Source organism: Ornithorhynchus anatinus, chromosome 7, assembly GCF_004115215.2.
Source record: "Ornithorhynchus anatinus isolate Pmale09 chromosome 7, mOrnAna1.pri.v4, whole genome shotgun sequence".
Taxonomy (NCBI): domain Eukaryota; kingdom Metazoa; phylum Chordata; class Mammalia; order Monotremata; family Ornithorhynchidae; genus Ornithorhynchus; species Ornithorhynchus anatinus.
The window spans coordinates 5,528,039-5,599,609 of NC_041734.1; the positions used below are offsets into that span (position 1 = coordinate 5,528,039).

The following is a 71,571-nucleotide window of genomic DNA, read 5'->3' on the forward strand; positions in this document are numbered from 1 at the left end:
TCCCCTAATACAGTGAGAACAGTATGTACAAAATAATGAGAAGCAATGAATGAGAAAGCACCTAATGGTATTTTATTAATGTCACCTTTGAGGTCAGTACAGGGGAGATATTATTTCACTTTGATTAGAACTTCTGCAACTCTCTCCCGCTACCAATCCTCCAGACCATGTAGCTCTCCCCGTTTTTCAAGCCCCCGGTCCTTCAGGAAGACTTATCCTAAAAATCCCCCCATGTTAAATCCCCTCAACACAACAGCTCTCTTGGCACTTAGGTATTCCCACCCATTCTTCCACTTAAGTATATCCATAACCATTTAACTTGGTATATAACAATCTATGGTAACTGTTTATTCACCTGTATCTTGATCTCTTTCATCCTAATACACTTTTGCTTTTACTAGCTGTATCATTATTCTCCCTCCTGTTCCAGCTACTTATAAATACTTCAGTTCCATATGTCCCCCTTATTAGTCCTCAAGAGAAGGGAATACATCTTTTGGTTCTGTTGAACTCTCCCAAATCCTTAGTCCAGTGCTCTGCCAAAAATAGAAGCCTGATGGGTGCCATTGAATGATGGTTTACGGGGGAAACTGAGACAGTTGGCTTTCCACATTATGTATATAGAAAAGGATGGAAATAGCCCAGCCTCCTATTTCTCAGCTCAGCACTCCTTTCCAGGAGACACTGATGTCTGTCATTGCTTTTTGGGTTTTGGTCTTGGACTCTTGGTTCCATTTGGAAAATTACCACCTGTAAAATGGATGTGAAATGCTACTTCTCCTCCCGTACAGCCCGTGAGCCCACTGTGGGACAGGGACTCAGCCTGATATGTTTGTGTTATATCTGCTCCAGTGCTTAGCATAGTGTTTGGCACATGTAATTGCTTAAACACTATAATAATTATTATTTTTGCAGCTTTTTATAATAATAATAGCAGCAGCAACATTAATACTTATAGTGGTGTTTTATTTAGTGGTTATTATTATCCCTAGAAGCTAAGTTTTTTTTCTGAGTCCTAAATCTCACCAGGTAGCCTGCACATCTCCTTCCGGTTTCCCCTTCTCCATCTGCATGATGATTCTCCTTCTTTTGCATCCCTGTGCTCAAAGGGCAGTACAGAGCATTGTCAGATGCATGGCCTTTGCTCTCCAGGACTCTGGATCAAAGAACAATGGCATAACTCACACCACACTAGCAGCACATGGATAAACACCCCCAAGTTTGAGATGGGTCTGTATGAGGCTAGAAGTGAAAGCTTAACAGATGGTCCATGTAGGTTACTATTTCTTTGGTTTCTACTGAACCAAACTTAGCTAGAAATGTATAGCCGAGAGAGCTCCACTTATAATTTTAAAAATCCACTTGCATAACTGGTTGGGGTTATGGCCCTTTACTAAAACTAGGAAAATTCTTCTGTCAGGGTATGGACTCTGGAAATATGTTTTTGCCTGCATCCAATATGGTACTGATTGGAGAGGGAGGGAATACTGATAATGGTAATGATGGTAATAATGATTGTTGTATTTGTTAAGCGCTTACTATGTGTCAAACATTGTACAAAGTGCTGGAGTAGATGCAAGATAATCATGGGGCTCACGGGCTAAATGCCATTCTCCTCATATAGGTATCAATCAATGGTATTTATTGAGCGTTTACTATGTGCAGAGCACTGTTCTAAGTGCTTAGTATTGTACTGATTTGATATTTAATCCCCAATTTTGCAGATGAGGTAACTGAGACCCACAGAAGTTAAGTGACTTGCCCAAGGTCAGATAAGTTCTCTGACTCCAAGGTTTTTTCCACTAGACCAAGCTGCTTCTCTATACCTGCTTCTCTGTGCCTCAGTTACCTCACTGTAAAATGGGGATTGAGATTGTGAGTCCCACATAGGACAGGGACGGCATCCAACCCTATTTGCTTGTATTCACCCCAGCACTTAGTACAGGGCCTGGCACATTATGAGTGCTTAACAAATACTATTATTATTATTATTACCTGTCAACCTTGATTTTCATCCACATCACATGGTGGGGTTGGGAGTGTCAACCAACCCAAGGAGAAGCCTGTGTTGGGTTGTGGTTTTGGCTCTGATTCGACCCCCCGAGAAGGTCCTCAGGGAGGAAACATGACTTCAGTCCTTTGACTCCTTTGACATATAGCCACTTCATGCCTTTAGGTCTGCAAGGGCTTAGTCCGGCCTGATGGCTAGAGCAGGGCTGAATCAAAGAATCGCAGAAGTGGAGACAAAGGGGGAGTGGAGACTTCTGCCGACCGACACATCTGATGCCACTCCCACGTGGCCATCAGCCCACAGTATAGAAAAGTTGATGGTGTAGTCCCTTCTGGGCCTGCTGCTGTAGACGAGTCACCTCCTTTGCCCGTGCCTCGGGCTGGCCTAGGGCCTGAGTCGGAGCTGAGCCGGAGTTGAGCCGGAGCTAGGGAATCGGGGGCTGTTGTGAACACGGCTCTTGACACCGTCTTCCTCGGTGAACGTGGATGAGACGCTTAACCCTCTGGAGTGGGTGGCTTGGTCTGGCCTAGCAGATTAGCTGGAGAATTCTGGCCCTGAAAATGCACAGTAGCCTCAGGCATCTCAATATTTCAACTCCTCCCCAAATTGGCTTGAAGTATCCAGATATTTAGAACCACAGTGCATTTGGGGGGCAGGAGTTCAAGGGGTGAGATATGTCTCACTTCTCACATGCATCATCCCTTTCTCATTTCCATGCTGAGGAACTTTTCATCCCATTACAGTCAACGATCAGGGTAAATGATAAGTGTCTGGTATCATTGGTGTTGGAGGGAGAGATTTCATTGAAGTCAGTGGGAAAAGGCTGGGAGTGTTTTGTGTGTCCTCAGTTTATGAGGTGAAGTTCTTTAATGGAGTTGAAAATGAGTTTGCCACCCCCATTTCCTCTCAGAAATGTGTGTTTGCTTTGTCAGTTTCACGGAGGTGTTTATTCTCGGTTGGAGGGGATTGTTGTTCTGGATTGGATAGAAAGAGGCCTGCCTTTGGGGAGGTCAAGAGTAATATTTTGTGGTTAAGATTGATGTTGGTTTATCACCACTCAGTCATAGTTATTGCTATTGTTTAGCTGCGTTATGTAAATAAAACCAGTCTTCCTTCGGTATTATCATGTGGTGAATTTCATTAACTATGGCACAAGGGAAAGGCAGGAAAGCTGGACAGTTTTAAGGAAATTAAAAATAGGGGGTGGGGAGGAACTGGGTTAAAAATTTAAAATTCCCGAGCATTGCATTCTCCTGATATTTAGGATTTTGAAAGTGGGTCTCTAATCATCTGTTTATTATGTTAACAGATTCAGTCGGTTAAATAGAGATGCCTTGACCACTTGGGATTATCAGGCCGGTCCTGATGCACAGAGAATTCAGGTCAGCGGGGCTGCTTAATAGGGAGTTGACCAGTGAAGGATCTTTAACTAATCAGAAGGCAGGCGAATCTGTGAGCTGGATGCTGCAGCAGTCTGTGATCAGCTACATCACTGGGTAAATGAGAAAATAGTCCTTTTGGACTGTACAGCTCTTTGCACCAAAAGCAGTTCATTTTTCAACCCCTCAGAGATCGCTAACTTTTGCAAGGCCAGTGCAATATCTATTCCTTGATACAGGATTGAGTGGTTTGGGGGCTCTGCCCCAGTGTGTAGTGAAATAGCAGCCTCATCCCAGCACCCTAGACTCAATTCAGAAGGACTCCCTAGACTTCATTCTGTACCGTTCTAACAATGGTAACCATGTGCCTAGTGAAAGGTTCTTCTTTGTAATCGTCCGGCAATTTAGAGAGGGCGTGAGTTAAATCTGTAGGCTTTTGTACTTCTAAGAGAAGAAAGCAGTGTCAATTAAACCTAGAAAAGTTTTCTTATCAATTGTGGTATTTTGAAGAGGATCCTATATTGTTTTCCCTTCCCTGTGTTTTAATGTGGATCCACCAGTGATGAACTGAGGAATTCTTTTTTTTTTCTGGTATCTGTTAAGTGCTTACTATGTACCAGGCACTGTACAAAGTTCTAGGGCAGGTACAAGATAATCAGGTTGGACACGGTCCCAGACCCACATAGGACTCACAGTCTTAATCCCCATTTTACAGATGAGGTAACTGAGGCACAGGGAAGTGAAGTGATTTGCCCAAGGTCACGCAGCAGAAAAGTGGCAGAGCTGTGATTAGAACCCAGGACCTTGTAAAAGTTGGGGAGACTGCTAGAAATAGCTGCCTCATGGATTATCCAGATTTGGCTTCACGGGGCCTTTTGCAGATTTCTAATATGACAGAAAGGGCAGGTGATTCTCTCAAGTTGAGGATGAATAAGGGGAGTGTGGAGCCGTCAGTAAACTCCACTGTTGTCAGAGGTGCTTACTTCAAATGTGTTGTACAGCCACCTAAATGTATGCACCATCTCATCCCTCATTTTTTTGCTGAGATCCACCTCGACCCCCTCCCCGCCTTCCACCTTCCACCTGGCCTTCCCTCTCTTCCTCCCTCTCCCCTCAATGCCCTGCCATGTCTTCTTCCCTTAACGCCCCCCTCTCCCACCACTGCACCACTGGCCTGCTCTCTGTACCTCTCCTTACCCCCAGCTGGCCTGCTGGCTCTACCTCCCCTTCCCCACCCCTACCCCTAAGGTCCAATTGGCATTTGTTGCCCAGAAGTCAGTGGGGGGAAAGGAAAGCACAATAATTTTTTTTTTAATCTTCCCCAAAGGGCTTTAACTTCATCCTGTCAGCCTGGATTCGTAGATCCGCCGCTCCAGTAAACACAGGACCCTTTACATTTACAAATTATTACAGTGGACTGAACTCTCCTAGGGAGTCTTCATTTGCCATTCTCAGCGGCTCTGGGATGCGGGGATTTTTTTTTGTAAGGGACACACACCACAGTGTCACATAACTCTCTCCGGAGGGGTGTTTTGGGTGGGGAGGGTGGGGAGAGAGGAGGGTGATATGGTATCAGAGCACACAGAACACCAGAAACAGCTTTGGGTTTACTGCTTTACTCCTGATTTTTTGGGCATGGTGAATGAAAACAAGGTTAGTGCGCACACGGGATGGATGGAGAGGATTCCGTGGTGCAGGGCCAGAGGTGAGTGCAGTGCGGCAGTGGTCTTTGCAGGAGAGAAATAGTGTGGCTACTGGGAAGGGGCTGACAAGTGGCCACAGTGAACTCCAGGTGAGGACTGTGGGGATCTCTGGACAGGTCCAACCCTCCCCCCATTCCAGACTTATCTAAGTCTCCGAGCACGGACATTCACCCGGACAGATTCTCTTGCTCATGCAGCTTCTGCAACGAGCGCAGATATGACATGACTTGCGTGGTAGCTCGAAGACCAAGTAATCGCAGGATAAATGCAATCCCTCACGTCCGCTGGCATGTGTATACACACAGACACGCAAATACTTGCACACAATCCATCTGTGTAATACCTCTCTACTTGGTCAGGCATAATAATTGGTCCATGTGAATGGTAAAGAGAATAATCAGCTGCAGACTCTTACCCGTGCTAAAGTGCTTTATTGTGGACGATTTCCACAGGATGCATTTTTTGGTATGTAGTGAGTCCAGGAACTCATAAAAGCAGACCTCGTGTAATAGAATGGAACTGATAAAGGTGTTTTAACTTTGTACTTCCAAGGAAAAAAATCAGATGTTTCTTAACCTAAGGATTTATTGATTTTAAACAAGTTCTACTTGCATCTTATCGGGGGGTGGGATGGTCAGATAGTTAAATATGAATTTGTAAGTCTTCAGAGTTAAGGTAAAATTTTGGTTTTGCTATTTCTCCCCTTTTTGCAAGGAGAAATTTGGGGTGCAAAATGATGAAATATTCAGTTTGAGAGCCTAGGTCAACTTAACTATAAATATGGCAAGACTGAGGACAAAAACAATAGCAACAGGTTAAATGCTGCTCTAGTATCAGGGCATGCATCACCCGTTTTTGCTGCTGGTGAAAAAGAAATAATTTTGCCAAAACTATTGTGGTACAGTGCAAGGAATATTTAAGGAATCGGGTGTTTGGAAACTGTAAACCTTTTTTTCTGAAACTCCAGCGTGTTTGTCTTAATTTCCTTTTATTTTCACCCTAGTTCCTCAGAGCGTGCATTAAATATTTAATATGACAATGTCCACATGATGTTTATATCAAAAAGATTTAGATCTACTAATTCAAGATTCTGTGAAGCTAATACCCATCCAGAGCTGCCATTTCCTAATCTCCATATTAAGCTCAATTGTGCAGATCTGAAAGACAAAATGAGTTCTATAAGTCCCTGGCTTCTCTAAACCCTTACTCAGGCACACTAATAGAAATAGGTTTCCCCCAGTAAAATTGATATTTGTGTTAGGGAAATGATTTTATTTTTTCCAGTATCTCAGAAGCTTAGTGCCACACTGAATTCCACAAAATATTTCTATAGTAGTTTTTGGTGTGTTCATCACCTCTCCATAGGTCTCTTAGTTTTTCCTGTTTTCGCTGTTTCCCCGAATCATAATGGAACAAGGCCATTTATAAATATTACATTGGTTTGGATTTGACTCGATTGATAAAAGGAAAAAAAATTGGAAAAAAGGAGAAGGGTAGTAGCGATACGGCAGGTTGAACAAAATTCAGAAGCCGACTCAGATAATTTCTGGTTTCTCCCCAATAATTTGCTGAACATTTACCGGGGAGCCCCAGTCATATTACAGAATTTTCTCTTCCTGTGTTTCCATGCTATGGTGTCCCAGGAGAGGGAGGCTGGACTCTAGGTGGGGAAGTGAGATCACAAACCATGATGGGGTCTGGATTTTTTAAATTAAAAGTTCCTGGGCACTGGCAATGATCTCTTTCAGTTAAACAGTGTTATTTATATAATCCGCTGCTCCACATTTTCATAACCATTTTAAGAATCTCCACAAAAACTCAGTCCTCTTTTGCCTCCATGACAAAAATGGCAAGACCTTCAGTAGCCCAGAATTTCCAGGGCCTAGTTGTACATTGATGGAGTTAGGTGCTAGGTAATTACAGGGGCACGTGAACCATCCTGGATCTTTGCCGTCGGAATTTCCACAGTCGGCAAGATAGGAGGCTCACTGTCCTTAAAGGAACCTCTGGGTGTAGGGGAAAATAGAAAGGTGTAGGGGAAAATAGAAACTAAGAGAAATCACCTTTTCTGACTTCCATCACGTCCCAGGAAACAGTAGACTTCTGAGTCGAGTTACAAAACCAACTGAGATATCCGTCAATCAGGTTCGATTATTTTGCCACCTGACATTTTTCACTTGCAATCTACGAGCCCTCTTCAATAAATCATTTCACAGGGATAGTGCTTTGTTTTCCTATGGTGAGAGACCTCCTACAAATCAACCAGTTGGGGCTTACAGACTCAATCCCCATTTTACAGATAAGGTAACTGAGGCCCAGAGAAGCAAAGTGACTTGCCCAAGGTCACTCAGCAGAGAAGTGGCAAAGCTAGGATTAGAACCCAGTACCTTCCAACCCCCAAGCCTTTGCTCTATCCACTATGCCATGCTGTACTTACACATAAGTGCTGTGGAGCTGAGGGAGATTGTTCTTCCCAACAGTGGATTGTTGGACTTCCTGCCTAGTCTAGAAACTTGGTACCCCGTCTTGGGAATCCATTTGCAGTTACTTCATTTGAGCTCTTGGCACCTTATTGAGTCCCAAAGAGATGGCCAGCCTTGCGGTGTGGTCCAAGGGGACTGCTGGATGTTAATGATATCAAACCAGACCGTGGTCAGCACATGACTGGGGGGGGGGGGGGGGTTCCAAGCCTGTAGGTGGAGCTGGGCAGGGCCAAAGCAGCATCTGTTTGGATTTGGTGAAGAGAGCAGGGCTGTGTCATGGCAGCATGGTGACTTAATAATAGTAATAATAATAAAATTATGGTATATGGCATTTGTTAGCGCTTATTTTGTGCCAAGCACCGATCTAAGCGCTGGTGTAGATACAGGGTAACCAGGTTGGACACAGGCCCTGTCCAACATGGGGCTCCCAGTCTTAATCCCCATTTTACAGATAAGGTTACTGAGGCACAGAGAAGTAAAGTGACCTGCCCAAGGTCACACAGCAGATCTGTTGGAAGCCAGGATTAGAGCCCACATCCTCTGACTCCCAAGCCTGTGCGCTTGCCACTAGGCCAAGCTGCTTCACGCCTCATGGGCAGCAGCTTAGGTACCCCTTCTTTATTTTGTATTTCTGGAGCATGGCACCTACACTATGGGTGCTCAGTAATGGTCTTGCTGCCATATTTGCATGTGCAGCAGGGTCCGTTGGACGTGAGACTGAGGTCTCCTTTCAGTGTTGGATGTATTTCAGCCGTGCCCGTATTCTCTGAGCGTGAAAGCCATACGACCAAATTGCCTGTGAAATCCCTCTGCTCGGTACTTGGTTCGGCCGAGGGAGATGCCCATCTGGTGCCCTGCATGGTGGCAGAGGAATCTGCCCAGTGTCATCTCGAAGCCTCTCCTCTTCCCCCCTTGCCTCGCCCTTTGGGCCCGTGATTCTGTGAGTCCTTGAACCGTGCCCAGGTTTCAATTGGCTGACTGTAGCGACTGCACAGACGGCCGATCATCACGGGTTTGAGAAGGTAACGATGTTTTCGGTCAGACTTGGAGATGTATAATCTGTTCAAGCCTTGCTTGGTTGTGCCCTCTGGACAGCTGGAAATACCCAGAGAGGTGAGCTCCAGATGGGCGTTGCCTGCCTGGAAAAAATTCTCTTAAAGTGCAGTTCAAGATGGAGAAGTCCTAGGCAGAAGCAGAAGCAGCAAAGCTGAGAGAAACTGCCATTCTTTGGTGTGTGAGGGATAAGAGCTATTGATGAAGCCTGTTTTCATCTCTCATTTCAAAGAGACAACAGTGGCAGCTGGAGGAGCAGGGAAATGTCTCACGGGGGGTGGGAGGGGGCGGAGAATTCAGAATGTTTCTCCGGGAAGAGTCCGAGGACCTGAAGCTCAGGTAGCCTGGAGTCAGTCTAGCTTTCCTTCTCTCTCATTCCCCAGCAGGCAGTCAGCATTCCCTGCTGAGAGGCTGATATTGGGAAGCAGAGGGGCCTAGTGGGAAGAGCACGGACTTGGGAGTCAGAGGACCTGGATTATTTAATTCATTCATTTATTCATTCAATCGTATTTGTTGAGCACTTACTCTAGGCAGAGCTCTGTACTAAGCTCTTGGGAAAATACAACACAACAACAAACAGTGCCATTCCCTGCCCACAACGGGCTTACAGTCTAGATATGGGGGGATTCTTATCCTGGCTCCACCACTTGCCTGCCGCTTGAGCAAGTCACTTATGTTTTCTGTGCCTCAGTTGTCTCAACTGGAAAATGGGGATGAAATACCTATTCTCCCTCCTACTTTGACTGTGAGCCCTGTATGAAACAGGGACTGTGTCCCATCTGATTAACGCATATCTACCCCAGTGCATGGAACATTGCTTGACCCGTAGTAAGCACTCAACAAATACTGTAATAATAATTATGATTATTATTTTGATTACTGGGGCTTAAGAGCAGTGGGTAGGGCCAGACATTCGGCCACCGTGAAGCAGGGAAAAGTTTGCCAGCCCTCCTATTCTGTCCCTATGATGTCAGGCAGGAGTTTTTTTCAAACCCCCAACCTCGGGCATTTGGCTGTGGACGAGGGGGTGGGATCTCCTGTGTCCACCCCTTGCTCTAGAGCCATTGAGTTCTCCTTCCAGGTCCCAGGTCACTCAAACAGTGCACATTTTGAACTCAGGTTGGGTGCTTTCAAATTTTCAACCCTGCCACTTCCTTGGATCATGTATCCTGAAGCTGCTTCCTTGCTTACTTACAATCAGTCAGTCGTATTTATTGAGCGCTTACTGTGTGCAGAGCACTACTAAGAGCTTGGGAGAGTACACTGTACCAGTAAAACAGAGTTGGTAGACATATTCCCTGCCCACGACTAGTCTAAAAGGGGAGACAGACATTAATATAATAAATTACAGCTATGTACATAAGTGTTGTGGGGCTGATTGGGGGTGGAATTAAGGGAGCAAATCAGGGTGCCGCAGAAGGGAGTTGAAGAAGAGGAAATGAGGGCTTAGTCAGGGAAGTCCTCTTGGAGGAGATATGCCTTCATTACGGCTTTGAAGGTAGGGGGAGTAATTGTCTGCCAGATACGAAGAGGGAGGGCGTTCCAGGGCAGAGGCAGGATGTGGGCGAGAGGTCGGTGGTGAGATAGATGAGATGGAGGTATAGTTGAGTAAGTTGCCATAAGAGGAGTGAAGTGTGCAGACAGAGTTGTAGTAGGAGAGCAGCAAGGTGAGGTAGGAGGCAAGGTGATTGACCGCTTTAAAACTGATGGTAAGGAGTTTCTGTTGGAAGTGGAAGTGGATGGGCAGTTACTGGAGGTTCCGAGGAGCGGGGAAACCCGGACCGAACGTTTTAGTAGAAAAATGAACTACAAAGTGAGGTGTGGACTGGAGTGAGGCAGGAGGCAGGGAGGTCAGCGAGGAGGCTGATAAAGTAATCCAAGTGGGATGGGATAAGTGCTGGAATGAACATGGTAGCAGTTTGGAGAGGAAAGGACGTGTTTTAGTGATGTGAAGGATTTAGTGACAGATGGAATATGTGGGTTCAGTGAGAGACATGAATCGAGGATAACACCAAGGTTACTGGCTTGTGAGACAGGAAGGATGGTGGCGATGTCTACAGTAATGGGAAAAATCAGAGGGGAGAACAGGGTTTGGGTGAGAAATTAAGGAGTTCCGTTTCTATAATGATGTTAGTATTTGCTAAGCGCTTACTATGTGCCGAGCGCTGTTCTAAGCGCTGGGGTAGATATAGGGTAATCAGGTTGTCCCATGTGAGGCTCACAGTCTTAATCCCCATTTTACAGATGAAGTAACTGAGGCACAGAGAAGTTAAGTGACTTGCCCACAGTCACACAGCTGACAAGTGTCAGAGTTGATATTCGAACCCATGACCTCGACTCCCAGGCCACGCTCGACTCTTTCCACTGAGCCCCGCTACTTCTCTATAGGCATGTTAAGTTTGAGATGATGGCAGGACATCCTAGTGGAGATGTTTTGAAGGCAGGAGGAAATGCTTACCTTCCGAATCGAGCCCTGCCAGTGGGAAATTGGCTTTGTGGTAATCCTTCTATTCATTCTCTACCTCTGATCTCTCTTTGGCTAACACCCGGTTCATGCTCCTTTCTTGCCCCTGTTAGACTCATATCTGCTTCTTCACGGATCTCCCTGCCTCCCACTCGTCCCCTGATTTCTCCATTCGTCATTCCACAGCCCGAACCATCTTCCTGAAGCTTCGCTGTACTAGCATCTCTCCCCTCTTCGAAAACCTCCAGTGGCTACCTATTTCCCTTCACCATCAAGCCACTCCTCCTCACCATTTGCTTCAAGGCTGTCTGTCAGTCAACAATAGTATTTATTGAGCATCTATTGGGTTCAGAGCACCATACTAGGTATTGGGAAAGTACAGTAGAATTAGCAGATGAGCTGCCTGCCCTCAAGGAGCTGGGAGGAGCTCTCTCCTCCTTACGTACCTGTCCTCTTCACCTGCTCCTCTCCAGTGTAAATTCTATGCTTCTCATTGCCCTTTGGCCTCACTCTCTTTGCCTCTTGCCCAGTGCTCTTTTCTACTTCCCAGAACTCCCTTCCCATTCCAACCTGCCAGACCTCAACTTGCCCTCTACCAATTCTGTTGCATTGGACTCTCTCTAGTATAGTCCTGTGCTTACAGTGCTCAATAAATAGCATCAATTGATCGACTGACCTCTCCATTTGCAAACACTCCTGAAATCCCACCTCCTCTAAGAGGCTGTTCCCAATTCATTTTCTCTTCCTCAGGTCATATTCTCCCACTTATCACCACAGCACTTATTTATGCACAAGCAACCATAGCACTTTTCCACATAACAATTTGCATCATCTACTTTTTAAGCACATATTTATTTGCCTCTCCATCTTTCCAGTCTCTTGTTCTCCTATCATAAACTCCTTAATGACAGGGATTGATGTTCTCTACCTCTGTAGTGCTCTCCCAAACTGTTGTAGAGTGCTGTGCACAAAGTAGGTGCTTAGTAAATACTCTGGATTGTATGTGTTTAAGTTCTTCGGGAAGTGCACTCAAATTTTTAGGCCAGGAGTCCCAGGATTGGGCAACTGAGAAATATCCCCTCCCAGAAAGAGATTTCTGAAGAGAATCCAGGGAAGCAGCATGACGTAGTAGATAGAGCCCGGACCTGAGAGTCAGAAGGATCTAGATTCTAATCCCAGTTCCATCATTTGTCTGCTGTGTGTCCATGGGCAAGTCACTTCACTCCTCTGAGCCTTGGTTACCTGATCTGTAAAAAAGGTGAGCCCCATGTGGGAAAATGGACTGTGTCCAACCTGATTATCTTGTATCTACCCCACGCTTAGTACGGTGCCTGGCACTTTAGTAAGCATTTATCAAATGCCATTTAAAAAAAAAATTCTCTGAGAATTTTAAGGTGCCATCCCATTGAGAGGTCAAGGAGCTGGACTTGACAAACTCATGAAATCCCTTCCATCCCTGGTGCGAATATTGGCAAGATGCGGAACTGGAAGAGTGGAGCAGTAAGACTTTGCTAAAGTGTGCGGGGAATGAAGGGGTCCAAGAAAGGTCCAAATGGCAAAGAGTGGGGCAAAAGGTTTATCCAGGTCAAATGGAATTTTACCGAACCCAAAGCTGTGGGAAGAAGCCAAACTCAAGGGCCTCTCCTTCAATGCCCTAATTTGAAGTTAAAAATAAAAATGGGCTGAGAGGCGTGATATGGATCCTGCAGGTAGAATCTCACCAAAAGTGGCTGCTATTTGATGAATATTTCTCCTGGCATTAAATTTAGTTTCCCGCCCCCAGAGGTTTCAGAGGACAACAAACCACAAATTGAAATAAATTTTAAAAATACTGACATCAAGGAGAAGCCGAAGCAGCGTTAGATTTTCAGCTTTAATTAGCAATTTATTATGAAATATTGACGTTCTCTTGAGTTAGTACACTGTTTACAGAGCTGTTTGTGTAATTTAGCATATTTAAGCTGTATGATGAGATAGAGGTCGCTTGAAGAAGCGTGGCTTATCGGAAAGAGCACAGGTTTGGGAGTGAGAGGTCATGGATTCTAATCCCGGCTCTGCACTTAACAGCTGTGTGACTTTGGGCAAGTCACTTAACTTCTCTGTGCCTCAGTTACCTCATCTGTAAAATGGGGGTTAAGACTGTAAGCCCCACGTGGGACAACCTCATTACCTTGTATCTACCTCAGCGCTTAGAACAGTACTTGGCACATAGAAAGCACTTAACAAATACCATTATTATTATTATTATTATTGAAGGGAAAAGAAAGACTTTTGAAGCACCAGGGAAAAGGATAGAAGGGGTAAAACATTTCACAAAGGAAGCAGCTTGGCCTAGTGAGTCAGAGGACCTGAGTTCTAATCCTGGCTCCATCGCTCGTCTGCTGTTTGACCTTGGGCAAGTCACTTCACTTCTCTGTTCCTCAATTACCTCATCTGTAAAAGGGGAATTAAATCCCCCCACCAACTTAGACTGAGAGCCAATTGTGAGAAAGGGACTCTGATTATCTTGTATATCTAACCCAGGGCCTAGTCCAGTACTAGGCACAATAGTGAACGCTTTACAAATACCAAATATTACCTACCCCAGTGTTTAGAACAGTGCCTAATATGTGGTAAGTGCTTAACGAGTCCCACATTTTTTTTTTTAAGTTGTGGTAAGAATTTCTCAATGTGGTGCCTTCTGCCCCGTCTACTCCCGTGTTCACTCTGCACCCCAGAGGAATTGTGCCTGGGATGGGTGAGAGAACGTGAATGGCATTAGACAAGCCACTAGTACCATAATCACTTCCTGTGTGCAGATTATATGTCCTGACCAAGGCTCATCTGTCATTCCTGTTGGGAGACTCCATTTTATATTCCCTGGTGCTCACCGCAGACTCAACACTTAATAAGCACTTAATAAATGCCACAATTCATTCATTAAAAATTATGAAGGGCTAATGGAAAGAAATGGAAAGAAAAGAAGGGAGTCTAACAGCCAGAGGAGAAAGACAGGAGACTAGGAAAGACTATGAGCCCGATGTGGGACAGGGACCATGTCCAACTTAATTATCTTGTATCTACCCCAGCGCTTAGTACAGTGCCTGGCACATAGCAAGCTCTTAACAAATACCATTCAAAAGAACAAACATAAAACAAAAGAATCTTATGAAGTCACAAGACGGAGAGACTCCTGGTTCTGCCAGCTCCTTTGGAGCAGGGCAGGAGGAGAAAGAGCCCTTGGGTGGACTCCCTCTAGTATTCTGGCTGTCAAAGTGGGAAAAATGGCTTGTTGCAAGGGGAGCAGTGGCCGCTGGCCAAGGCTGGCATGGATCAAAGAGGGACAAGGAAGCTGAAACAGGACCAGGAAACGACCTTGGCGCTCTTCCCGATGGAGCCGCTGCCCGGTCGTCGGCTCGGTCCGCCTCATCCCGCTGCGTCTCCCGGGCAGAGCCCTTGGGGTTGGCGAGGAGAGGCTGTTTGTGTAAAACAATATGCTAATGATCTGGAGCGCCTTCGCTCCTGGACAACTGCCCGCCCGGGACACCGAGCCACCGAGCGCCTGCAGCCTCTCCCCGCCGCGCCAACGAGGGGGTAAGATGGCCCAGCTTCCATCGGATTGCGCCCAGCCCCGCCCGGGCCGGGCCAGGGCATCCTGGTTATAATGAGCCGGGCGCGGAGGGAGCCGGGCTCCGTCTGGGCCGTTAGATCACAGGCTTCTCGGAGCAAGGACTCGGTTTGAGTTCCACGCCGTTTCATCTATTGTGCCGAGCTGTGTCTGTTAATGGCTGGGTACACAGAGAAGAAGAATACGTTTTATTAAAACACGCATTCATTCATGTCCTCACACGGTGTCCCTCGCTCGAAGAAAACCGTCATAATGCTTCAGTAAAGAGCGTGGTTTAAAGGCCGGTAGATTAGAAAGGTGAGGGGAGAGGAGCCCGTTGGCGAGACCTTTGGGTATAAAGTCAGTAAGCTTCCGTTCTTCTCCTCGCTGCGACCTGGTGATGCTCGAACTCTATTGTGTCTCAGCTTCTTCTTCTAAAAATGGGGGCCGGGGGGAAACTCGGGGCGGCGGGTGTGCTGGTGACAGGCTTTTTTCCCTAGTCACCCGCCCAACGGATTCATGGCTGAGGTGTCTTGGTGTAGCCAGCCTCTCATTTCTCCCTTACCGCTTGTCTTTTAGTGCTTTATTTCTGCTCCCTTTCATGTGGACTTACTGGCTGTTTCTCCCAGGAGAGAGGTCCCTGTTCCCTCTCTTGATAAATCTTGGATGTCTGTTTCCATTCAATTGTAAGATCTTGTTTCTGGCCTTTGGGTATCTCTCCAAACCATTTGGTTTAGAGCTTTGCACTCAGGTATCACTCAGTGAGCACTGTGGATCAGTTGAGTGATGAGGTCCTGCTGGAGGCAGGCAGTGTTGAACCCAGGCCCCTCCAGCCCCCAGTGAAACTATCCAACTCCAGGGTTATCGTGCCAAAGGAGCCCGAGGGCCTTCTCTGACAGGTGCCCCTTTGAACCAGCTCCATCTAGGCCTTGACCTAGGAGTGAGGATCCCTGGGTTCTAGCCCTGGCTCAGCCACTGCCTGCTGTTTGAACTTGAGCAAGTTACTTGTCCTCTCTGAGCCTGAGTCTCTTCATTTATAAAATGAGGGTAAAAGACCCGTTGTACCCCTCTCTTAAACTGTGAGCCCCCATCATCTGAATATGTTACATCTAGCCCAGTGCTTAACATGATGCTTTCCACATAGAAAGCGCTCAATAAATACCATAATCGTTATCATTACTATTTGTCTTGAGAATGGCAGGGAATACTTTTGGTGGAGAAACTGAGGAGCAGAATCATGATGGTACAACACAGATAGTACTGGTGTCCTCAGACAGTGCCAGGGGATGAGGATAATTCTGTTTTCAAAAGGATCATAAATTTCAGTGAATTGTATTCAAGTTTGCCAACATCCATTTTGGTCATAACCTCCCCAAAACAGTGGGGAAAAATGATTTTGACGATGCTAAAATAATGACAACTTGTATTTCAAAGAGCGCTTTTTAATTTTACCAAAGCCCTATCATATCGATGATCTCATTTTTATCCTCACAACATCCCCGTGAAGGGAAGGGCAGGTATTATTAACCCCACTGTACTGATGAGGTAACTGAGACCCCGGGAGGCTAAATGACTATCCTAAGGTCACCTAGCAGGCCAGGACCAGTGCTAGGACTGGAACTCAGATCTCCTGACTCCCAGCTCCAGGTTCTTTCCTCTAGACCACCTGGGCTCTTTCATCGTGACAGCTCCAAACTCCTTGGAAGAAAGGAGGTCGGTAATGAAAGTTGTATTCTCCTCTGAATAAAAGATAATTATGCTTTTTGGGGAAGGGTCCAACCTCATTCTCTTGTATCCATCGCAGGGCTTAAGAGAGTGCTCGACACATAGTCAGCACTTGACAAATACCGTAGCGAGAGTACCCTGAAGGGGAGGTAGGAGTCTCTGAGTCGGGGACCAGAGGACACATTCGGTGACCCAGTGGTCCGGTTAGTGAAATGAGCCACGGCCTCCCCCGGCCAGAGCTGAGCGGCCGGCTCAGTGCACTTGGACACTTTGGGTTCTCCGGTTTGTCTCTAGAAGCCAGTCAGACAAGACAGCGTAAATGGGCTATGAGACAATAGTGTTTGCATCCTGAATTATTCCATTAGATCCTGACCCCGGCATGCTGGAACCCTCTTGCTGAAATATTTATAATTGGCTGGAAACATGGGAAACAAACAATTTATTCCTATTATCTGGGTGCGTGTTTTGATATAGGAAAAGCAAGCTGTGAAGGACTGGGCACTAATAAGATCATGGGCTCTCCTCCCCTCCTTGTCATAATGACTGGTAACAAATATTTGCATCTGGCTTTGGTTCTCCAAATATTCCTTATTAAACGTGGCTGGGTGGGTTTGATGTCTCTAACCTCACAGGATTATTTGATTCTATTGTTCTGGTGATGGACGTGTAGGGTAATACAGGCCAGAAGCAGGGACCGCTCCAAGTCCTGTCGGCTGGGTGTGAATATTTACTGCTGGTGTGCTGTGTTGTTTGTGGTGTTTCTAATTTGAGGATGACTTAGTGAAGGCTGTCGTCCTCCACGTGAGGGGATTCTCAACCCTCCCTTTCGACAGGACAAGTGGAGGAAGGAGATTTGTTTCAGGTGGAATAACTAGCCCAAAACACCGACTAGTGTCCCTGAAGTGGGGAAGAGAAGAAGTGGTATTGTGGGTGAGCCGGAGGCTGACCGAGACCAGTTAGGCAGTTGTAAAAGTTCACTTCTGTAGAGGGGAAGTGGGTGCTTTAGGATTGACTGCTACTCCTGTCCCCCCACGCCCTGAGAGTGACTTAGTTTGGAGTCCTCTATAGGACTTGTTTTTTGGGGGTTTTTATGATATTCGTTAAGCGCTTACTATGTGCCTGGCACCATTCTGAGTGCCGGGGTAGATACAAGCTAATCAGGTTGGGCACAGTCCATGTCCCTCATGGGGCTCACAGTGTTAATCTCTATTTCACAGATGAGGTAACTGAGGAACAGAGGAGGGAAGTGATTTGCCCAAGGTCACACAGCAGACAAATGGTGAACCCGGACTAGAACCTAGATCCTTCTGGCTCCCAGGTCCGTGCTGTATGCACTAGGCCACGCTGCTTCTCGGTTCTTGTCCCGTCTCTGCCATTTGCCTGCTGTGTGACCTTGCGCAAGTCATTTCACTTCTCTGTGCCTTAGCTTGCTCAACTGTAAAAATGAAGATACCTGTCCTGCCTCCCCTGAGGCCGTGAGCCCCATGTGGGACAGGGACTGTATCTGATCGGTTTATTTTATAGCTACCCCGGTGCTTGATACGGTGCTTGTCATGTAGTAAGCCTTAACAAGTAGCCTAATTATTATCATTAGAGTAAGATTGAAAAGATCATCTTTGCAGGGCAGGGAAAGTGTTGTGGACATTTGCTGAAAATCGAAATACAAAACCCAAAAGGGAGGGCCTTATTACCTACCAGTCAGGACTCTTTTAATTTAATGAACTAATATTAAAAAGCTTCACACAGTGTTTCTCTTGCCATTATTTAGCTGGGTGACAATCATTAGGGAGAATCTATGCTAATGTTAGCAGCACAAACCGAATTCCAAATAAAGGAAAATGCAGTGAGCATCTTCCAAAGCCCTTTGCGCCCCCCAAACCTCAGCGCTCAAACTCATGGCCATGTAGGGTCACCATTTGTCGAGAATTCCCCTGGACAGTTTGGTTTTCAGCTTGGCCCCTCTCTGGTTCTGATTCTGATATGGCACCGGATGCTATTAGATCGGTTTTTAAATGTTCAGGGCCGAGCCCTCCCTCCCCTGTAGCTCCTGATGCCCAGTTCTGTGGGCATCCAGACCTGGGATGGAAGGGTAAAGGTTCTGGAACAGGGGATGAGAGACAGAGACCCTCTTGGAAAATCACCCTAGGGCTGCATGAAATTGGCATACTTCCAGGACGTGGCATCTATGTGCTCAGTGTAACATGCTCGGCATCACGAAATAATAAGAATTGTGGTATTTGTTAAGCGTTTACCATGTGCCACGCACTGTAATAAGCACGGGAGAAAATTCAAGAAAATCCAGGTGGATCCAATCCCTGACCCCAAGCTGGGCTCACGGTCTAAGTAGGAAGGGGGAACAGGGATTAAACTCCCATTTTGCAGATAAGGAAAACCGAGGCACAGAAAAGTTAAGAGACAACTTTAAGTTAAGGTCACTCAGCAGGCAAGTGGTGGAGCTGGGAGTAGAACCCAGGTGCTCCGACTCTCAGTCCTGGGCTCTTTCCATTAGGCCACACTCCTTCAGTGTGCGTCTTGTTTGGTATTCAGGAGAGCCGTCAGTGGTCACTCTGATGACCTGGCAGCTTGCCGAACTGGCCCCAGACCCAGACCCGGCTGACCCAGGCTCCACATGCTGCCGATAAGGGGGCAAGAGAGCCCTTCCTTCTGGTTTCCAGACTGAGCAAGGGCACCGAGGAGAGGGCCGAGCAAGGCCAGGGTCTGTTCTACCAGATGGTTTCTCCGAGTGCAACTGCCTCTCACCGGATGAGATGCCATAGGAATGGGTCAAAATATCAAACTGAAACGCAGAATATTTTATCCAGCTTCTCCCCAAAGGCCATTCTGGACACCCAGGCAAGTGGCTCCGGCCGATATGAAACATAGTCAACTGCGTTGGGTGGAAAGGAGGGAGAATGGTCTCAGGTCTCCACCTCCCACATCCCCAGACCGTGTTCATACAGGTGGTGTCTCTACAGGGATGAGGAGATGGGTCACACTGAGCCAGGTGGGACCTGGGGTCCATTGGAATCATTGGAGTATGGAAGTTGGCAGAATTCTCATTGCTCGAATCTTAATGCACTGCCAGCTTGGATATATTAAAAAAATTCCTCAGTCATTCTTTTAATCATAGCTCCCGAGATTGTCTTTTTTTTCTTTATTTCTTCATTTTTTTAACTCTTCAACTGTTGCTATTTCTGGTGGGGATCTGCAGCTTCCTCCCCTATCTCTTTGTCTTTCTGGTACTTTCCAGTATCTCGACTCATGACCTCTTTACCTGGGAAATGTGCATAAAAAGAAGGTGAGAAAGGGGGACCGGTTTTGTTGATCATTTCTCTGTTTCGAAACACCTCTCCCAGCCCCCCCCTTGCCTCCTGCCGAGCAGTGAACAATGAGCTGCAGAGCTCTTAATATTCGTTTCGATTGGCCCTTGAAGGGCAGAATAGATTTGTGCACAGTGCAGTGAGAGTTCACTCTGAGTCTCCGCTCCTCCAATTCACTGTGTGACCTCAGGTAAGTCAGTTAACCTCTCTGGGCCACAGAGCACCGTCCGTAAGTCGGGGGATAATAGTTCTTACTTGCCTGCCAGGCGGGAAATGTGGAAAGGACCGATGAGATCTGAGAGACCCTGACGAAAGGTATTAAAATCCTGGCTTCGCAAGGACACCGTGAGGATCGGTAAGGATGTTTCTGTATGCTCAGTCAAGCGGCAGGGACCCACCCCCGGAGGCAGAGCCTTTCGTTCCCTGGTTCGTGTCCGGTTTAAGGGTAGGCTGAATGTCCGCAGAAGTGTCCAAGTTGGGGTGACTAAACTTGAATGCTCCGGTGGTCATTTTGTGAGGTGGACTGCTGCTCTTTTGAGGTTGCTGGCTCCTGTGGGTTGGAGAATTGAGTGAATTCAAATTGGTGCCATTGGGATTCACCTCTCTTCAAGAGAAAAAGCCAAAATGATCCCCAGAATCTCCCCAGCTGGGTCCTCCAAGACAGTAGCCACTCAACCTCCCAAGCCTTTCAAAGAGAGTGGATGGGCCTGCTCAAGCCGGGCTGATGGGAGGTGGATAGAAAGTCACAGGATTCAGCCATGACTCAGTGGTCTTTGGCCAGATAAAAGTGGGGTGATTTCACTCTTAGGAGCTTGTCTGGAAGTTGGCACGGAAGGGTGGATAAAGGAGAGGCTGGGCTTGGGCATTTTTCTTGGGGGATTCCCCTTAGGCCTCTCAGAGTCCATCAGGGAAAAGGAGGCTCCATGCCTCCCCACCAGTGGTGAGCTGGGCATGGGGCCTGCCCTGACCGCTATAAGGGGCTGCAGCAGATGAAGGGATAGGGCTGAGGAACAAGTGGAAGTTGAAGTCAGTCAGTCAAGTCAGGTGGATAGGGTGAAAATGAGGGTTCCTGGGTGGGTGGGGAGAGGAGACCCTTGTGCTCTGTGTCCCCCCAAACCATAGTGCCTCCTGCCCAGCCCAATCCCATCTAATGTTAGGCTGGGGATCGGTGGAACCTTGCCTTGGCAAAAAGTGAGCAAAAATATTTTTCCACTACAAATATGCTTGCCCATGAAGTGAATGGCTTATGTGGAATTTGATGAACTGAGGAAATCTAACAGGGGGAAAAAAAGGAGCTTCCTCCCGGAAGTGTTCTCTCTATCCATCAGTTCTCCGGAGCCCCCACAGGGTTTCAAAACAGTTTGAATGGCCGCCGAAAGAGACAGGACTTCCCGGAAATGGAGAGGAGCTGGGTAAAGGGCAAGCATCTCTCAGAAGAACAATGCAGAGCTCTCTCATCCATTAAAAAAAAAAATGAGGTGTTTCCCTCCTCAAGTCTTGTGCCGTGCTGCAGAGGAGGAATGGAAATTATTCCTGCTTTACCTTAACCGGCCGATTGTCCAGCGCTAGGATCACACCAAGTGAAAATTACAGGAAAGAAGAAATATCAGCCTAAATCCCATCATGTTGTTTAGGTGCATAATTCTTTCCCTGCTTTGCATGTCTGGAACTAATGTGGTATTAAGTATATTCTAATTTTAAAGAATTTAATACATGCATAATCTGCTTTACAAGGAGAGATTAAATTTTTTTCATATTAAAATAAATCAGCAGGACAACCAAGAGGGCACCATTTAGGGCATAGTCATTTCTGCACGATCCTTTTTTTTTTTTTTTTTTGAGCAAGCTCCCTTTCAAGCGCAGATCTGCAGCCCCCTTATTCTAAAATGCATTGTGTGCACTCGCCGTCGGAAGCCTCTCCCGAAATACTTAAAACACAATCAGGGAGCCGGTGTGGCTTGGCTCGGCTCGGATTTTCAGGATGCGAACAGTTTTCGTTTTTCTCATTTTAACTTGTCCACATGGCTGGGATTATTGTGCCATTCAGCATCTAATCAATATCTGTTGCTCTGTAATGGCTTCAGAAATGCTCAGATAGTGCAATTATTTTTTGTACTTTCCATCCTTTCTTCCCCCTGCGTCTTGCTGTCCTGAGCTCAGTCTTCAGTCAATGGCTTTTAACAATTAAAGCAAACAGAGACAGGGAAAAATATTCGGGCTCCCCAGCTGACCCAGAACGCCTGGCAGCAACTGAGCTAAACCCTCACACGTCTGCGTCTGCGTTACAAGTGAATGGGGCCGTTACTTTCAACGAGCGAGAGGGCGTGAGAGAGAAACGTTTCTATTTTGTGGGTTCGTCACAACGAGGCTCTTTGGATAGCCTGGCCGGCACACACTCCTCCTACCCTGTCCCTCTTCCTCCATCTCCCACTCATCCCACAGATCATTCCAGTGGCATTGATTCCTCTCATTCTCAACTATCACCTGCCAGTCTGTGAACACGGGACCTCAGGATCGAAGAGGAAAAGACGGCTGCTCTGTATCCGACAGCCGTGCCCGGCCGATCCGACAGGTGCAGGGCCCCATGCCCTCTTTCGGCCTGATGCGTGACCCCCTGCCGTGCCACCATCGGACCCGGTTCGCGTGGCAGGGCAGGGAGAGAGCGCGGGCTTCGAGAGCAATTCCGCAGAGTTGAGCAGGATCTCGTGACGGCTCAGCTCTCTTGGCTCGCTCCATGCTGGAGGAGTCCTGACGGTCTCTCTGAGACTCCGTGTTGACTAAACGTTTCCTCAGTCGGGCCTCCCTTGCGGTGGTGACTCCTTAAACCGGCTTTAGGGCATTTCTTTTTTTGCTTTCAAATTCTGTCAGTAAACTCTAGTCTGGCAAAGAATCTGTCAAAGCCCTGCAGAGTCAGGCACCTGGCGAGAAGACTCTTGTGTCCCATTCCCTCAGGGGAAGCCCGGTCCCGCTGAATGTATTTTCCACTCTGGCCTTCACCTAATTTCAGTGGGAGAGTCCCACCGTTTCCCCGTAGCATGTGACAATTGCTTTGGGATTTGAAATCAACCTTCATCCTATTCTTCGTGTTAAAGTGAAAAATAAATGCAAGTGCTGGTTTTTAAAAATATGTCAGCAAAGAAATGTCTTCAGGCATGCTGGCAGAGACCTAGGTTATATTTTCCCTTCCAAGTCTAGTACCGGATCATCTTTCGGGTGGTTGGAAGGGTGACAAGCTTCTAGATGTTTGTTAGAATGAGGCCAGAATCTTTCTGGAGCCGGGGCACCGGGAGGAATTAAATCATCCGGATCCCGCTTGGTCTGGAGAAATCAAGTGTCTGGGAAATCTGCATGCTTTTCAAGAATCGGCTCATGTGACACTTTTGAGAGACTGGAAGGTTACAGGGGGTTGTTGGTTAAGCTTCGCCAGAGTGGTTTTGGGGGTTTGCCTGGATCTTTAGTTGTGCACAGACAAAGGAACGGATCGAAAAGCCTGGCACAATGGTGATTTGCACCTGTGAAATCATCCCGGACAATTGACCTCCCTTTCTCCTCCATCCCCCTCCTCCCCGCACAAGTCAGGCAGGGATGGGAAGAGACGGAGGAGAAAGGGCTGAAAATGTTGAGGTCCAGTGGCTTGTGTGGCGTTAGTGATTTTAAAACACAGATTTTAGTGACAATGAGTTATGGGACACCTTGTCTGCCCAAAGGTCATCTATAATCCAAGGCTAGGGACTGGGTGAGACTTTGATCTAGTAGTTAGGTGGCCGGAGTTATTCCATGTACCTGGTTCTGGGGAGAATGACAGGTTACAATATATCATTGGTTTAGGGTCTCCTCTCTGTCTCTTCCTTTCTACACTGGTTTGAGTTTGCCCGGCTGGAGGCTTTTAGGTATGGCAATCACCCTCCAATGCATTCTTTTTCCATGCGTGCTAGATTATCGAGGTTTCTGACTATTTCAGTGTGGGTGTTTCAGTGCCTGTATGAATGTTAACGATACAGGACACATGGTTGTATTTTGAATAATCAACGTACTCCAGCTAACAAAAGGACTGTCATATTGTTGGGCAATCACTTCGTAAGACTCTCTAAAGCCTTAGCGTGATTCCATGTTTACAGCCCTGGTCTTCTCCCTGTAATGATTCCAATTGATAATTCCAACAGAATTGAAGTTCTGAAGAAGACTCTAATAGCAGTAAGGTTGGGTCAGGTATATCTGAGAAATCTTAGTGGCAGGGTTTTGTTTAATTTTCATTTTCAAACCCAAAACTAAAAAAAACCAAACCACTCCCCCCCCAAAAAACCTCAACCCCCTCCCAAATAAAAACAAAACAAGCAAACAAACAAAACCGAGGTACAAAGGAAAGGGATCTTTGAAGTGCTCATGCAATATAAAATGTTGGACTGGCTGCAGGAATTAGGAAACTGTATAGTAATTTTGTCAAACATACTTATAAATCCCTGTCAGTGTTCTGTAAAACAGTCATTTAGAGTTACACGGTAACCAATTATTTCTCTAATCAATTATTCCATTGATTATAAAATGCATCAATCTTACTTTTTCACATCTCACCCAGCTTGTTATTTTTTATTCTTCCTACTGCCCCCAACAACAACAGCAACAACAAAAGCTCAAATATTTTGTTTCCCATCAAGAGTTGCATTGGTTTTGATTTATTCTGTGATGATATTTTCTGTAATAAAATAGCTGTCTTGACACAGACTGGAGAACTTCAGATCACGGTGGTATATAAAGTAGATGAGGACAGCCCTATCTTAAACATTTTCCTAAATACTGCAACCAAAACCACAATTCCTTCTGAGGCTCAGAGAGTGATTGTGGCAAGAGTTCCCTGTGCTGGAGTGGCCAGGACATTTCTCCTCTCCTGCACTGCGAAGTACCAACACTTCAGAACAAAGCTATGAATTATTGAACTAGGGGAGCTGATAGGGTTTTTTTTTGTGGCTTAATATGACTGTTTACTATAAAATGCCAAGATATGACTGCCACATTTCGTAGACTTTTCTTTTTAGAAACATTCCATTTGAATTTAATGTATTTCTAACAAACATGCCATATCCCTAGTTGGTGCCACAATGAATATTTTTAACTAAAACTAGTTGTTTCAACAGCAGTTGCCTTTAATGTCTGTTCAGGCACTAAACTCTGTACCCCAGGAATTGACATGAAATACAATTTGAAAGGATGAGCATAGAACTGGTTTAGTTGTGTACAATTTTTGCCCTGTGTATATTACTACAGAGTTTTTTGGTACGTTCAATTAAGTTCTCAGAACATTTACACTACTTTTTATATGATAGCTTGATTTTATTCCTAACGGGTCTGTAACCTTTTCAATCAAATATGCAAAAGCAGATTTTCAGTACCCACAGAAAACAATTAGCTGTACCAGTTACTTTATACTACATTCTTATATTTTCTGAAAATATGTGGGAGATCTGCATTCAGGACTTGTGGGCGTAGATAATCTTTGTTTTCAAGAATTTAAATTTAAATATTCCAGCTGCTTAGGGATTATTCCTTAATCTGTGCAAATACAATTTTGCCCCATCCATATATCCTACAGCCAAACAAAATATTGCCCTTGAATACCATTAAATTCAATTACGCAAAATGTGTTTTTGTTTTGCACACTCCTCATCATTCCTTCTTTGTTCCCTCCTAACAGAATATCAACTTCACTTTCACTATATGATTATTGATAATCTACCCACAGAATTTGTTCCTTTCGGGTTGTACCATTTCAGTCTTAACACTTGCTCTGCTGGAACTGGCAATTCCTCAAGCTTCTGAGCGGAGAAAGAAATGCACATTTCCTCATCAAAAGTTTTGCCTCTGCTATAGCCCAAAACACATTTAGAAACCAATGGATGGTCATTTGGAAAAAAAAAAAGGGGGGGTCTGATAAGAGCCCCATTCCATACCACACCTAGTAGTAGAAGCAATCTCACTTAGAGCCTCTGCCTTTCCATGGAATACCAGTGTGCCTCAGTACAAACGGAAGCTACATCCTCATGGTCGTCCCTCTCACGGTGACAGATTTCAGGTCTCTCTCATGGAGGCACTACCGCCTGACCGTTTTCAAATCCTACCTTCGCCAAGGGGTAAAACCCAACATAGGCAGTGAGATGGCCACAAAACAGAGCTATTCAATCTTCCAGACCCTGACCCTGACCCCCATCCCCAGACCACTACAGTGCTACTCACAAATGAGAGGACGAGGACAAGTGTGATATTTTAAAATTACTGTACAAATGAGCAAATGACATTTGGCCACTATTTTTTTTTTTTAAATAAGGAGAAAATCGTGAATCCCTATACCCTCTGATTTTGATACAGTTCAAGACCATTAATAGCTTTGGGGAAAAAAAAAAGTCCTTCCTAAATTTGCAGCCAATTCTTTTGATTTTTTTCACTCTCGATTTGTGCCCCGACTTTCCAACTTTTCCATTTTCAGGCAATTGTGCAGGATGAAACTGACAACGATTGTTCTGATTCATGGTTTAGGAGAAGTAGCTGATTAATCCCATGTCAGCAGTCTCGACCCTATGTGGCAAATGGAATCTGCAGAAGGCCTGCTCAGCACTATATCAGGGGGCAGCGTACGGCTTTCCCCAGCTCTTCAGTGCAACGTACATTTTGGGCTGCTTAGATCAGGAATGATTGCATTTTCCCCTTCCCTCCAACCGTCCCTGCGAGTCAAACTCGGTGATTTGGGGCCGGTTAGATTACTTCTGAGCAGAAATATGTCCGCATCGCTTGTTAACAACCAAACTGTTTGATCTACCCTAGAGGAAGAATTTGTGTTTTGGCCAATACAGGCACTTACGGATTCTTTGAATAATTGTTTAAAACAAAAGGGATCGTCACATAACAGAAACTGTGAAAAATCTCACTGCCTTCTTCATATTTTCAAACTCTTATATTACTCTCCCATTTAGAGATAGGAATTCTCTCCCCCTTTTAATATTTATTTTGCAGTTGGTAATTCCTGTAAAACCTCTAGTGGAAAGCAGCCCCTCTCAGAACTGTGCTTGCTCTGATACTATTTTAATTTTAAAGGATTACCCCGGAGGTGGAAACCTTTTTTAATTCCAATTATACAGGAAGAAAATTGTTGCCCTTTTTGGCTCGGGATACCAGTCCCTCCCGCCCCCAACGTGGAAAAGGGCATGACGTTGCAGAGTGCATCTTTTATAAATTGCAGCGCCTGCTTGTGTTGCGTTTCCCTGGAATTGACGGCCCAGGAGAGGAAAACCGAATGTTCTGTGCATGTTTAAAATGTAGCATCCATGCTGAATTGCAGTAGTAAGTCTTAAAGAGGGCAGCACTCCGCAACAGCTGGGAAATGCTACCTTGAGATGTGCAAACTTCAGGTGTAAGGTGCTGTATTGAGTGGTCACAGAGAAAGGTGTGGATTTCATTACTGTAAGCCATGCACAACTAGTAAAAGCCCAAAATGGTACAGAGTGTAACTAGATAAAGCTGAAATCTGCGGAAATCTTCTCATGTAAACTGCATAATAGCACTTCAAATGGCCCCTTTCTGTCATCCACTGTAACTATCAGGCTCCCATTTCTGCTGCAGTCAGGTGAACTGTCAAAGAGCTATTTCGGTTGGCTGCATAGAATTCTGAGGTAAGACAAATCTGGACAATTTTCTCCTTGGACAATAAATGGTTCCTTTTGGCGGCTTTCGATTTTCCTAAACAATTTTGATAAAGAATTGATGAGGGCTTTGTCTTTTAGTGCATCTCCCCACCCATCAAAAAAAATAAATAAAGGGGATTTTATTTTGATAGAAACCTTTCCAATGAATGGGCAGCATGTTTCATTGATGAACACTGGCATTTCTGAATTTGGGCAAGACTTTTTTTTTTTAAATCCTTCATTTAGGTCCAAGAATGGTATAGGGCTGCATGCATTATCCTGGGGTGTATTCAGACATTCTCTTAAAAACCGGGGCAAGCAGAGATGCTCTGCAAATAAAGGAATGGAATTTATAGAGCAGAAAACAAGAGAATCACACAATCTACAAGTCAGAATTAATAAAGTCCCTAAAACACTCCATGTTTTTAGCATGGCTGTTTAATATACTACATGCTCAGAAGAACACACCATTTTGATGTGAAAGACTACATCTTCAGATAAGCCCAGTCTCATACATAAAAAAAAAAATGTATAAATGAGCTTTCTTCAGAGACAATAAGTGCTCAGCCCATAGTCTGGTGAGAAATGGTAACACTGGGAAAAATACATATTGGGATTTGATTGTGCCACTCAGAGAAGCCACCTGCATTTGGATGGCTTCTAAGAAGTAGTTTGTAGGGCTCCCCCATTTGTTTTGATTGTAAAAATTAAAAAGGCATTTGGAAATGTTTACCCTCCTTCCATCTATTCTTCCTGTATGCTGCTGGCAAGAGGAAGCGCTGTCTCTGTCTCTGTCTCTCTCTCATTCTTTCCTCCCAGTAAGATGGCAAAGCAATGTTATTTTTCCTCTTTACCTGTTATAGCGCAGCTTTGCATGAGGAAACTTCCAGACATGTCCGCTTCGTTTAAGCATGTGTGATTATTAAAAACTGCATGCGCCTCAAGACTCTCAAAACACCTTGCCAGTAAAACAGTAAATTAAGCCACTAGCATCAGGCAAGCATCTTCTGGTGAATCTCCTCATTAGCAGCCAAGTATTTGGGGAGCTTTGGCTCTTCGAGCCTTTCCACTTGGTAAATTTAAAGTAGGACATGCTTTATGTTTCAAGTGTAAGCGTGTTATGGTAGACACGGAGGGAAGCCATTCGTTTTGAGCCTTTTTAGGAGAAAAGTAATGTTCAATGGAATTTTCTGGCAAACAACAGCTTTATTTACGAGGTTTCACATAGCACATTTCTTGTCAAAATAGGATATAATTTTGCATTTTGAAGCATTGTGATCACATTCATCAAAAATAAAAGCTAAGCAGAATACAAATTGCATATCCCTCAATCAGAGAGATTTTTGTTTCTAAATGTCTGGAATACATTATTGGAGCAGAGTCTTCTGGTGTCTTTACTAATCTGAGGGTTCTGTCTTGCGTTTCCCCCCCTCTGTTGAGAAAGACAGCATGTAGCATCTCTGAAGAAGAAGCCCGATGCTGCTCAGAGGGTAGGGTTTGGGGAATGCTGTGTCCAAGCATATTTGTTCCTTTCTGTGTTGGGTTCGTAGGCAGGAGAATATAATTCATTTCTGCATATCTGTGAGCTTGGACAAATCAAGGTGACAATCCATGGTTAGCTCTGTCAGGGCCTTTGTCCCGCTGCTGCTGCGAATCGAAATACAATGGAAGCAAAGTGGAATACAGAACAGTCCAGCTGCCTTGTTGTGTGACAGCACAGTCCCACTATTACAGTGTGTCAACTCCTGTTTGTGGACCCGGTAGCCAATCCATATGATGACAATGCAAATTGTGTGAAAACTCTTCTATAAGATAACAAATCATGTCAAAAGGACCGGGAGGCGGGGGCGGGTGGAATGGAAACTTGTCTGGGGAAAATAATGACCCGTAAAAGGTTATATGTTTTGGGTAGGATGATCACACTGAGATGCAGGGCCCATTTTGCAACCCTGGCAGGCACCTGAGAAAGATGCAGGTAGGTTCTCCCCTTCCATCCCTTTCCCTCCCCCCCACCCCGCCCAGCCTGACTCCATCAGAGTGGCTGCTCTTTGCAGGGTGTGCAGTTGATGTTCCTTTTAAGGCTGTTTATATTTCATTTAAGTGTGCAATTAATCACCTTTACTGTGTCGCAGCGACTGGCATCAGGAGTGTGACTTAATTAAATTTGAAATTATTGTACAGTAAATACAGGCTCCCAAGTAGTCCACCCAAATTAAATGCTGCGGTCTATTTCTTACCCGGGGTGTTTCCAATTTAGGTGCTCACCTAAAAGGCTACATTGGATGGACCCAAATCCAAAATCCTTTTGCAAAATTTTCAGTATTTGACTCTAGCGCCGAGCTAGTCTAGCTGGCTGCCCATGTGTTCCGTGCACAAGCTCGGTTATCTCCTTATACACTATATAAATACACGTGCAATCTATATTTATTACATTCCATTTAATATTGATGTGATTATATGCCTAATGTTCTTTAAGCACCATTTTTCTCCAATAATTTTTCTCTTCTGTCATGTCAGCCCCTGAGCTGCTTAAAAAGTCTTTCCTCCATTTTGTTTCAGTCTGGTAATCAAGCAATTAGGTCACAAAATGGAGGAATGCTGCTTTGCCATATATATATCTATATTTATATATGGATGTCTACACATATGCTGTTTGTTGCGGGGGTGGCTACCTGTGTGAAAGAGCAGACCGAACAGCTTGCTGTTGATCTAGTTAAATCGGACGCTGAAGGATGTTCCCGGGATGTCAAATAAATGGCTGTTGCTTAAGGGAATCCTTCAAAGATTGAGACCTTTATGGTGTTATCACCAGAGAATTACGGGACACGCAATACCTGCCCCTCTCTGAACTCGGGGCCTCACGGAGCAAATGTGGAAATCTCTCTAAATTGTTTGTTCAAAAATTTCAAGAATTGCCAGGCAAAAAAGCTTAGGGCAAGCCCAACTTTAAACACAGCTAACTTCATTTTTGAACAAAATGTTTATGTGCTGTGTGTTACAACCTTCCTCAGACAATTCACAACATGTCTAGCAAGGTATCAGACCAGAAATACAGTCACACTCCTATCATATATATAATACAGCCTTTGAATACTGGAAAATTTGTCATCCGTTAAGTGCGGCTCAGGACTTCTGTGTGAGAAGCACAAGCGTCTTTTTTTTTTTTTATGCAGTGCTGCCATGTCTGCACTTTTTGAAATTGCATATTTATCAGCCTATGAATTATTTATAAAGCTGAAAAGGTGGGGGAGAAGATGAGGAAGAAGAGCACAAAAACAGATGCTTCAGAGTGGGGGCTGGGGGGAGCAGGGGATACCTTTCTTACTAGGAATGGCAATCCTCCTCAGGTCTGCATCCTGATGGTTCTGCCTAGAGATAGATGTCTGGCCGTCTGATTTCTGAATTCCTTTGTTTGTTTGTTTACTTTTCCAAAAATGAAAAGGGAAAATGCCGTAGCCGGTTAAGGAGCGAGAGATTGTGCTGCGGAGATGAGCCAAGCATTTCCTTGCCTTATACAGTGGAAGGTATTTAATAAATATTAATCCTGTGACTGCCAGGCTGCAGTATTATCAAGCGGAGCTGACAGATTGAGGATTAATGAAATGTTTCATAAATTAGAAATGAAACAACGATCAGCAGATCGTCCAAAATACGGATCAGCCGTGGACCAGTTTGGAGCTTTAGACCAGTCCAGTATCCCGGTAGCCCCTCCTTTCTGTCAGACCTCCCGCCAGTAAACCCGCCCTTGATGAAGATGACAGACACAGCTTCTAATTTCAAAAAAAAAAGCCAGGAAAAAAATTGGTCTTTGATTTGTGACTGCGTACCTGATCATCCCGCCAAAATAAAATACCCGCAAAAGTGACTCTGAGGAGCTAGAAAACAAGCAACAAAGAGGGGTCCTTTCTTGGTTTAGGGCTGCCTGGTGTCAGAGAGTGCCGAATCAATCCCGAGGCATGAGGGCCGAGAGGGCCCAAGGCCGGCAGAGGCAACGAGAGGAGTTGTGGAGCGAGAGGAAGAGATGGTAGGTGTCTGGGACCTTGCCGAAAACTCCCTTCCTGCTCCCCTGACACTATGAGTTCTCCAAGAAAGGCGTCAGGCATGGAGTGATGATGCCAAATTACAATATAATAATGATACCTGTCGGTGTTTAAAGCCGACTGAGTGTCCCACATAAATTATGCATCTCAAGGGCTGTGCTTGCATAAAGTAGGAGGAATTAAATAGTAGTTGATAAGATTTTCTAGTTGAGGGTAAAACAGGCCAAGAAAGAAAAAACACACTGTACCTTGTGCTCAAATGCCTCATCTTCCTGGTTTTGGGAATCCTGATTTTAGTTTCAGCAGGTTAAAGGTGAAAGAAAATATTTATTTTTTTTATTTCTTTCTCTGATTCCGCAGAAGTGCCTCTGAATGTATTAACCCCATTTTGGGCACGGCTGAACCCCTCACCTGAGGTGCCATTTTCCCACAAATCCCTGTGAGGTTCGGTATGAGACCGGGCTACCGGAGTGTATGAAAATGTTTAGTCTAATCACTCCCTAATGACAGCGACTTATGTCCTTAGTGCAGTCGATTTGTTTCCTGGGTTTTAAAAGTAGATTATTTCCATGGTGCAGGCTTAGTGCGTAAGCCGTTGAGAAACCCCAAGCACTGCACTTCAGCCTGAGTTTGGGACGTTCGCCAGGGGTAATCTGATTAAAAGGGCATTTTTTACAACACTGTACTGCTTTGAAAATTCTGTGCAGCCAGATAGAGCTGGGGGCCAGAAAGATTGCTTTTTCAAGGCTAACAAGTTGGCCCGAGCGAAATTCAAAGCCCCGATAATTCTCCCTAGCCGAACCGCAGGAAGGAAAAAAAAAACCAAAAAACAAAGCATCTCCAGTAGCCCGGTGGTGACGGCCCCTCCACCAGTGAGTCATGATCTGTTTAATGCAGCTTTGGGCTTGTTTGTTCTGCCTTTCATCACTGGCGGTGACGACAGAGGTGCAGGCTGCAGCAGCCCGGCTCCATCAAAACGAATGGCCACGAATGCTGGCTCTGGTTCTCTCGAGGCAGCTGAGGCCCGACACTTTCATACTAGTGCCTGGGAGAAAAATCTTCACTCAGGAGCAGCTTGATAGCTGGCCCCGGAGAGGGGCTCACCTGAGAAGTCCGGCAGCTGGACGTTACGCAGAGATCATTTCCCTCTTTAAAACCCCCAGGCGCCTTCTAAAAGAAACATGGCGACTTTGCATCCATCACGGGGCATCGCTTACGGTAGCGGGCCCTTTCTCAGACGGCCCTGGGGTTGGCGACTGGCCAAGGGAAGCTCACTCTTCTCCCCGATTCAAACTTTTCCCTCCATCTTGGAATCGTGCCGCATGACTGCCCATAAGCAGGCTTGGGGACCTATGTTTGTGCGCGATCCCTACCTTGCGGGAGTCATTGTACTCAGCCAGTCCTTAGGTCCTCTGCTATGACAGAATCTCACTGTCATCATGGGCAGGTAAAACGCAGGCTGTCTTCTTCAAAACCAGCTTTTCCCAAACAGCAATGTATTTTTCAGAGACAGATTCTCTTTTGACTTTAAATTGGTCCAAAGGATAGCCCTGATCTGGAAAAAAAAAAGGTAAAGAATAAAATGAAATCAAAGGGTTTTCATGACCCCCTCAATTCTTAAAAAAACCCAACAAAACATAGATAGTATGAGCAGGGCATCCAAGATTGTAATCATTTCATTCCACAATTGTAGATCGTAAGCGTCTTGTGGGTAGGGATTGCACATACCGATTCTGTTGTATTGTACTCTCCAAAGAGCGCAGTACAATGCTCTGCACACAGTAAGGCTCAATAAATGCCACCAATTGATTGATTGGTCAATTACCACTATTTCCTGAAAGGAAAGGGTTTTAGTTAAAACATGATTCTTCAGTTATTATTTCAGAATATTCTGTATACTGCATTCAGTTCCTAAAAGTAGTTGATGTTCTGTTCTTGTTTGGCTCTGTGATCAATTATTATTATTATTAATAATTAGGCAGTTATTAGAGCCTAATAATAATAATGATGGTACCTGTTAAGCGCTTACTATCTGCCAAGCACTGTTCTAAGCGCTAGGATAGATACAAGATTATCAGGTTGTCCCACGTGAGGCTCACAGTAATCCCCATTTTACAGATGAGGTAACTGAGGCACAGAGAAGTTAACCGAAGCCCAAAGTCACACAGCTGACAAGTGGAGGAGCTGGGATTAGAACCCACAACCTCGGATTCCCAAGCCTGTGCTCTTTCCACTAAGTCAAGCTGCTTCCCATGAGGGACAGGGACTATGTCCAACTCAATTATCTTGTATCCACCCCAGAGGTTAGTAGAGTACCTGGCACATACGAAGCTCTTAAATACCATTATGGGCAGGGATTGGGTCTGCTAATTCTGTTTTATCCTCCCAAGTGCTTGGTACAGTGCTCTGCACATAGGAAGCATTCAATAAGTACCACCAATTGATTACAAAAAGCAGTCCCTGTGTGCCAGAGAAACCTGAGGTTTATTATTATTGTCCTCAAACCAGAGGACAGAGGAAAAAAAAAGCAGGCAATCCTTTCCAGAGGCAACATGAATAGGGACCCCACAACAAATACGTTCTTTTCCCTTCACCGAATGGTTTGCTTCCTAACCTCTTACTGCCTCCATTTTCAGGATAGTGTGTACCTGTGAGCACATGCCACCTAGGTTTCAGTTCAGACCTACAATACTAGGAAAGAGACCGCCCTAGGACAGCCTGCATGGATCCTTTACCTGGATTGTGCGATGCAGAAACCAGCATTGGTGGAATTTCTGAGTACCTTGGGAAATAAATGAAAACCCATTGCCGGCCCTCGCTCCCACCCACTGATGGTGGTGATCCACCCAGGCTGGGTATCACAGTATTAAAGCCGGCTTAAGTTACTGGTATATACCTGAAATGTATTTGTTAGAAGCAGGATGGCCTAGTGGATAGAGCTTGGGGCTGGGAGTCAGAAAGACCTGGGTTCTCATCCCAGCTCTGATGCCGGTCTGCTGTGTAACTCTGGGCAAGCCAGTTAACTTCTCTGTGCCTCAGTGATCTCATCTGTAAAATAGGGATTGCTACTGTGAGCCCCATGTGGGACAGGGACTGTATTCAACCTGATTAGCTTGTATCTTCTCCAGCATTTAGTATAGTGCCCAGGACACAGTAAGGCCTTAACAAATAGCATAAAAATATCTGTATCAGGCCATCTTGGTTTTACAGGATAAAAGATTTCCAATGCCAGAAGCAGCATAACTTTTGTGGGTGGGGGTGGCGATGGGGAATGAGAGGACCAGAGGGACAAAGAGGAGAGAATAAATTTTAGTGGTGAGGACTGAGAAGGCGCAAGAGGAGTCCATTTTACCCCTTATATCTACCTTGATGGGAAATAGTAGTAATAATTATAACATCTGTGGTATTTAAGTGCTTACTATGTGTTAAATACTGTTTTAAGTGCTAGGATAGATACAAGTTAATCCGGTGAGACACAGTCCCTGTCCCACACGGGGCTCAATGTCTAAGTAAGAGGGAGTAGTATTACTGAATAACCCAGGGTGTTCTGAAGGAATTTCTGGTAAGCCACTGGGCTGCCCTACTCTACCAATCGTACTTGTGAGGTCCAGAAGGCAAGGGGCTTACTGCTGATACTGCACTACTTGTTTACCCATTTTTTTTCCATGGCTGAGGGAGCTTTCATTATTCCTCTAAGACTTTGGGATTTTGTACCACTCAAATGAAGGTTTCATGTTACAGAGATGCCCTGTTTTTGAGGAGGTGGAGGGTGGGGGAGGGAGAGGGATCGAGGGAGAGAGAGAGAGAGACTATTTTTTAAAAAGGGGAGATGATAGTTTTCTTGATAATCAAGGATACCTGTGAACCTGTGTGGTGTTTTAGAAGCACAGACGGACAAGCTGTTCTTCTCACCCCAGTAAAATGTCTCTGATCCCATAAGACACGCTAGCCCTCTCCCTGCAAAGAAAAAAAAGAACGAAAAAAATGACACTACAGCAGGATCAGCTGCTCGCTCTGTTTCTTCTTTAAAAAACTGGGATTGTTGCTATTTAACATAAAGCCCTGTGACCTTACTAGTGTGGCTGCTTTGAAACCCCGAGCTATTTAATGATGCAAATTACAAACAGAGGGAAAACATCAGAAGAATCTGTCTGGAAATTAGCTTGTTTGACTGAAAATTAGCCAGCTTAATCGAACTTGCTGGACCCAGATTTTCTCTGCAGCAGCCTGGCTGGGTGCTTTGAACCAGATGCATGATCTTCCAGTTCAGTGGAACCCTGGAAAGGGGCAGAATGAGGGAACAAATGTTAGCTTATTTACATGGGGTGAAGAACCAAATATTCAACTGGATTTCTCGGGGTGGGCCTTACAGTTTTCTCAAAGCCCCGTTTTAGCCCGTCATAAAAGGTCATCATAGCACAATAGAGCTAACTGCAATATAGGCTTCCAGGCCCTAGGAAATAGGCTGAGTATAATTGTCCTTTCAATGCTGAATGCCAAGAGGATCTGTGAAACTCACAAATGCTCCGGATCCATAGCCACTATTACCATTGACACGGAAGGAAATATGCCCTAATGGATCGAGGTCGCCGTATGGTTCTAAAACGTGACTCAGTTAATGTGGAGAATTTTCCTGGAAGCACCATATTGTTTACTTCCAAGACAATTTGGACAAAGCCTGGTTTAACCTTATCTGGGTCTCAACATAATTACAAAGGTCACAAAACTATGACCCAGAGTTGCTAACAATTTTCAGGCCATGATGCTGTGTAAAAGTGTCAGAAAATGGGACAGTTTTCTGCTAGAGGAATAAAGAGGTTCTTGAACAATGTTCAGAAGTAGTTTTTTATGAACTCAGAGGAAAAAAAATGTTTTAAAAGGCCCGGGCAGTAAAAAAAACGACTAGCTGTATTTAGTTACTTCAGGATCTCATATATATATTTTGTACTCATTCAGCTAAATAAGGCCAAGATACACACATTTTCATTTTTTTTCCTCTTGCCGGAGTCAGGTTAACCTAGCAATTGTCTAGTCATACATCCTAATAATGGAACACCCACCTTCAGCCAATTCTGAGGTTACAGAACATGTGAGGCAGGAAGGTAGTCTATTACATTCTGTACCTCATGTCAGTATGAAAGATCACCTAAGAAAAACATGAAACTGCGTTATAATTTATTACATTCTAACTCCCCCCAACCCCTCCCAAAAAATGTTGTGAGCTTGTCTGGTCCTTCAACATTTTAGCGCAGCACAACTTAGGAAAATAGATGCCATAAAGAAGGAAACTAATCTAATCTTTAACTTCAATTTTGTTATCACAATAAAAAAATAATTCTAATGACTTGGGGAAGGGGGAGATTCATTAAAGGGATGCTAACATTAGGAATGTCTCTTTCGTTTCTCCGGTTTTACCAAATAAAAGATATTGATTATTTGCTATTTATATACACTTCAAATTGAATGAAGAAATCTGGTGACCATTTCTAAATTTTACGTAGTAGAATACTAGCAATTCAACAGAGGTCTAGTTGGGTTAAAAGTAAGCAACAGTATTTCAGTTCTACAAGGGTGGAAGGGACACCCAGCTAATAATAGTTTCTACAGCCATTTGACTATATCCGAGAGCAGAACAATAAGGAAGAAGAATAATTATTAAAACATTTGTATATATGTTCTCAGATTCACCTTATTGGGCTATTGGTATTCAAGAGAGGACACTGCAATAGTGGATCGAGATTGACTCAACTGAATTACTATAGTGCACAAGTCATATGGTATTGGACAATTTTTACGAGTACATTTTCTCAAAGCAAAAAAAGTCTTCTTGGTGAGTTTGCTTTCCTAGAACTTTTTGATGAAAATGTACAGTGATTACTAATCAAGTCTGAACAAAATCAAGTAGGACTGAATTTTGCAGCCGAAATAGAAAGTTATAATTTTTTTAGGATTTAAAGTCTTTCACGTGGGTTATATAGCTTGCTTTTCCCCAAATATTTTTAAAGTGCTCATGGTTGACCTTAAGGTACAGCATTACTGAATTTAAGGTTCAAACTAATAAGTCTTGTAAAACTTGATTGCGTAAACTCTTTCTAGATCATCAAATTTGGTCACCAGGAAAAACAAACTAATATCATCAGTATCATCAGAGGGAAAACATATCGCTTCTGAGATGCACATAGCAGCTCAACCCCTATTTCAAAATAAAGATAGCAAACAAAATCACCCACTCACTCTGTTGGCATTGGCGCTGCCAGTCCTGATCAATATATTTGCTCCGATCGAAAGCTGACTCTGACCGTGTTTTGTTCTCTTGCAAATATGATAAAGACCCAAGATATTGATTCGAGCGCTGTGACTGACGATCACAGCCTGCCCCTGTGAGAAAAACACGATCATTCAGCCTGCCTCTGTGAGAAAAACAGGAGGCAAAGTTCCTGCAAGTTCCCCGCTCAGCGACAACCGGCTGAAACGCTTCCTTTCTAATCAGACAGTCGAGCCCTGGAACTCAATGCAGAGCCCCATTCTCTGAATTAAACCCACCCTAAGCTGGGTGGGTCACTCTCCCAAGTTTTAGGAGCCCGGAGCACTGGTTACGAGCAAAACGTTTTGACAGAGCAGCCTCAACAATACCTGGGGAGTCCATAAACAAAAAAGCCAGGCGCTTCATAAACAGAACAGTAAAGGTGCAGTTATCCTCTCACGAGAGGGTATGCGGCTCCTTTTTGGCCTGCCGTACTTCACCGTCCGATCTGTTTCCGTTCACATGATTCTTCATCATTCTTGTTTAACTGGTCTAGGCTCCTTCATACAGATCAGGCGGCCGAACCCTCTGGTAAATATGATTTGACAAGGACAGGGAGAACTTGGCTCGGTTTCTAAATGATTTCAAAAGTTAGATGGGCTTAGAGGGAGGGTTGATTACTGACATATTTTCTGCCACTGAACCTGTCAAAAAATAAATAAATTTGTTTTGGGGAGTTGCGAAAGATTCAGCCTATGAACGAAAGTCAGAAATGGTTCGTGAATTTGGCATGAGAAAGATCCCACTGAACACGAAATCCTAAGAGATGATCATAGGAATATGTTTACTTCCACACCGATGTCTGCAGCCCTCTTTTCCTACACAATTGTCGGGGAGGAAGATGTAAAGAAATTTCGGGAATTCTCAGAAGCACTGGTGGAATTGTTCCCTTCCTCCCTAAATGATGATGCCAGATTGTGGGGGCTGGGGAAAGGAGAGTAGTTCCCATCCACCACCATGATGTAATTAATTCTCCCCTCGACCAGGCTCAAAGGTGCCAGCGTTTTTGCACCTCTGGGGAAGTATCAGGGGGTCTGCGTCCAGCAGCACACACTAGCGTTGATAACAAATGACTCCAAAAGTAGAATCCACTGTGTTCACTTCACGCTGAACCAGCTGCCCCTGCACAACGAGTCTCTGGCCAGTGCTTAACGAGCACATTTCCCTTCATCTTTTCTATAATAGTATCGATTTAGAGTCATTAGAACAGTTGTTCTAATTTAAAATATTTGGGATTTTTGGGGGGCACACAAATTATAGTGATGGTCACCACTCTTCACCCAGACCTACTGGAAATTCAGGGTGGGATCTTTGCCACCTCTTGGGGCAAACCCTACTGTAGTACGTCTTGTTCGAGCTATGGGCGGTTGGTTGTCCCAGTGGTGGAATGAAGGCCGGTTTGGGTTTCCAATCAATGTGCACCATGTGAAATCAGTAAATGCTAGGATTCCAAATGACTTTATCTGTAGGTAATATTAATGCATCTCTTCTTACCTTATAAGGAAAAGAGAGACAGGAGTCAGAAAGGTAAAGGCTAAACTTTTAGAGGTGTCAAAAAAAACCAGACAGTATAATATTAGTGGCCAGATTCCTTGTTATCTGGAAGAAAACCTCTAAATGTCACTGAATCTTTTCCCCTCCCATCTGTCTCTCCTCACTACCTACACTGTATTGGTTCATTTCACCAAACTGTATTTTGCAAATTCCAAACTCACGTGGATCTTCGGGTTGCTCGGGAAAAATGTGAATTGTCTGGCTCCCTCACTTCCTCTTCCCTGAGAGTAACCCTGGCAGACCACCCTCTCCAGGAATACCCACGTCTTCCTGGTGTTGGGGATTGTCATAAGGCCGTGACAGAATGCAATTTGAAGTTATAGTGACTTCCCCAGACGTCTTCCTTTTGTGGTGGGAAATGGTTCTGGTAACTCCCCTGGAATAGAATTCCTCTTTCCCGCCTGTCTTGCCGTCCCATCCCGGCTCGGGAACTCGACTAGAGAGTCCCAGAAGGCCTGGGCTGAGCGGGAGGCTGTAGAGCTACAGATAAATAGAAAGCGTCTTCCAAAGAAGCCACCACCAATGATGAAGTTCACCTATGAGGGCTTGTGTGGCTGAAAAGGCCATTGTGGGACCCACCGTCCCAGCCACTGTTTGCGAACACGAGGCTATCCCTGGCAGCGTTGTCATGCTTAATGTCCGCAGTGCCCAGTGCTTTTTTTCTCTTTCGCCTCCTCATCTCCCATTCCTTAAAAATGAACAATTTACAGGGACTTCCTGGCGGCAGCCCGTTTCTCCCTCTGGTCTCGCCGGGAGCTGAGGTACTAAGTGAGCGTCGAATCACAGCCTCCTCCTCTTGGGCCTCTCCTGAGCTAGACAGAAACCAGATTCGAGCCCCGTAAAGATTCTCCCATGGCTCCACTCAGGTGGTGACGGGCACACGGGGAAGGGATTTAGGGTTGCAATCCCGGCACGACCACCCGGGCCCTCCCCCGACCTCACCAGGGGGCATCCGAGTTGACTCTGGGTGTGCCCGTTCCCTGGTGGACGGTCTGGGTAGGCTCTGGGGCGGGCTCCGGAGAGATGACCCCCCGGCAGGGGGGTGGGTTGGGGGAGGGATTTTTTCCCAGCCATTTTCTGTCCCCGCTCCTTCCTCGGGGTCTATCTGCATACCCGCAAGATGTTTCTCGGCCCTCCTGAACAAAAGGACAGCCGTTCCAAACCTCTTTTTCTCCTCCCCCCCACCACACCCCCCGTTCTCTCCGTCGCGTTGGTCGGGCAAAGATCATCATGCTCTGATTTAGTGTTTTCAAATAAGTGTGCCCTCTGGTGCAGCACTCTATTGAGAGACAACACTGCTCAGGCAGGAGAGTTCAGCATGGCCACTAATAAAACACAAGTGCTGCTTTGTCAGGCCACGAGTGATTACTTGAACAAGTGCCAACGAAGAAACCAAACATTAGCGCACAGCGCTTCAGACCCTCAAGACAAAGGGCCAATTGACTTTCCTCATTAGTTTTTGTGCCAAACATGTAAACACAGTTTCCTCTCTATCTTTGATGCTCAAAACATGCCAGCTTGTTAACGTCTTGGGTGGTACTGTGGTTTATGAGGCTATAAAGGCTATTACGCAGGGGGCTTGGTTGAGCCACTGGCTCTGATTGGTCTATCCCGTTTTTGTTTTTTATATAAGGAAGGCAGGGTCTTTGGGACAGTTTGAAAGTTCTCTCGTTGCTTCTTTTAGCACCGGCGAAATGGTTGAGAAAAACTTTATGCTTACCCGCAATATGTGGCTGGGGCGGTGAGGTCTGTTTGAAAGGATATTTCTTCGATGGGTCTTTTCTGCAAAAAGAATCGAGGGTTGATAAAGTGACATGAGTTTAGTTAGCTGTGGGTACAAGTGAGCTGGCATCGGTTGAATGGTCTAAGGAAGTTCGTGGGGGTTTTTTCTGTTGGCCTTTTTTCATCCCCCTCTTCCCATCTTCTCTGCCCTCATTTTCTCCTCTCAAGTCCCTTAAACATTCCACCTTGAAGCAGCTGCCATTCAACTTATTTTACTTTGGGCTTCACCTGTGTCTGTAAACTGGACTGTTCCTTCTGGGCAGGAAGTGCATCTACCAGCTCTGCTGTAGCATAATAATAATGATGGTTTTTGTTAAGCACTTACTATGTGGCAAGCACTGTTCTAAGCGCTGGGGTAGATACAAGGGAATCAGGTTGTCCCACTTGGAGCTCCCAGTCAAAATTCCCATTTTACAGATGAGGCAACTAAGGCCCAGAGAAGTTGTGACCTGCCCAAAATCACACAGCAGACGAGTGGCGGAGCCGGGATTAAAAAATGTTGGTATTTGTTAAGCGCTTCCTATGTGCCGAGCACTGTTCTAAGCGCTGGGGGAGATACAGGGTCAGCGGGTTGTCCCACGTGGGGCTCACAGTCTTCAGCCCCATTTTACAGATGAGGTCACTTAGGCCCAGAGAAGCGAAGTGACTTGCTCACAGTCACACAGCGGACAGGTGGCGGAGCCGGGATTAGAACCCACGACCTCTGACTCCCAAGCCTGTGCTCTTTCCACCAAGCCATGCTGCTGCCCAAGCCCAAGTGCTTAGTACAGTGCTCTACACACAGTGAGTGCTCAGTAAATGCCACTGATTGATTCCGTCGGTTGCTGCCATGTGGGGTGAAACTGAGGGAGTTTCGGGGGCACCTGGGTTGCCGGCACAGTTCACCTGGAGGGAGGATGAAGTTCTGATAGGGTAAAATCGCTCTGTGCTCCTAACCCCTTTCAGCTGAGCTCTGCAGGCCCACGCACCATCTTGGTCGGGGACTGGGTTGGTGGCGGGCTGTCGGGGCCAGCCCAACCGTTTCGGCAACTTACCTTTCAGCACTTTGCCTTGGTTCTGTCATCTGGGCAGCAGGGTCCAGTCTTCTGCCCTCCTTCCTGCCTCCACAGGTAACGTTAGGAGTCCTTGAAGTCGAAAGGGTGTTTGAAGAAAGAAATATACTATAAGCAATTTAACACCTTGTATAAAAGTCCTACTGGTCACATTATTAAACATCAGTCAGATGGAAAAGTTCCAAAAATGGGCTTGGGACTTGGGTCCATCTCAGCAACCGTCCTGCTGCTACCGTCCCTCTCCTTTTCCGGGTCCCCCCCCCCCCCACCCCCCGCCACCTCCTTCCCCATCATCGAACCGAGCATTTCCAGGAGCCTCTCTGTTTACTTCTTTGCGCTCTGAACATAGTAAGTGCTCAGTAAATACCATCGATTGATTGATTCTCTGTCCCTGGGTTATATATATCATTTTCTTTTCATCGATTTATGCTTGCTAGTCTTCCTCGTTGGATTGCCAGCTTCTCGAGGACAAGAACCTATTCTTATTCTTCTCCTCTTCTGCGTTCGCCTCTCCAAGAGCCTGGTCCCAGCATTTGGCTGAGAGATGGGGGAGGAAAAAAAGAAAAACAAATCGATAGCCCTGGGTCTGGCTGGAAAGCACTGGGTAGGACAGACATCCTCTTCCCCACTGTGGGCCTCGGGAGAGAGTTCCAGGAAAGCCTGCAAGGTGGGGGTGATTCAGTTCTTGCTCTGCTGCAAGTGGGATTTTAAGATGTGAGTCATTCTCATGGCACAAGCATCAGTGATATCTCCTTATCCGTGTTTTGTTGTAAACATCGTTACCGGGACCGGGCCTTCCTTATGCCACCCAGTTGGGCTACTAGGTGCTGTCCTTAGAGCTCCTTGCAGGTTTCTAAGCCTTTTTTGGGATGCCTTGGTGGCATCAATAGTATGAATCTGGGCCAAACTGGAAATGATCAGCCCAGCCAGGGGTCCCTCACAAGGCTAGTGGGATCTGTCATCTTCTAAGCCTCGCTGACAAATGATGAAATAATCTATGACAATATTCATCCACGGGGTCTTTCTCTTATTGGAGGGGGAGAAGAAAGCTTGGGTGATAACAAGGTGACATTTGGCCCATTTTCTAAGTAGAAATAGAGCTTTCCATTTCCATTTAGCTTTCCAACCCCACGAGGACCGACTTTGTTTCATGTGTCGACATCACACCCCCACTGTGCGTGGATATCTCCCCTGGCGATCGGCATGTATGGTTTTGGAACAGCTATAATGAGGCCAACCGGACCCTCGGTGGGATTTTCGCCGTCTCCCATGCTATCTGTCATCGTTGGGGCCTCTGTGCTAATGACGGGAGCCGAGGGCTCTGGTGCTTTAGAGGCAGGTGGTGGGTCACCAGACGGTCACTCTTGCCTTGAGGCAGAGGCGGGGGACCAGAGACTGAGGGCCGATTGCAAATCCGACACCCGAGTGATGTCCCCCTAAAGGGGGGAGCCACCTCAAGCGGAAGGTGGGCCAGAATCCGTCCCGGGGGTGGGGGGATGGGCCAGGGGGATGAATCTCATTAAATTGTCTGGTCTCACACAGTGCCAAGCTCTCTGTTCTAATAACAACAACAATGATTGCAGTATATGTTAAGAGTTTACTATGTGTCAAACACTATATTAAGCACTGCGGTGGTATAAATTAAGCAAGTTAGACAGAGTCCCTGTCCCACATGGGACTCAGAGTCTTAATCCCCATTTTATATATGAGGGAACTAAGGCACAGAGAAGTGAAGTGACTTGCCCAGGGTCACACAGCAGACAAGTGGCGGAGCCAGGATTAGAACCCAAGTCTTTTTGACTCCCAGGCCCATAGTCTATCCACTAGACCTCGGTGCTTCACTGAATCTGGCCAGTCCAAGAGTGACAGCTGTCCATCTTCTGCCGTCCCCTGGGGGGGTGACTGTGCTACCCTATCGAGTGTGGAGATATAGACCGTGCCGGGTGCAGGTTCTAGAAGCCCACCCAGAGGCTCTCTGGTTTAGTGTTGGCAATAGCAAAAACTAGGTGATGGAGGTTGAAGGAAACATGGAGGGGTTGGGCTGATTAGTGGGGAAAAATACAACCTTTGCTCTAAACTTTGGTCACCACCGTGGCAGCTTATCCTAGAAATCTGCAGGGGTCCATTTGAGCCATTTCATTTCATCTTCGTGTTTTATTTCTGAAAGTTCCAAAGTAAATGAACTTCCTTAAAGATACTGCTCTCCAATGCCTGGTTATCTACAACATAAATTCAGCCGATGCATCAAAAATTCAGCGGTCATACAGGGCTAGCCTGAAAGTGCAAGAAAACGGGTGGAGAGAAGTTGACCAGTGAGGAAATAAGTCTGAAAATGAAATGACTTCACAGCTGTTCACCAGCTCATCAGACAGACCCCGCAGAGCTCCACAGAAGCAGGGAGGACAATTCAGAAGTTTTAGTCGCTCTCAAATTAGAGTTCTGCATTTGGATTCTAGCCTGATCACCCCAAAGGCAATACAACCAGCCCCCCTAACAAATTCACCTACTGCTTGGGGACGGGGGGGGAACACCGTTCTTCCCATAGTCTCCTTATCTCCGCCAAATTCTCCCTGGGTTCTAGACCTGGATTCTAATCCTGGCTCCACCACATGTCTGCTGTGTGACCTTGGGCAAATCACTTCAATTATCTGCACCTCATTTACCTCATCTGTAAAATGGGGATCAAGAGTAAGAGCCCCACGTGGGACGGTTTGTATCTAACCCAGTGCTTAGAACACTGCTTGACATGTAGTGTGCGCTTAACAAGTTCCATAATTATTATTATTCTTCCAGAACACCAGGGTTTACAGTCTCACAAAACACTGACATGAAGGAAACTCGCTCGCTGTGGCGCTCACCTGTTTCGACTTGGCACCAGTGGTTTCTGATGATAATACAGCAGGCAAAGGTTCATGCTGTCAGAACAGCAGCCCCCTAATTCTCCAAATAATAATAATGATGGTATTTATTAAGTGCTTTCTAAGTGCCAGGCACTATACTAAGCCCAAAGGCTAAGAGGCGAGGCAGGGCAGAAGGCACATGGCTTCATCTAGCTAAATGTGCTCCACTTTCCCATCAGCCCTCTGCCTTAGCAACAAGACCCAATGGAAAAAGAATGGAGGACCCCCATGGCGGGGCGGCTGGTCCTCCGGCAGCCTCCTCCAGGCCAGGGGCACTGCCAGGGCCCAGCTTGAGCCCTACGGGATGGAACCCTCCTGAAAGTCATGTGGTTGAACCACATCCCACCACTGGCTGCGGGCAAACTAGAGGAGGGACATTTCCTCACTTTAAAGAAGAAGCAAAGGAGGATAATGGCTGTGGAGGAAGAACTTAAGTCTATGAAGTGATTTTTTTTTTCCATGGTATTTGTTATGTGCTTATAACAACAATAATAATAATGTTGGTATTTGTTAAGCGCTTACTATGTGCAGAGCACTGTTCTAAGCGCTGGGGTAGATATAGGGTAATCAGGCTGTCCCACGTGAGGCTCACAGTTAATCCCCATTTTACAGATGAGGTAACTGGGGCACAGAGAAGTTAAGTGACTCGCCCACAGTCACACAGCTGACAAGTGGCAGAGCCGGGATTCGAACCCATGACCTCTGACTCCCAAGCCCGGGCTCTTTCCACTCAGCCACGCTGCACCATACTAAACACTGAGGTAGATGAAAGCTAATCAGGTTGGACACAGTCCATGTCCCACGTGAGGCTCACACTCTTAATCCCCATTTTGCAGATGAGGTAACTGAGACACACAGAAGTTAAGGGACTTACCTAAAGTCACAAGGCAGACAAGCGACAGTCCTGGGACTAGAATCCTGGTCTTTTTGCCTCCCAGGCCCGTGTCCTACCCACTAAGCCATGCTGCTTTCTTAGGGTCATGGGTCCAGCGCTTTCACTTAACTCAAAGAGGTAAGCGCAGCAGTAGATAAACCTTTTTTAAATCAGACTAAACCCACTGAGACTAACTTTTAGATCCTGATGCTCTGAAACTAAAATACCATGCGAGGCAGAGGTGAAGCGACATTACTGAGAGCCACTTGAAAATCTGTGGCCCCCAACTGTAAATAATGTTGGTATTTGTTAAGCGCTTACTCTGTGCAGAGCACTGTTCTAAGCGCTGGGGTAGACACAGGGGAATCAGGTTGTCCCACGTGGGGCTCACAGTCTTCATCCCCATTTTACAGATGAGGTAACTGAGGCACGGAGAAGTTAAGTGACTTGCCCACAGTCACACAGCTGACAAGTGGCAGAGCAGGGATTCGAACCCCTGACCTCTGACACCCAAGCCCGGGCTCTTTCCACTGAGCCACACTGTAAATGCCCCAGTGGCATGCCTACTGATCGGCAGTGTGGCCTAGTGGAAAGGACGTGGACCTGGGAGTCAGAAGGATGTGGGTTCTAATTACTGGTCTGTTGTGTGTAAATTTGGGCAAGTCACTTAACTTCTCTTCTCCGTGCAACAATTACCTGATCTGTAAAAAGGGGTTAAAGACTGTGAACGCTATGGTGAGACGTGGACTGGGTCCAACCCAATTATCTTGAATCTATCCTAGCGCTTAGAAAAGTGCCTGACACGTAGTAAGAGCTTAATAAATACCATAATTGTATTAATTACACATAATTAACAATCAATGTTGCGACAGAATATACATAGTAAATACCATAGCCAAAGGGAACCAGGAGGACTGTATTTCACCCAGGCTCCTCGAGCTGGGTTCGAGTCCTCCTCTTCCGTGGGGCTGTGCAATCGGTCATCCCTGACCCACCCTCTCATTCATTCAGTCGTATTTACTGAGTGCTTACTGTGTGATAAGCACTGTACTAAGTGCTTGGGAGAGTACAATAAACTGACACATTCCCTGCCCGCAACGATGGGGATTTTGAGGTCGCGACTGAGAGGCAAAGTAGTAGCAGCAGCAGCAGCCCCATTTACTGAGCACCACTTGGTGCCAAGCAAGGAGAAACAGCGTGGCTTAGTGGAAAGAGCCCGGGCTTGGGAGTCAGAGGTCATGGGTTCTAATCCCGCTTCTGCCATTTGTCAGTTGTGTGACTTTGGGCAAGTTACTTAACTTCTCTGGGTTTCAGTTCCCTCATCTGTACTTTCCTCAAGGGCAGGAATTGTGTCTACCAACACTACTGTACTCTCACAACCCCTTAATAGAACGCCCAGCACAGAGTACATACTAAATACAATTGATTGATGTTACAGAGAACTGGTTCGCCGCTCATTCAGTTGTATTTATTGAGTGCGTACTGTGTCCAGGGCATTGTACTAAGCACTTGGGAAAGTACAATGCAGCAATAAAGAGGGACAATCCCTGTCCGCTAAAGGTATTCGTTAAATGCTTCCTATATTCCAAGCACTGCGCCAGAGCTGGGGTTCTAACAAGATAATCAGATCGGACAACCGCAGTCTAAGGAGGAGGGAAAACAGGTAGTCGATCCTTATTTTGCAAATGAAGAAACTGAGGCACAGAGAAGTTTGACTCGCCCCAGGTCATATAACGGGCAAATGAGGGAGGTGGGATTAGAAGCCAGATCTCCTACCTCCCAGAGGCCTGGATTCTTTCCACTCGGCCACGCTGCTTCTCAGATGAATCGAAAGGCCCCTTCGAGGGGTGGCCGAGGAGAGAATATGTGTTGAGGTAAAGGGTCAGGATGAGGACCGGAGACCTGACCCGGAGAAGGGAGGCAGGAGAGTCAGCGAGCAGCTCCGTGCTGTGTGCTGGTGTCTCCCCGTCTCTCCCCACTTACCCTCTTATCCGCTGGGCCCAATCCCCAGATCTCCTGCCTCTCCTTCCTGAAGCTCTCTCTGCTAGTTTTCTCCCTGTCCTTCTCCTGCTTCCTGGGGCTAAGGTTGCATGCGTTTGAGTGGGGAGAAGCCCTCGGCACACATGTGCAAGAATTTCAGTTAACCAACCAACCAAAAATCTTGCCCTACGAATAAAAAGTATTTGTTTCACTAAATCACTGTACTGCTGTTGGAGATTTGAAAAAGAGCCCGGTCTGTCTCAGAACTACAGAGCAGTGGGTGATTTTTTTTTTCTTTCCCCCCACCCCCCTCTGATTTTTTTTCCCCTCCAGAACCATCATTTCTAATGCATTTCCAATTCAGTTCCAGGTTTGATTGTAGGCTGGTCTTAGCGGGAGTACATTAATAATGATAAAATAAGGGAGCATGCTTCTTTGAGTCCAACACTGGAGAAATTTAGCAAACAAATAGGAGTTGTTAAACTCCGCAATCAAATCTACTGAATTGATTCCACTCCCACACTTTCCTCTGTGCAAGGGAGAAGGGGCAGCCAACAGCCCCACGCTCCACGTCTCCGTTGGGGAAGCAGCATGGCATGAGCAGGGGCTCAACGGATAAGAACAAAGGCCGCCCTACTACAAAAGCCCACTCTTCCCTGATGCTGGAGTAGAGCTGGGTCCCCCCAAAAGCCTCACCAGTTGAGCCAGGAGTGGGTGTGACCTATGGTGATTCCTGGCTTCTGGCTTCTAATCCAGCCATTCTCTCTGGTTGCACTTCTCTTCTAATGGAGGCTGGTGTGAGGCAGGAGTTATCAACCAGGAGAACTGATCCCTTTCCCACCGGCCCTGCTTCTACAAGGACACCCTTCATTTTTGTTGAACGAGGTGGGGCTTCGCATGGGAAACGGGCAGAATAATGCCAGCCAGCCAGCGAGACGGCCCCGGGAAGAGCCGGCACTTAGGGATCCGATCGGATCTGTCCTCGTAGCTCTCCCCATGTCCCATTCGCGGGACCGACTCTGAGAACACGCAAGATGTCCCCTGCCTGGAATTCCAATTGGGCGCTTTTCTCTCTACCTTTGTTCTTCTGCACTGATAGTTTTTAAAATGAAAGCTCTAATCTGTATTATATAGGATCATTAATTTCTGCATTTTACACTTGAGCAACAGCATTCTGATTATCTGCTGCAATGAAAAGTAAGCAGCCCCCTTCCTGCAGACTTAATTACTTACTGCAGGGTCTGTCCCTTCCCCGTTCTCACAGGCAATCTGCAAATGGGGTCAGAAGCATGATCGGAAACCCAATTATCCATTGGGTAGAGAGAACAAACATGGAAACGGAGATGCACTCGACCCCTTTGGCCGTGCCCCGCCCATGACATCAGCCACCTCTCGGAGGCCTCGGCCCCGACTGGGAGGAGATGAAGCAAACGCAGCGGTGAACCCCCCGTCCCCAAAGAAACAGTCCGACTCCGGAGCTGACCCCCAAGAGTCGGTCGTTTCTCTGCCCGGGCCTGGGCTTTAGAGAAGGAGATTCAGACAGCTTCGTTTTAAAGCTCAGATTCGAGCATTAGCCCCTCCAGAGAATTTAAAGAACTTCCTTGGACTCATTGACCACGGTGGCTTTACAGAAAAGCAATGAGAGGCAATGCATCCACTCCGGAACAACCGTAGGGGAGAAATAGATGTTCCAATTAGCATCCCCACCATTCTTCTCTAAACCGTCCATCCTCTGGGCGAGGACGACTGCGGCCTCTGTTTTCCCGTCGCCTTCAAAAAGATCTTTAACCGTCAGCGGGCACGCACTGTCGGGGGCGAGTCATTTTTCTTCAAACTTCCCACTTTTTCCACCCCGGAGATGAAGCGCAGAACGGGCATTGCCGGGTTCTCTCTAGTTACACTTGTACGAAAAATGTCTCGTAGATTTAGATCCCTCCTCTCAGAGAATTTAATGGACAGTAATAGAATTTTAGAACATAAATGAAATGCTGGTCAATTTATATTAACGGGGATAATCGTGTTTACTTGCAATATTTATAGGGATGCTAACATGTTGATCTAATTTATAAGACTGAAGCGTAAGACCACTATTGTTTAAAAATTTGCATAAAAAGCAATAGTGAAAGAAAATGATAAAATATTTAAAGAACACACGGGGAAATGAGTCAATAAAAACCTCGGTTAACACTAAGAGATCGTTCAGTCCCATTTGGAATTTGCTCACTTGAATACATTGCATATAATTACATACAAGCAGCCACAATGGCGGAAGCTCAAAATAGATCAGATGCAAGCCAACATTATTTATAGGTTGAATTTGCTGGAAGACAACATTTGAAAAGGTTTTACATTTGTCGATAAACAACTCCCGTTAAACCATCAGGAGATTTGTCGAACGAGTTGCTCGCTGGGTTCAAATGGGGCTGGGGAGGGAAATGAGGTCTCTGTGTGACCTTAAGAGTTCCGATCGTCTTCCGAGGACCGTTGTTTTGAAACGAACACCGGGGCCATCGAGGGATTCTGCTGCTCAAAGCTTCCTCCTCCCTGCACAGCCGGCACAGAACGAACACCTCCCTGGCTAGAGAGGCCGTCTGTCTCGCTCGCTACGGGACGATCCTGGTTTCCAGGCTCCCTCCACTCAGCTCTTGCCTCCCCATAGCCTGTGGCTCAGATGCCACGTCCCTGTTTACAGAGCCTCGGCTCCAACAGTTGTGCTGAGTTCAGCATACACTGGGCACAGAGGTTCCTAGACAACCGGAAGAGCCAAAATGTTGGTTTACCTCTCACAGAAGGCCTTGCTCTTTTACAGGAGTAGAATGCTACAGGAGTTTGGCTTGGGCAAGGCTCTGGGGCCCCGATTCCCCTGACCCGTGGCCTGCGAGGAGCACCAGGGATTTCCTAAGAACCAGAGAAGGAAGGTCAAGCTTTCTCCACCTCCTGCCAAGCTCCCCACCCATCCCCACAACGCAACGCGGACTCCATTGTGATGTGTAGAGGGCAGTGAAGAGAAGCCCAGGCATAACCGCTGTGACGCGATGGCAGGACTACCGCTAGGAAACAGCCACCGCCGTGTCCCGGATCGGGGGGACCCCGAAAGCCTTGAAGAGTAGGAAGATTTCAGGTTAATGGATCATCAGAAAATTCTCTTTATCCAGAAATGTGTAGTTTTGGAGTGAACTGCCTCCAGATCAGCCTTTCTGGGAGCACCTCTGCCTCTGCCTTGCCCTCCCGCCCCGGCTGAGTGGAGGGAAGGGGGAAGTGCGGCGGTGTGCGAAATTAATTAACATCAAGCCTTACCTAAGTTTCAGGGCTGGCTTTCATTTAGTTCTAGTTTGGGATGAAGGTCCGGGTCAGTTCTTATTTTCTCCTAATCAATTCATCCATCAGTAATTATAATTGCCTTTCTCCCAGTCCTTAATTACCTCTCTCCCCCAGTCTTCTCTGAATTCCAAGATTTCTTTTGTGTGCTCCTAAGGAAGACTCTGTAGCTGTCGCTGTTGGCCTTTCAGGTGGGAAGCTTGGCTTCTGCCCTACTTGGCAGCCCGTTCCCCTTCTTCTTTCTGACAAAGGGGGCCCTGGAGCTTCGAGCATCCTTAGCAAGAAGCTAAGTGCCCCGGCCCCCAGCATCGGTGTTCTATCCACCCCCACTTCACCAAATGGGGTGCCAAGACAAGATTCCACAGTTGACACAACGATGGTTTTCTCTATTCTCAAACTGTGGGGCCGAACCCAACCCCACTCCCAGATGTGCCTCGCTGGCCTGTGAGAAATAACCCCCGCAAGCCCGATATCTGGGTGGTCGTCCCCTCCTCCCACCCCTCCCACAGAGCAGCAGTGGGAGTGACCGGGAGGTGTGGATGCTCAGCAGCCAGAAGCAGGCCAAACCAAAGAGGGGTATTAGGTGGGGAGGCGAGGGGTGAGGGGCAGGGCATGCAAAAATGCCAATCTTGGACCTGAGGCGGCCGCCAGCTCCCTCTCTGGTGACTGTGGGGCATTTTTGGCCACTTCTCCAGATGAGAAGCTGCCCAGGGAGGAGAAATCAAAATGACAAGGGGGCTGGGGGAATGGGAGGAGGAAGTGGCACCCAGGGTGAGATTTTAAAAGATGAGACCTTCTTAATTTTGAGTGGCAAAATGCCAGTCTGAAGGCACATGGCCAGAATAGACCACTGTATGCTTACGGATCCGGTTCCGCAACGAAAGAGGAAAGTAAGATGTTCTGCGATCTAGAAAGTTTCGGAGTTTTAAGAGGAAAAAAATAATTTTGCTTGTAACTGTAATAAGGATCTGAAAGTATTCAAACCCGGCCACAAACATGGTTTGTTGGTGTTTTTAAGAATGAGGAGTTTTCTTGAAAAAGAACACTGGGACATTTTGTTACAGAGAGTAAAGCATGGCGGAAGCTATGGTTGCTGGACTGGGGACAGGGAGGAATATGCCCGGGATAGCATTTTGCTCACAGAAGTGTCCTTTCTCCTGTGTTACGTAACACCGGTTGTCCTTGGGATCAGGAAGTGACTTCGGAGTTGCCAGTTTTGCTCGACACATTCCTGGCGTGAGAAAAGTGGGAAGTGTGGAAGGACGAGGCAGAGGGTAAAAAAGAAAGAAGGTAATCTAAAGATTCCCATCACAATCTGCTCTGAGCAGAAGGAGCGGGAGTCCCCGGGGGCCCTGTCGCCTTCCATTCAGAAAAACAACCTTTGACAGCACACTGCTGTGCAATCCCTAATAAGAGCAATTTGCGGTTAATGTTTTTTTTCTTCTTGAAAGGAAGACAAATAATAATGATGATGATGATGATGATGATGATAAAAATAGTATTACCTAAGCACTATGTGCCCATCATCGTACTAAGCACTGAGGCAGTACAAGGTAATCAGTTCGGACACAGTCCCTGTCCCACAAGGGGCTCAGAGTCTAAGTAGGGTGGGAAACAGGCATCGAATCCCCATTTTACAGATGATGAAACTGAAGCAAAGAGAAGTGAAGTGACTCGCCCAAGGTCACGTAACAGGTAAGTGGCGGAACCAGGATTAGAATCTGGGTCCTCCGGCGCCCAGGCCCGTGGTCTTTCCATTAAGCCACTGCTTCTCTGTTTGCAACTCAAATTCTAGGCCACAGCCTCAACACTTATTACCCGCCAGCAGTGCCAAAGCAGCCACAGTGTGCAGAGCACTTGGGAATAAACCACAGAAATACCGGACCTGGACTCTGCCCTCAAGGACCATTGGAAATCTCCTCTATAGGATCCCTACCAAGGTTTCATAGCCGGCTCTCTCCAGAGCCAGGATCAGGGTTTAGCAGCTGACTGTTTATACCTGTTCCAGGACTCCGTTCCGCTTAGAGAAGCAGCATGGCTCAGTGGCACGAGCACGGGCTTGGGAGTCAGAGGTCACGGGTTCTAATCCCCATCCGCCACTCGTCAGCTGTGTGACTTGGGGCAAGTCGCTTCACTTCGCAGCGTGGCTCAGTGGAAAGAGCACGGGCTTTGGAGTCAGAGGTCATGGGTTCGAATCCCTGCTCTGCCACTTTGGGCAAGTCACTTCACTTCTCTGTGCCTCAGTTCCCTCATCTGTAAAAGGGGGATGAAGACTGTGAGCCCCACGTGGGCCAACCTGATTCCCGTGTCTACCCCAGCGCTTAGAACAGTGCTCGGCACATAGTACGCGCTTAACAAATACCAACGTTGTTATTATTCTTCTCTGTGCCTCAGTTACCTCATCTGGAAAATGGGGATTAAGACTGTGAGCCCCAGGTGGGACAACCTGATTACCTTGAATCTACCCCAGTGCTTAGAACAGTGCTCGGCACATAGTAAGCGCTTAACAAATACCCTCATTATTATCATTATAGACACCAGAGACTGATTGACTGCCGCGGCTGTCGCAAAGGAACGTTCGCTCAGCCTGATGGTGCTGTCCAAAGGACGGAAAGTTTTGTCGTATGGAAAGCACGGGGCAACCGGTAATACTGGGGCCCTCCAGGAGATCCTGAGCTCCGAGAGAGTTTCCCAGGCCCCGTGTGCTGACACGGACGGGCATCGGACGTCTTCCAGCAGGTCCTCATTCGAGATGGTGTCAGCTACTCTCCCCATTACAGTAAGGTCAGTCTGATCCTGGCAGTGTGAGGGAGAGCCACTTTTCAATGCCCTCCCCAGTGTTTTAAAGATAAAAACTGTGTCGGTCCTTCCAACATGGGAAGCAAAACGGCAGTCAAGTCGTCTCCTCGGGCCTTGAAAAACGTACTAAGGCACTACCGCCGAACAGATTTCTTACCCCGGTGGTGCTGCGGAATTTGGAAGGAAACTGCCCTCCCTGGCTGCATGTTTGCTTTCAGGGTATGGGAAAGGATGCAGTAGCACCTCCTGGACACAAGAGGGCAATGGGCAGCTAGCACACTCCCCCCTCCCCCCCCACCCCCCCACCCCCGCCTCGACCCCCAAGAACACCTCCATCTAGACATAGGCTGAGTTGGGTTCTTGCTTCCATGCAAACTCCTTAAATATCCCATTGAAGAGGGCTGGATTCCAGATTAAGGGGCCTCAGTTTAACTGGGTTTGGAGTCTTGCACGATTCCCTAAGTTATGAGTTTGCCAAACATCTTTCAGCCTCTCAAGCGCACCGTGTTCGGGCCGCTGCCTCAGCCTGGTGCAGAGTTGCTACTGTTCTCGTCTGCCCGTCTAGACCGCAGACGTCTTATTAGACCGTAAGCCCGTCGAAGGGCAGGGACCGTCCCGATCTGTTGCCCATTTGTCCATTCCAAGCGCTTAGTTCAGTGCTCTGCACATAGTAAGCGCTCAATAGATACTATTGAATGAATGATGAAGGGAGTCGCGAGGAAAGCTGGAGAGGCCTGATGAGCCTCCCCTCCCACCGCCCATGAGCCAGTTAACCTCAGGATGAGTCGCTACTAAGACAGTTGGCCGCCGTTGAGTCCCGGGAAGCCATAAACCAGACCAGGGAGGCGGGACTGGTGAGCACAACTCTGAAAGCGTCGGTCACGCCGGCACGGGGATATCGTCACTTAGCGAGGATTGTGTCGACCGACCGTGCCGTGGGGTTCTCTCCCAAGAGCTTACCGCGGTGCTCGGCACACAGCAAGTGCTCAGTATATACCCCTTTGGATTGATCGATCAGCCCTCGACCGCCCCGCTCTGTGCCGATTCGGGCCAACCCCAGAAACACCGGGACAGATCCGGTCTACAACTCCACGGCAGTGGCAACTATTTGGTTCAGTTTTTTAAAACTCCCTCTTATGCGGGTTTGAGGGCTCAGCTGTTCTTTATCCAACTCCACTTTTAAATGATGAATTTTAATCTAGATGCTCCTCGTGATCTCTGATTAAAGCGGAATAAACCTCCAAACAAACAAAGAGCCGACTAGCAGATGGTAGCTGTTCTTAACACCACATCGAAGGCCTAGGGAGAGGTCTGGAAATAACCTGGCCCCACCTCAGAGGAATCCTCTGGGTCAGCAACAACAAGCACGAATAAAAGCTCCACTCTCTCTGATGCCGTGTAGATTGCGGCCACATCCTGAACGTTGCCTTCCAGCCTCCCCACTTAGCGACCTGTCACTGTGATTACTATTATTGCTGGCATTTGGGAAGCCCTGAACTAAGTCTTGCGATGATGACCTGAAACTCAGTAAGGCCTCCCAGACTACGTAGGGGAGGACAGCCACAGCGAACAATATGAGTGCAGTCAGGACCACAAGAAGACGGATTCAAATTCAATAGGAAAAAGTTTATCTTTGGGCAACTTCTCTGCCTCGGGCAAAACCGCCCTGGATGAAAGACCGAGACCCTTTGCGATCCCCAGTCCCCTTCCCTGAAGTCTTAGTGCCTGCCCCGGCCAGCTCCCCGTCGCCGCCAGAGCCCCGTCCTCCTGCCAAACGTGATTGGGTGGGTCAAGGTAATCGATCGTTTATTGAGTATTTACTTTGTGCAGAGAGAGCACTGTACTAAGCACTTGGAGGAGTACTTTAGAACAGACTTGGTAGACAATTTCCCTGCCCATAATCAGCTTACAGTCTCGAGGGGGGGATACAGAAATTAATATAAATAAATTATGGCTACGTACGTAAGTGCTGTGAGGTCGAGCGGGGGATGGACGAAGGGGGCAAATCCGACGGCGAGGGAGACGCGGAAGGGAGTGGGAGAAGAGGAAGTGAGGGCTTAGTCGGGGAAGGGTAGCTATCTCCCTGACTTTGGCTCATAAATTCTACAGCCTTGAGCGGAGGCACTGTATCTACCCGCTGTATTGTACGTTCACAAGTGCTTAGTATGGTGTTTGCACAAAGTGAGGGATCCATAAGTACCACTGACTGACTGTCCTTCTCCTCTCAGGAGAAGAACAGTGAGGATGGGTACCAGGGACAGTTCTCTTCCTGCTGGCAACAGTTAGCAAACTCTGTGGAGTGGTCAGGAGACCCAACTGGGCTCATTTCTCCTACATTTTCTGAATTGCCAGACACGGATTAGGACAAAGGCTAGATGACCCTTTGGCCTGGCATCAATCAATCAATGCGATTTATTGAGGGCTTACAATGTGCAGGACACTGTGCTAAGTGCTTGAGAGAGTACAAGAGAGTCAGCAGACAACAACATTGCCTACCTGCAAGGAGCATCCCGTGTAGACTATCCTGGGAGGATTGTCTATGAGTCTAATTACAGTGGAGTCCATACCTAAGAGAGCCCCGGATGAGGAGAGGAATCAATTAATCAACACCCTCCCTCCTCAAGTCGGCTGGACAATCACTCTGCCCCTCATCAAAGCTTCACTAAAGGCCCATCTCCTTCAAGAAGCCTTCCCAGACTAAGCCCCACTTTTCCTCACCTCCCACTCCCTTCTGCGTCACCCTGACTTGCTCCCTTTGCTCTTCCCCCGTCTCCCCGCTCCACGGCACTTAGCGTGGCTCAGTGGAAAGAGGCTGGGCTTGGGAGTCAGAGGTCATGAGTTCGAATCCCGGCTCCGCCACTTGTCAGCTGTGTGACTGTGGGCAAGTCACTTCACTTCTCTGTGCATCAGTTACCTCATCTGTAAAATGGGGATTAACTGTGAGCCCCACTTGGGACAACCTGCTTACCCTGTATCTCCCCCAGCGCTTAGAACAGTGCTCTGCGCATAGTAAGCGCTTAACAAATACCGACATTATTATTATGTATCTGTCATTTTTATTTATACTGATGTCTGTTTATTTGCATTGATGTCTGTCTTCCCCCCTCTAGACAGTGAGCTCGTTGTGGGCAGGGACTGTCCCTCTTTATTGCTGTACTTTCCCAAGCTCTTAGTACAATGCTCTGCATCTAGTGAATGTTCAATAAATACCACTGAATCATTCATTCATTCAATAGTATTTATTAAGTGCTTACTGTGTGCAGAGCACTGTACTAAGAGCTTGGGAGAGAATACAACAGAGTTGGTGGATACGTTACCTGCCCGTAACGAGCTTACAGCCTGAAAGGAAGCTACATCCACCCTGTTTCCTTATTCCTCAGAGACACTCTGAAAGACATTAAAACCTTTCAACCCCTTTCAACCCCTAACTGCGGCTCAGGGCTCAGCTTCTGCCCAGGAGCCTGGGCTCAGAAATCCAAACTATTACGCGGCAGAACTTTCCCAAGATAGGTAGCATCAATTGACACCCTAAGTGCTATTCCCTGGTCCGTGAGGAAGTTGAGGTTAGGAACAAACAGGAGAGGATCAGACAGATGACAGAATCTTTGTCCAAATTTAGCTGCCATGAACCCTTCAGCAAATTGTAAGGGGGCTGGGTTAGTGAGAGTGTGTCCCTCAGAAACACAGCATCCTTGGGCCAGCAAATGACCTTTCCAGAATGTAAAATCAAGTTGGAATAAACCAAATCCATTCCCTCATTACCATTTGCTTGTAGACCTCAGTGAAAAAAGGCATTAGGTAATTACAGCAGGGTCCTTTTTAAGTTTAAAGATTAAAGCAGGAAAAATGTGTTGGTGCAGAAAGTCAGGCGCAAGAAATATTTTTCAGGGTATAGATTCCTAGAGACGGGAAGAGATTAAAGCTTTTTTCCAAGGGTTAATTACGAATTTCACACCTATCGCTAAGGTGCCAAAATTTGCCTTTTTCAGTTCTGAGCAGAAAAAAAATGGTTTTTTTTTTTTCCTCAGGCCAGGTTGGCTAGCACACAGTCAGGAGAGATTGCCAGTCTGTGGAGTGGGAGAGGGTGGGTCCGATTGCCTTGTGCATCCTGAAATCCCTGCCTGTGTCTACTCACTGGAAGGGCAGCTTCAAGTGGACTTTGGGCATGAAGCACTCATACCATTTTCCGAGCCTGGAATTAGAAGGTTTCAAACCCCAACCCAGGCAGCTTCCATATCCACTGTGATGATTTGGCGGCTGGCCCGAGAGAGGGTGCGTGGGTGTACCCAGAGAAAAAAAAATATCTGAAGCAAAGTCTAAAATCAAACTCAATAAACATATGCCCAAACTCCCCAGTACTGTTTCTTCTGTACGAGTGTCCTATAGAGCCCTGACTCTCCTGAAATCCCAATAACTGTTCTCAGGTTTCAGAGGAATTGGGGCTTTAGGGAAACCTTTCATGGATTTGGAAGAAGAAAGAAAATGCCAGAAAAATGAGACAGACAATAGCCTTGCAGAAATGGAATCAGACAATCAAAAGGATGGCAGAGAAATCAAAAGACTCATAGACCACAAAGGAATGCAAGCCCCTAACTGTAAAGGAAGTTAATGTAGCCTCCTAAACCACTTGTCCTTGTCTCCACTCTTATCCTGAAGCAGGGGAGAATGGCAAGGAGGAATTCAAAGCTGCACCTACTTCTGAAATTGCATACACAAATGAGATCCAGTGGGTTTTGGTCCTGTGTTTTCTCTGATTACAATCAGAAATCAAGAAACAGCATGGCTTAATGGATAGACCACGGGCCTGGGAGTCAGAAGGATCTGGGGTTCTATTCCCACTTATGTCACTTGTCTGCTGTGTGACCTTGGGCAAATCAGTTAGCTTCTCTGTGTCAGTTACCTCCTATGTAAAATGGGGATTAAGACTCTGAGCCCCCTGTGGGACAGGGACTGACTGTGTCCAACCTGATTTGATTGTATCCACCCCATCACTTAGTACAGTGCCTGACATATAGTAAGTGCTTAACAAATACCATAATTATTATTATGTAGAACCTGGACTGTGTCCAACCTGATGTGCTTGTATCTACCCCAGCACTTAGTACAGTGCCTAGTGCATAGTAAGTGCTTAAAAAATACCAAGAAAAAAAACACACCATGATTTCTTATCTCCTAGTTTGATTTGAGAAAGGTCAGCTGGTGAGTTAGCAGGCAGGGTAGATTTTCCAGATAGGTGTTAAAACCCTGCTGACCAGGGCCAGCCCGAGCTCTGGGGTTTTGTGGTTTTTCCACATCTTGGAATTCAGCCCCATCTACTTCACCTAGCATCTCACACCCCAACTTTCCAAACCCTTCACATTTGTAAGTGTGGCCGAGATAGGAGAATCGAGAGGTCAGTTGGTTCTATGGAAACAAAGGCTTCCAAAGGCTTCCAAGAAGACCATGAACTCGGAGCTAGAGAAGCAGCGTTATTATTAAAGTAGTATTATCATTTTTATGATATTTGTTAAGTGCTCACTATGTGTCAAGCACTGTTCTAGATACAAGTTAATCAGATTGGACACAGTCTCTGTCCCACTTGGGGCTCACGAACTAAGTAGGAGGGAGTAGGATTTAATCCCCACTTTACAGTACAGAGAATTAAAGTGACTTGCCCAGCAAGCAGTTGGCAGAGCTGGGTTTAGCATCAGGTCCTCTGACTCCTAGGCCCGTGCTCTTTCCACTAGGCCATGCTGCTTGTAGAGAAAAGAAAACTAGCCTGGAAATCAGAGGACCTGGGTTCTAAACCCAGCTCCACTCCTCACCTGCTATGTAACCTTGGGCAAATCATTTCTCTATGCCTCAATTCCATCATCTGCCAAATGGGGATTTAATCCCTGTTCTCCCTCCTGCTTAGACTGAGAGCCCCATCTGGAACCTGATTATCTTCTATCTACCCTAATGCTTAGTACAGTGCTAGGCACACATTAAGCACTTAACAAACACCACACATTAGTATTATTACCAGCAACAAGCATCCCAGCACCAGAGGCCCGAGAGCTCAAGATGCGGCAGACACAGCCTTTCCCGACCACTCTGAAAACAGATGCCTGCTTCGAAAGCACCGACTCTCCCCCCACTTAAAAGTCTTCCCTAAACCATCTTTTCCTTTTCTTCAGCTCCCTTCTGTGTCACCCTGACCTGCTCCCTTTCTTCATCTCCCCATCCCAGCTCCACAGCACTTAAGTACATATCTGTAATTTATTCATTTATATTACTGTGGGAACCTCATGTGAGTCCAGGCTGAACCTCATGAGCGAGCTTAACGACCAAAGTGAAACACGACAAACTCAGTTTTGCCAGAATACCTCTTTTCACTAGGTGTTTTGCACAGGACCCACTGGCGGATTTATGGATCCAGATTCGGTGTGATGCGGTGCTGGACAGAACAGTCGCACCCATGCGTGTGACATCAGGCTGGGGTACTGCAATGTGAGTTTTCCTCAACATGACCTTTCACAGGATTGCAACCCCCACGTCGTAGGACAACGGGGAGAACCTCATTTTCTCTCAACATATTAGCACAGACAATTCCTGAGGGTAAATTCCATGACATCAGAGAATGCATAACTTCCTTGTGTTGACCTCTCCCAACTGGGAGAACCTAGTGAGTACTCAATGGATACAATCACTACGACGACTGCTACTCATACCAAAGCTACTACTATCAATCAAATCAGGTTTATTGAGCACTTACTGTGTGTGGAGCACTGTACTAAGCACTTGGGAGAGTACAATATAACAAAGTTGGTAGACACATAACTACGACCACCACCTCCAGACAATGGAGAACAGAATCAGCAAGAGAATTGAAATCCAACACCAACACTAACAGATTCCCTACAGAATCACCCTTGCCCAGTCAGGTACGTGGCTGGTCCTTCCTTCTTTTCCTTCCTTCCTTCCTTCCCTCCCTCCCGCCCACCCCCCAGAAAATGAAACATGGCCAGAAAGATTAATTGATTTCAGCTGTGATTAATGACTTGATTTCACCTGTGATTAACTGATTTCCGCTGTGATTGATTAATAATGATTGATCTCAGCTGCAACCAATTAATCAATTAATTGATTTCAGCTGTGATTAACAGATTCAGAAACCACCTTATGAACCCATGTCAAAAGTGACATGCATGTCGGGAACAACATGTGTGTCAGAATCGTCAGGTGTCAGAATGGATGGAAGCAACATGCATGTCAGGCATGACACCGACTCCTCATTGGGCTGCACTTGAGGCCAACTCCTCTTTGCTGCCCAGTGAAGGTGCCCTTCTTTCAAGGTGACCAACCAGCACATTCCTGGTGGGGGACAGGGATCAACCAGTGGTCGGTGCCTGAATTTGGCCTACCCTGTGAAGCCCTTGTATGAAAACTTCCTTTTGTGGTGCCTCAGCTCTAGTAGAGTGTAATCTCCTAGAGAGCAAGAACTGTGTATACTAAGGTGATCAGCAAAGATCATTTATTCCCAGAATATGTCCTTGCTTCCTTTTAGGATCATGGCACTTCCTCTTTTATCACCATATGACCTGGCATTGTGCCCTACGTGAATTAAGCCTACTATTTGACTTGTCCCCGGGCCTTAATGGAGTGAATTGATAACTGTCACAACAGCTGCTCCAGGTTTCCTTTCCACAGGTGCACCTGCTTTACTTCCTTGAGAAACTGCTCACACTCTCCTTTCTCCCCTTCCTCCTGCAGAGCCAGACCCAGGCTCAGGGGCCATGCCACCGGGCACTGGCTTCCCCCGGGGAAAGCGTGGAAACTCAGCCACTCGTGGGTCGCTGTCACGGCCTCTGCCTCCCTGGGCCCCGGATCCCAGTGAGTGACACCACCTCCTGACACCACGTCCTCCTCTGGAGTCTCAGTGGGAGGGAGGATGCTGGGGCTGCCCCCAGAAACCCGCACACAATTACTTCACCTGACTTGCGCTGTCCGGAACCTTTTCCACATCCATGGGCCTGGAAGGGACCGTTTGAGCCTCATCGTCCCTCCTTGGCCCCCACGACAGCGGGGAGCATCAGCTCTTGGTGTGGAACATCATCACCGGATACGACGGGCTGAAATCACCATTTCTTCTTCCGCTGTGCCCACAGCCGGGGCTGCGGCTAGGCCCTGCACTGTGGAATGTTTCCAAAGTGGGTCGGGTGAGGGGGGGAGAGGGAGTCTGAGGCCCACCCTGGGGGAGACAAGAAGAGACCCCCCCCCCCAACTGCTTTATACATGTATATATAGGTATATATAGATATAGATATAGATATATCTATATAGGTCAGGATTATATACATCTATATCTAGGTCAGGACTTGGTTCCTTTCATCCAACCTTGCATTACTCAAGACAGTGGTCAATTTTCCAGGGACAGAGTGAAGGGGGAAAGTGTTAATATAATAATGATGGCATTTGTTAAGGGCTTGCTATGTGCAGAGCACTGTCCTAAGTGCTGGGCGGGGAATACAAGGTCATCAGGTTGTCCCACGTGGGGCTCACAGTCTTAATCCCCATTTGACAGATGAGGTCACTGAGGCACAGAGAATAATAATAATAATGATGGCATTTGTTAGGCACTTACTATGTGCAAAGCACTGTTCTAAACGCTGGGGGGATACAAGGTGATCAGGTTGTCCCATGTGGGGCTCACAGTTTTAATCCTCATTTGACAGATGAGGTCACTGAGGCACAGAGAAGTGAAGCGACTTGCCCAAAGTCACACAGCTGACAAGCGGCGGAGCCGGGATTAGAACCCATGACCTCTGACTCCCAAATCCGGGCTCTTTCCACAGAGCCATGCTGCCTCTCTGATATGGAGACTGAGGTATTAGGGGCTTGGGGGGAGATGCTGAAGTGGCTGGACTTTACACTGAAATTTAGCCTCAAACATGCTCCCACCTGCATACGGTGACCTTCTCCTTCTCCTCTCACAGGCCCCATCACTTACCACTGTTAGCTCTCCGTTTTGGGCTCTGCAGACCTGGGCCTCCTGCCCTTTGCTGAAAAATATGGTGCCTTTTTTTCCGGGGCCGACGCAAAACTGTAAACTACGTACTCCCTTCCTCCCTTCTTCCTTTTCTCCCTCCCTCCCTCCCTTCCTCCCCTCCATTCCTTCCCTTCCTTCCCTCCCAAAATGGTTCTCAGAGAGAAAAGAAAAAAAAAGCCAAAGACCTAAATAATCCATAAACCAAATCAGCAGCTCCTGAATCCCTGAGAGCTGGACTGTAAAACTTTTTGAGGTTTCACAGTTCCTCTGCTCCTAAGAGGATCTAAATGAAGACAAACACAGTCAGTCACCTCAGCTTAACCTTTACAGCATTTATTAAGTGCTGATTACGTGCTATGTACGGGGATCACAACCTATTTTATTGCCATTTCACAGATGAGAAAATAGGTCCAGAGAAGTTAAGTGACTTGCCCAAGGTCACCCAGCAGGCCAGTGGCAGAGCTGAGAAAGAACCTAGGTGACCCGAGCTCTCTTCACTTGGCCATGCTGTGGAGAGCTCTGAATTCTCAAAGGAATTTTCAGTTGAAGCCTCCAGGCAGGTCCTCTGGTTGGCTCAATTCCCGGCTGAACCATTTTATCACAGACCGGGTACAAGCTGGGCCTGCCTCGGCCCCCGACTTGGTCCCAGACTCCCCTAGAAGAACAAGGCCAGACCCCCCTCAAACTTTCTGGATGTCAGCAAATGGAGCTGGTTTTCCTCTGCAGACTTGTGAGGAGAACGAGACAATATTTACGCAGCTTTTCAAGCTCACCGGATGAAAGACCTCGCATAAGTACAAACAATTATTTTCTTTTCTAAATCCCGCCATGGTCCACTCTTTGAAGACTCCCTGCTCATATCAACTTGATTTAGATCCACCTAAATTGAAGAGGTCACCTGACACAAAGGGCTTTGCTTCCTTATTTCCTTAATGGTAAGGCCAGGAATCAAAAATTTCAACTATTTCCTTTTTTAAACTGCACAGTCATTTATCTTGGAAAGAAATGTAAGGGGAAGATTTTCATCAGGGCTGTTTTAACATGGGATGTTCCTTTTGGCAGAGGACGCAGCAGAGATATTAAACGGTTTGCCCTTCATGCAGAAGTGAGACGCTGACTTTCGTTCCTACTGGCATTTGAGTGGCCAGCCCCACTCTCACTTCCAAACTGGAGGTCACAATTTGTTTTGAATTTGAGGTGGGGAAATAGATATCAAATACTGCTTGCAGCTTTCTGGGTACCTTGCACAACCAAAAGAGATTAGGCAGTCAAAAACTACAGCACATTCTTTCCATTTTTGCTTTTAACCTTAACAGGCAATCAGTGATGCAACCTAGGCAGTTGACTGAAAAGGAAAAGTTAAAAGTACGTCAAGGGAGACTTGTTTCGATGCTCGGATTCTCATGTGTATATTCTGTGTACATTTCAATGCCCTGTCATGGACCGCATTCTCACCGGGGATAAACAGAAAGCATCCTGAACCCGCTTCTGCTCTTTCTAATCACCCTGCTCGCTCTCATAGTTCCTTATCTTTGGGGGGTGGGGGGAATATGGTGGTTAGTGTTATTAGATAAAAAAAAGTTTTTTTTTCCTTTTCATTGGAGAAATTCATGTTAATTATTCCTCTGCACCTGCCTAATGGAGCTGAAGTAATTCAATTGTCATATTGTTGTAGATTGTTGCTTTGTGTAATGTATCACCCCTGCTGTTTCATTTAAAAAAAATTCTATACTCCTCCATTATTCAGCAAGGCCTAATGATTATTCCGGCATTTGTACATGCTGCACTGTTATTTTGATTTTAATTGACTTCACTTTTTTAATTAAGCACATTGGTTTTAACACTATTGTTGACATGCATGGTTTTGTCAGTCTCAGTATTTCTTCTACAGTATTTACAACGAAAATCTATTGATGTTTCATTTAGATGTGTTAGAAGGGAAGAGAGGAGTGTATACACTGAGCTTTATCATTAAAGGTGGCATCTATTTGTGTTAGATGATTTTTATCTCATGGTCTGCCATATGTAAAGGGATAAAGCTATTTGTTTTCTGAAAAAATCCTTTGTGGCGGGCTTTTGCAGAATTCCAGATCTTGGCCTACAAGGAAACTTGATTTGCCAGTAGCAAACTGAGATTTTGAGAAGCAGCATGGCCTAGCGGAAAGAGCAAGGAGGTGGGAGTCAGAGGACCTGGGTTCCAATCCCGGTTCCACCATTTGGCTGCTGTGTGACCTTGGTCAAGTCACTCAACTTCTCTGGGCCTTAGTTCCTTCATCTGCAAAACTGGGATTCACTACCTGTTCTCCCTTCTATTTAGACTGTGAGCACCATGTGAGACCTGATTATATCTACCCCGGTACTTAATACAGTGCCTGGCACATAGTAAGCACTTAACAAAAACCATTATTATTATTTCTATTTTGGTGAGGAAGGCATCGATCGTATGATCTCACAACTGAGGGCACAGGGAAGCAGGGTCAGAGTGGACAGGCTCAGCTGGCTGGAATGCCCAGGTTGGGGGCTTTTCAGTACCACTGAGGCACCCTGGGCTGAGGGAAGGGGAAGGGGAAGTGCCTGCTTCTGTGCCTTTGGATCTGGGCTCTATCAGCAGAGCCCCGTCCCATCTGCACTGCACTACCCGGTTCGCTAACTCCTCCAAGAGGAGGTCTGAAGCATCCAAAACTCAAACCTAGTTGGGGTGAGTCATCGGCCTGCATCTTTGGAGGATTTCAGCTACGGAGCGGGACAATTTTACCGCTAACCGTGGAGACCGGGAAATCCTGCCAAGGAATTTCAGTGCATCATGAAAAGCCAAGCCTTGCGGCGCTGATCCAGGAGACAGCCTGCCCAGTCCCAAGCAAGCCCCTTTAACTCTGAGCTCTCCCAGAAGCAGCATGGCCTCGTGGATAGAGCACGGGCCCGGGAGTCAAAGGATCTGGGTTCTAATCCCAGTCTGCCACTTGTCTGCTGTGTGACCTAGGGCAAATTACTTAACTTCTCTGGGCCTCAGGTTTCTCATCTGTAAAATGGGGATTAATACCGTGAGCATCTTTTGGGACATGGACCGTGTCCAACCTAATTACCTTGAATCTGCCCCAGGCACCTAGAACAGTGCCTGGTACAGAGTAACCGCTTAACAAATACCATTGAAAAACAGACAAAAAAACCACAGGCAACCTGCAAACAAATGGAGGAGATATATAAACCACAGAGGCGGGAGGGGGTGAGAAGGTAGCAGGAAAGCACTTCTGGGGTAATCTATCACCTTGCTGACAACAAGTCTATTTAGTCTAGTCCTTTAGTCTATTTTGCCCTTGAACCCATACCCCTCTGGTATTCTTCTTTCATAATGTGGAGGAAAGTGGCGTCCTCTGAGAGGAAAGCAGATCTCAGGTGATACACTACCGTTGGGGCTCGTATTCTCCGCAGAAGCTCTGGACATACATCTGAGCATTTGCCCCCTAATCCCCACCCACCCCATCAACCCACAACCCCGCAGGACACCTACGTAGACACCTCACTAGAACCTCCGATTTCCCGTGACACATTGCATTCTGTCAAAGGGGGTAAAAAGGATGAGGATTTTCAGATGCTTGTTGAATGGATCATATCGTGTCTAGTTGAAGTATCACGTGTCTAATTAACAGAAAGCAACAGGATATGGTTTAACTTGATATTAGCGATTGGGCACGGTGTCAAAGAGAGGAAATATGACTGGGGCGCTTCCGGGACTAAAATTTAATTCTGGCGGCGGCTCCAAAATCAGTGGCACGGGGACCCGAGTTTGGCCAAGAGCATTTCCCTCACCGAGTAAAATATTCCTAATGGCTCATCTGAGAGAATGAGAACCCCAAACTAGCAGCAGCCACCTCCCACTCCCTGTTAGGCAATTTGGGATTCTAATGAAATGTCCAGTCCAGGGAAAAGTCATACGAAGAGGCAAAGTCTCTCCACCTCAGCTATTGGCATTTAGTGTCATAGAGAAGGAAGGAACGGGTCAGACCGGCACATGCCTCTCTAAGGGAAGCGCATGCTGTTGGGCTGTTTCCCACCAACTGCTTTCCTGGGGCCACGGGCCGGGGTGGGGGTGATCCGAGGTTCGGGAAGGTAGTCCGGAGACCTTCACAAGAGAGGGTCGGGTGGCCAAAGAAGTGCAGGAAACTGGTAGATCCCAGGAGGCAAATTGGGAGGCACTGTGGCTTAGTGAAACATTCCCACCGCAACATTCACGGCACTTACATACATTTCAGTCTGAGCACCTCTCCATCGATCAGTAGCATTTACTGAGGGCTTACTGTGTGCAGAGCACTGTTCTAAACGCTTGGGAGAGTTCTTCTCCAACATGTAATTTATTTTACTGTCTCCCCCACTGAATTGTAAACTCCTTTAGGGAAGTGATTGGGTCTACTTATTCTGTTGTGTTGTACTCTTTCAAAGGCTTAGTACAGTGCCCTGGACCCAGTAAGCACTTAATGAATAACATTAATTGGCTGATAAAGAGGGTTAGGAGACCTGAGTTCTTGTACCGGCTCTGCCACTCCCCTGCTATGTATCCTTGACCAAGTGCCGACTTCTCCGGGCCTCAGTAGCCTCATCTGTAAAATAGAGATTGAATACCTGCCCCCCTCCCCTTAGTGAACCCCATGAGTCCAGTTCCTGTGTCCGATATGATTGAAGTGTACCCACCCCAGTGCTGAGTGAAGGGCTTGGCACAGAGTACACACATTACAAACGTCGCGATTATTATTACTAGGAGGTCAGGTGCTGGAGCAATCCCCTGGAAGAACCCCGACTGAACAGTTGCCGACTTGATCTGGGTGGCAAGGGCGCCATCTGGGCAAAGCGGAAAGAACCTGCTGCCGGAGCCAGGGGCAGGAAACCGTCAGTGCCATTTGGCTGGAAAAAGAATGGGGCTAAAATGTGCCAAGGGGAAGCTTGCCAGGGAAACATTCGTTCATTCATTCAATTGTATTTATTGAGCACTTACTGTGTGCTGAGCACTGGGGTAAGCGCTTGGGAAAGTACGATGTAACGGACGGTGACATTCCCTGCCCCCAACGAACATCTCAGTCCCCATCACCCCTGGTTGTCAGCGCTGGGAAGGGGGATCTCGTGAGCGGAGGCCCCAACTGAATCAAGCAAGGATTCAAGGAGCCTTGGCTCCGCTGCTGGGAGTGCCGTCGTGTAGAACCACGTCCGGGGAGGCTCTGGGCTGCGGCAGCTCAGACGGAAGACGACGCCGTCCCACAGCCCAGAAACAATCGCGAGCATCAGGACCATCCCCGAACCCAGGTTGTGTGCCATCCAAATTCATGCCGACTCAGAAGCTCGGGTGGGCTAACGCCTCGACAGGCGGTCACCACCTCCGCTTCGGGGCCCGATCGTACGGGAAATCTTTCGAGAGTCAGGACCCGTCTCTGCCTCGCTGCTAAGAGAGGGGATAATCAGGAGTGACCCCAGCAATGTCACCAGGGGTTCCAGATGGTCTATAACCTCCATCCTCCCCTACCCCCCTGTGATTTATGGGAGCTGATGCAGTCGACACAGCGGGAACAATAGGCAGGGTTGGGGGAGGGGGCCCGGCTGACCAGGGGACCAATCCCAGGACAAGCCGCAGAAAGCTTGATGCCAAAAGTAATTGACAGAGTCGTCAAATCCATTTCTGAGGGTGCAGATACTCGGCCATTCAATCTGATTGTGCACGCTACACCTGCCTCTAATTCAGATAGTCCCGGCCCAGTGGGAGGCCATCTCAAGGATCAGACCGAAGCTAACGGCCATTGTCTGGTCTGCCTTGCTTCACACGGAATTCTGTCACCTGGGAACCAAATGATCCTTTCTAGGGGGTGCTTTAGACCCCGAGTGCTCAGCATTGAGCCAACACCCCTCTTCCACACCCCAACCTAATCCCCAATCTGTAACCCTGGTGAAAGAGCGCTCCAGGACAGGGTACACCCCTGCAAAATGTGGTGCTGACTAACCGAGAGAGCACGACTCTCTGATTGTGAGGGTGCCTTCCGGTCGTAACGTCCGGGTCATCTGCCGGAAATCAAATTCTCACAATCGTAATAATAACGGTACTTGTTAAGCACCTGCTCTGGGCCGAACACTGAATTAAGCGCTGGAGTAGATTCGAGATAATCAGATCAGACACAGTTCCCGTCCCATTTGGGGCTCACAGACAAAATAGGATGGTGGACAGGCATGGAATCCCCATTTCACAAATGAGGACACTGAGACACAGAGCAGTTAAGTGCCCTGCCTAAGGTCACATTGCAGGCAAGTGGCAGAACCAGGGAATAGAACCCAGGTCCCCCTGACTCCAAGGCCTGTGCCCTTTCCCCATGACCACCCTGCTTCACCAAACTGCCGGGTGCCCCTACAATTCAAGAAACTATTTTCACGGCCAGGGTAAGAAATCAGGTCCACCAACTTAGTGTGATGTTCAAACCGCTGGGCAAGGAAAAGCAGAAGGTTCTCTGGGGATATCTGAGCCTAGGGGAGAGGGAACGTAAAGCACATCCACCGGGGGAATGGTCCCGTAAAGGACACCCAAACTTGTCTGCTGGGTGACCTGGGGTGAGTCACTTAACTTCCCTGTGCCTCAGTTACCTCATCTGGAAAATGGGGATTGAGACTGTGAGCCCATGTGGGGCAAGGACTGTGTCCAATTCCATTTGATGGTATCCACTCCGGTGCTTTGTACAGTGCCTGGTACACAGTAAGCACTTAACAAATACCGACATTATTATCATTATAATGTGGGGACTGCCTTCAAGGAGCTTGCCTGGTAGGAGTTCAAGTCAAGCTAAATTGTATCTTTTGGGGTTTGATTGGGAATGATATCCCTCCCGATCTTTCCCGAAAGCACAGTCTCACAAAGAGAGCAAAGCCCAGTCAATCAATCGTATTTATTGAGTGCTAACCGTGGGCAGAGCACTGTACTAAATGCTTGGGAGATTACAATATAACACCACTTTGAAAAATCCTCTTTTCCTGTATTGCAGAGGTTAAGTGGAAATACTGGCCCTCTTCCCTTCCCAGCCAATTCTCTTAAAATGTTGGGCTGCAGACTCGCAAAAACCCATGGGAAGGAAAAACCCACCTTATGGTGGAGCAGTGTGACCAAGGGAATGGGCCTGGGACTCAGAGGACTTGGGTTCTAATCCTGGCTCTACCAGCTGACTACTGTGTGACCTTAGGCAAGTCACTCCACTTCTCTGTGCCTGTTTCCTCACCTGTAAGATGGGGATTCAATACCTGTTCTCCCTCCCCCTTAGACTGTGAGCCCATGTGGGTCAGGGATTGGGTCGGAACTAATGACCTTGTATCTACCCCAGTGCTTGGTACAGCACATACCACGATTACTATTACTATTATTATCGTTACCAATGGAGTCTGATGCTGTGCTCCGGCAACCCAGATATTTCTTTTGCGTCCTTGGTGTCCCATGTCCAAACCGGCTCCCGTGAGAGCACTTTAAATGACCAAGAGGCTGAGTGAAAGCCCTGGATCTTGCAGATCTGGACTGCTTCCCTAAGAGACCCGGCCAGCAATTGCCCTGCAGTTTTCCTGGATCCACCCGGCCAAAGAACCACGGTCCTCTCCTATCAGCCACCCCCACCAGCTAAAACAGCGTCCGCAGGGATCGATGGTCGTCGACCGAGCCACATTCCGGTTTTCTAAAAGCTGGCCTGAAGACGGACTCCTCCTCGCCGACCGAACGTTAGCCAAACGTTATCTTGCATTCTCTAAATCAGTAAATTACAATTTTAAATTAAATTTCAAAACGTCTTCGATGCCATTTTATTGAGAACAAAAAAAAGCAATTTGGAATCTAAATACTGAATGACATCACTAATAGGAGAAAAGGTGGAGAAAACGATCTTCGGAAATCCCCAAAGGAGGCATCTTATTAGTGAGATAATAATCCAGCCATAGTGTTGGTAATGAAACCCACCACAAAAGAATAATTCTGTTCAAATGAAAGTAACATCCATTGGGGGAAACACCCAGATGAAGGGGAAGTTGCGATGCGGTCTGAATACCTCAGGCCCTTGCTTATGGAGGACAGGAGCCACATCCACACACAAAATGGCCCCTCTTGCCCCAGAGATCCCACTGGGAAACAACGATAAATCCTTGAAGAACTTTACTTTCAAAAAGATAACTGGCTGCCCTGCTTACATGAAGAAGATTGCCTAGTTAATAGAGCATGGGCCCGGGAGTCAGAAGGGTCTGGGTTCTAATCCCAGGGCTGCCACTTGTCTGCTGTGTGACCCTGTGCAAGTCTCTTCATTTCTATGTGCCCCAGTTACCTCATCTGCAAAATGGGGATTAAGACTGTGAGCTCCATGTGGGAATATGTCCAACCTGATTAGCTTGTATCTACCCCAGTGCTTGGAACAGTGCTCGACACATATTAAGTGCTTAATCAATAGTATTATTATTACTGATATTATCATTAGCAATAGGAAGAAGATATCCCCGATGGTGAAATCCACCCATGGGCGCATGTGTGGCTGTAAAGGCCATCGGGGCCCTACATCCCGGACAGCAGGGTG

The 71,571-nt window shown here is 46.8% G+C and overlaps 3 long non-coding RNA genes across 7 annotated transcripts; 1 reads left to right on the top strand and 2 right to left on the bottom strand.

Moving 5' to 3' along the window:
• Window positions 1-28,580: 28,580 nt before the first annotated feature.
• Window positions 28,581-33,192, bottom strand: LOC120638532. 3 transcript variants are annotated; one of them, XR_005660228.1, is made up of 3 exons: window positions 33,163-33,192; window positions 32,808-32,989; window positions 28,581-29,038 (listed from the first exon to the last, which is right to left on the bottom strand). It is a non-coding gene; the product is annotated as an uncharacterized LOC120638532 (long non-coding RNA). The 3 variants fall into 3 exon arrangements; XR_005660230.1 differs by having other exon boundaries at window positions 28,581-29,041; XR_005660229.1 differs by lacking the exon at window positions 28,581-29,038 and adding an exon at window positions 29,388-31,721.
• A 40-nt stretch (window positions 33,193-33,232) lies between these two features.
• LOC120638501 lies at window positions 33,233-42,194 on the bottom strand. 2 transcript variants are annotated; one of them, XR_005660194.1, is made up of 7 exons: window positions 42,109-42,194; window positions 41,013-41,074; window positions 37,669-37,812; window positions 36,495-36,580; window positions 35,509-35,711; window positions 35,293-35,391; window positions 33,233-33,268 (listed from the first exon to the last, which is right to left on the bottom strand). It is a non-coding gene; the product is annotated as an uncharacterized LOC120638501 (long non-coding RNA). The 2 variants fall into 2 exon arrangements; XR_005660195.1 differs by lacking the exon at window positions 35,509-35,711.
• Window positions 42,195-50,618: 8,424 nt separating this feature from the next.
• On the top strand, window positions 50,619-55,389 carry LOC114813138. 2 transcript variants are annotated; one of them, XR_003760750.2, is made up of 3 exons: window positions 50,619-51,001; window positions 53,733-53,982; window positions 55,200-55,389. It is a non-coding gene; the product is annotated as an uncharacterized LOC114813138 (long non-coding RNA). The 2 variants fall into 2 exon arrangements; XR_003760751.1 differs by lacking the exon at window positions 50,619-51,001 and adding an exon at window positions 52,398-52,488.
• The last annotated feature ends 16,182 nt before the right edge of the window (window positions 55,390-71,571 follow it).